General features: G+C 35.9%; 2 protein-coding genes across 2 annotated transcripts; both read left to right on the forward strand.

Annotated features, from left to right (window-relative positions):
• The first annotated feature begins 41,829 nt into the window (after positions 1–41,829).
• Positions 41,830–46,902, forward strand: LOC116126948 (phenolic glucoside malonyltransferase 1-like). The gene is made up of 3 exons (XM_031412620.1): positions 41,830–42,042; positions 45,759–45,956; positions 46,219–46,902. The coding sequence occupies exons 1-3, from the start codon at positions 41,830–41,832 to the stop codon at positions 46,900–46,902; spliced, it is 1,095 nt and encodes a 364-aa protein (XP_031268480.1).
• A 7,115-nt stretch (positions 46,903–54,017) lies between these two features.
• LOC116127018 (malonyl-CoA:anthocyanidin 5-O-glucoside-6''-O-malonyltransferase-like) lies at positions 54,018–55,625 on the forward strand. The gene has a single exon (XM_031412684.1). It carries the CDS (start codon positions 54,071–54,073, stop codon positions 55,475–55,477), a length of 1,407 nt encoding a protein of 468 aa, XP_031268544.1. The 5' UTR covers positions 54,018–54,070; the 3' UTR covers positions 55,478–55,625.
• Positions 55,626–72,089: the final 16,464 nt, after the last annotated feature.

Genomic DNA, 72,089 nt, shown 5'->3' on the forward strand with positions numbered 1-72,089 from the left:
CTGTAAAAGGTAGCAATGCTATGTCGTTTTTTTGTAAAAGGGTAAAGTGATGTCGTTTTGTAATTGGTATCCTTCTGGTTAAAAACAGTTGTATACATCGAGCTCATTAGTCATTGAGCTACTAAAATAATATTCAGTTTTTCTGCTAATTTTCACTCTCTCAAATTCTCTCTCCAATCCCTAACATTCACATGGTATCAGAGCAAAATTGACTTGCGTCAATGTCAAAAGACTTTGAAAGCTCAAAATCGTCCATGAATCTTGATATAATGATTCACGGCGCACTCAATTACTCCATTTCTACAATTTTCACTAGTCTTCAAACCATCAATCCAAATCTTACCAGGGATAATTAATGCTTCTAGCACTCTCAAGTTCTGTCAGGAGTGGGAGCTCATGAGCTCAAAGATCACTTAATAGGTCTGGTTCCCTGTCCAACTCCTTTAATTGGTGACAAGTTAGATAATGCTAGTGATAATGATACTAATTTGATTAAGGAAAAAATTAACCCAGCCTAAACCTTGTGGAAACGAATTGATAAACTTCTAGTTAGCTGGTTATTGTCTTCCATTTCTAAAAGCATGTTTAGACACATTTCCCAATGTCAATACTCTTATGAAATCTGGCTTACTCTGGAAAAAGAATTCATTAATGATTTGAAAGCTAGAGCACGTCATCTAAAGAGCTTACTTCAAACTACTCACAAAGATAATCTTAGTATTAGTATGTTAGGAAAATGAAAAGGATTACTAAAAGTCTAGTTGCTAGTGGGCAAATTGTGTCTAAGGAAGATTTACTCCAACATATATTGGATGGTCTTCGACCTGAGTATGATGCCATAGTTGTTAATCTCACATCCATATTAGAGTCCAAAGTTGATTTAATTACTTTTCAAGAAGCTCAATTTCTCCTACAAAAATACAAAATTAGATAGGAGAAGTTTAACTCAGTTGACTTTCATAATAGTTTTATTAACATTGCATCAACAATCCCTGTTCGATAGCCTTTATCTTCTAAGATCGGTCTTGCCACTGTGAATGAGACCGTTGGGCTATTCAATCTACCCAATAACTTTATTCCATCATTAAGTAACTTTGGTACACCTTAGACTAATCTCACCTATCCAGTATCAATTGGTCAATTAGGACAATATTCACCAAATGTGTATATTGGACAGTTAGGGCAAGTTCCATCTCATGGCCAAATAGGACAAGTATCTTCTACTAGTTCTAGTTTTGGTTAGTATTAATCTTCACCCTATAATCACTTTGTAAGAGGTCGTGGTAGAGGATTTGGAAGAGGCCGACCTATTTGTCAAGTTTGTCATATAGCAGGGCACACTACTATCTAATTCTATCATAGGTATTACTCAGCTTACAATGGGAGTTTACCAAGAATTGGTGCATCAAATCAAGGAGGATATTCTGGTCCTGGTGGTCAAGGGGGTATCTTGGTTCTAGTGGCACTATTGTTTCTAATTCCAGTAGTTACCATTTACCAAGCCATCAACCTCACGGTTTCAGCCATCCTATACCTCAACCTATCTATAACAATCCTCTTACACCATAACTTGTCTTTAACAATCCTATTACACCTCAACCCGTCTTTAACAATCTTCCTACATCACAACAGTTTCAAAGCACTCCAGTGTATCAACATCAATTCCCTACACCTAGTCATGTCCTTAATCAAGCTCATTTTGCTGCTACCCATCTAACCAAATCCCAAAATCCAGTGTCATCCACTAATCAGCATCAATTCCCTGCTTATACCTATCCAATAAACTTAATTAATGGAACATCAGCGCTTCTTGCAACCTCATCCATTGTACAAGACCTGATTTGGTACATGGATTCAGGTGCTACGGATCATGTTACATCCCATCTCAATAAGCTAAGTTCTAGCCAGGATTATGGAGGCTTTGAGCAACTACAAGTTGGCATGGTGAGTTTCTGCCCATTTCTCATACAGGTTTCACTTATCTTTCTAGTAATTTACATTCCAAATGTTTATATTTGAAAAATATGCTTTGTGTACCTAAGATAACCAAGAATTTACTTAGTATCTTTAAATTTACTAAAGATAATAATGTTGTGGTTGAATTCAATGCTGATTATTGTGTTGTAAAGGAAAAAATCACCAGGACAGTCTTACTGCAAGGAGAACTTAAAGAAGACCTATATCAATTGACTGTTCCATCTGCTCTGATCTCTCATTCTTCATCTCTGCCCTCTCATGTTTCATCCTCAAATTTACTTGCTTCTTATGTTAGTATTGTTGATTTAAATATGTCTATCAATAATTTTGAAACTTTTTCTGTTGGTTCCTAGGATAGTAGTCATAATACTTTGTCTATGTTTAATAATGAGGATACATTAGTGCAGATTTCCTCCTATAATGCATATGTAGGTATTGAAACTTGTAAGCCCACTTGTACTGATTATATTTTACCTACTGTCAAAGCTGGTATTGCCAATGTTAATAATGATCAAGATTTGATTTCTACTAATTGTCATACCTCTGCTATTTTTTATTTTTGTAATACCGCATCTATTGAATACCCTTTATACAATGTCAAAGCTGCTACTACTGATGATCTCATTAAGAACTCTGTTTTGCCTATTTCTTCATCTAACTTTACTATTAAATCTGTGTTTGACTCTATGCCAAATAATTGTACTTTGCCATCTAGTTAATTAATCAAAAATAGTTCAACTAATTCCATGCTTTGGCATATGAGATTAGGGCATTCCCACTCTACAGTTATGAATAATTAAGATCCTTACTAATATGTCCAAAAACTCCTTTAGTTCACCTTCTCCAAAGCTTGCATCCTCCATTCCCTTTTGTGATGCATGTCACTTGAGAAAACTACATCAAACCAATTTTGCCTCCTCCTAATCTAGAGCAACATCACCTTTAGAACTTGTTCATCGTGACATTTGCCTATTGCTTCCTTTGAAGGTTTTAAGTATTATATCCATTTTTTTTTTTTTTGGATGATTTTAGTCGTTTCACCTGATTATTCCCTCTTAGAACCAAAGTTGAAGTCAAGTCAACTTTTATAAGATTTCATCACTTGGTGGAAAGGCAATTCAATTGCAAATTGAAATGCCTTTAATCTGACCAAGGAAGAAAGCACAAAGGGTTGCTCTGCTACCTCACTGAAAGTAGAATTCAGTGTAGGGATTCCTATTCTCACATTCATCCACAAAATGGAAAAAGTGAGAGGAAACATCGACATATTATTGAAACATGACTTACATTGTTAGCCCAAGCTTCTATGCCTTTGCATTTTTGGAGGCTTGCCTTTGATACTGCTATTTTTCTCATTAATAGAACGTCTTCTCCTTTTTTGCATCATATTTCACCTTATCAATTGCTATTTCATTATACACCTCATTATGATTCTCTTAAAGTATTTGGTTGTGCTTGTTTTCCATATCTTAGGTTCTTTAATAAACATAAGTTTGCTTTACATTCTTCAAAATATGTTTTTGTAGGCTATAGTTTAGTTCATAAAGGCTATAAGTGTCTTGACTCTATTGGAAAATTATTTGTTACTCTTAATGTTAAGTTCAATGAATTCGAATTTCCATTTTCAACTAGTTTTGTTCATTCCCATGTCTCTCCTTCCTCTTTTGAATTCTCTAATGTTTTGCCTGGTTCTCACTTGCCCTTTCTTTCCATTCCTTCTTGTTGTCCTTCATATTCCATTATTCCTCTTACAATAAGCTGTCCTTAAGATAAGTCTTTTTCACTCAATAATAAGCATGGTTCTCCTACTGCATCTAACTCTAAATCCTGCTCTATTGCATCTCTTGATACAGTTCTTGAGTCTTGTTCTGATCAACCTATTCCTGGACACTCTAACCCTTCTTCATTACACATTCATCCTTTATCAGTGCCTTTAACAAAAAGCTGCATATAGTCCTCTTTTATAATATCTTCACCTGCATCTCTCTCTTCCAAACACCATACCCAGTCACCTGTTATCCTTGAACCAAATTCAATAGCTGAATCACTTGGTATACCTGAATGGAAGCAAGCTATGCAATTTGAATATGATGTACTAATACTTAATAACACTTGGACTCTTGTACCCTAGTGTGCTGTCATAGGCAACCAAGATTAAAACCTAAAAACACATGCAGTAATGTGAGTAAGGATCGTTCCCACGGAGAGTGTCTAGCCGAGTTTTCGATTATGTGAACAAGGCTGGGGGGTTTTGAGTAAAACAGAAAACAATCTCAGGAAAAGCAATTTAAACTAAATTATCGAAACAATCAAAATAACGTAACTTGGTCTAAGTCAACATCCACCATCGGAATCTTATAACTGATCATCGATGCAAAAATAAATCAATTCATACCCTGAATATTCACTGTTGGAACTATTTTCCTATCCCTCCTTAGTTGTAATTAATTAGGATACAAGCGATCTAATTAATCTTACTACTAAACAACTAAAGATTTAATCTAGTGGCACCCTTAAGAACTAGAGAGATCGATGAAGCTAAACAACACAAACTCAAGCGGTTGTATTTAATTTAGTCGAGTGTTCTTCTTAAGAATTACTAATTCCTGACGCAACAAATTATTAACCCTAATTGCTTCACAAGTTAGAGGAATCAAACAATTACGGATTTGATATCTAACTTAGCAGTAGATTGCAACAATTAATTAACTAATAGGCCTCCTAGTAATTAAACGAAACAATCATAAAATTAGGCATAGAAGAACATCCAATACTCAAACATAAATTGAACACTAAAATAAAACGGATTATACCTCACAGTTTATTGATTCCGAGGCCTCCGTTTCCTTCGACCAAGTTATAAAAGTTTTAGCCGCTCATGGCCATAATCAAAACTCAAAAGAGAAAATTACAGAGAAGAGAAGAGAGAGACGTGGTGTGTAATGTCTGTCCCCCCTAATCTGATCTCTCTCTCCTTTTAAAAATATCCAGTTCAAGAATTTGAATTCCACTAAATCTCCTAAAAATATTCTAATATCCTAAAATAACATTAATCCTAATCTGATTCTAACTAATTGAAAATAAAATAAAGTCATAAAATAAAATAGGAAAGTGGCATGCCCAGCTATAACTTGCATGCAACAGGTCTTCAAATCTTCCAATAATAAACTGCCTATCTGACCTGCATGACAAGGCAGAATGTTCCAGAACGTCGGCAGTGCAGGTGTGTCAAATTCAAGCCCAATTACAACCTTGATTCAGTGAGTATCTCTCCAAACTAAAAACATAAAAGTTGTAGATATATTTCTTATGGTTCCACAGCATTTTGATTCATCTAAATTGGAGCTCGGATAATAGAGTTATGTCCAGATTACAAAGCAATGTCAAAATTGTCCAAATTCACCTACTTAGTTCCGTTTTGCAATTAACACCTCCATTTGCATCCTAAATCAAAATAGAGTTATAATGAGTACAATTAGGCAACAAATATGTATAAAAGACTAAACATTAAGGGGGTAAATATGACATTTTGCATTCTCATCATACCCTTCACTTCTAACATGAATGTGGTTGGAAATAAATGGGTTTTCAGGGTAAAATATGATGCTAATGGTAGTCTTCAAAAATACAAAGCTAGACTTGTGGCCTAAGGTTTTCAGCAAACCCCTGGCTTAGACTATTTTGAAACCTTCAGCCTAGTGATCAAACCCTCCACAATTCGTATTATTCTCACACGTGCTATCACTCTTCATTAGGATATCCAGCAAATTGATGTGAATAACACATTTCTAAATGGTGAGCTCAATGAGACAGTCTATATGTAGCAGCGATCTGGTTTCCTTGATCCAATACATCCAGCTTATGTTTGTAAGCTAAATAAGGCATTGTATGGACTTAAACAAGCCCCTAGGGCCTGGTTTGATAAGTTGAAGACAACATTGTTAAGCAAGGGATTTCACAACTCAGTGTTAGATTCGAGCCTTTTTGTTCATCATCACTCTAGTCATGTTACTTATATTTTGATTTATGTTAATGACATACTCCTTACTAGCTCTGACATGGACTTTATTCATCAGCTAGTTAAAGATCTCAATGTGCAATTTACCTTAAAAACTCTTGGCTCACTTCACTATTTCCTTGGAATAGAAGTGATGTAATCAGATTGTGGTATTCATTTAAGGCAGACTAAATATATTACAGGCTTACTTTTAAAGACACAAATGATTGATGCACATCCTTCCTCCACTCTTATGGTAGTTGGTACCAAATTGTTGCCTACGAATAGTGAGATGCTTGATAACCCTACCTTGTATAGAAGTACACTTGGTGCTCTTCAATATCTAGCTCTCACTGGGCCTAATATAAGCTTTCTAGTCAACACATTAAGCTAGTTTTTGCACTCTCCAACAACCTTACAGTGGTAGGCCTACAAGAGAGTTAGATACCTCAAAGGTACTTTAAATCATGGCTTAATGTTCAGACTATTAGCTGCCCTACACATAGAATGCTATATTGATGCAGACTGGGGTAGCAACATTGGTGATCACAAATCAACTAGTGGGTACTAAGTCTACTTGGGACCCAACCTAATCCAGTAGAGTTCTAAGAAACAAAAGGTGGTTGCATTATCTTCTACTAAGGCAGAGTAGGGGGCATTAGCTCATACTGCCACTAAAGTTGCTTGGTTACAAAATATTTTCACTGAACTTCAGCTTTCCCCTGTAAAACCTCCTGTAGTTTGGTGTGATAATGTCAGTGTTGGGGCATTGGCTAAAAATCTTGTTTTTCATGCACGAACCAAACTCATCGAAATTGATGTGCACTATATTAGAGAGCAAGTGTTGGCTGGAAAAATCTGTGCGTAGTATATACCTACTTAGCTGCAAATTGCAGACATCCTTACAAAGGCATTGTCCACGGCTTAGTTTCACACACTTAAAACTAAACTAAATGTTGTCTCTATTGATGATTTGACCACTAGTTTGACTAAAGTGGTGTCTGTATAAGTCATTCTTGGAAAGTTTGAGAACATAAAAAGGTATTGGAGGTGTTAGTGTGTGATAAAAGTGTAATTTATACATTTGTATTCCTTCCATATTATGTTTTTTGTTATGTTTTTATCCTAGTTGAGTTGATTAGAGTCTATTTTGTAAGTTTGGCATATTTGGATAGACTTTAGGAAATAAGTGATAAAAGATTAGGAAATTCCAAAATTTTCGTTATTCTGACTAGTGCTGCGTTTTTCAGGTTTTTCATGAGCTAGATTTCTCGATTGTAAAAGTGTTCTTCAGAAAAAGTAAAGTAGATGAATCAAGCTTTTCATGAAGGTATTATGGGTGAGAATCCAAGTTCGTTTGGGTTCTCAGTAGTTGTTGCAAAATCAGACCTGGAATCCTAGTCGCGGAAGGATTTCCTGGCTGAGTAGTGAATCTCCGAACAAGCCTAACTAGAGCATCAGATATCAAAAGCGGGTGATTCAAAAGCCCAGATTCATCTACACAGCCGGGATTACAATTGTTATGGAGTGACCATGCCTAGAAAAGATCTTTTACATTATGAGAATCCTGGTGCAAGCTGGAGACGAATTCTATTTTCCATATCTGATAAGATTTTGACAGTTTTGGAAGTCTATCTTTTAAGAAACGTCTAGGAAAGTAATTTCCATGATTCCTGGGGTATAATTGAGAAAAAAAAACATGTTATTTATGGAGGAGTGTTAGGTTAACTCGGAGGGAGAGATGGAAGTGGAGTTTTGTTTTTTAGTTTTTTTACTTTCTAGGTCAAGATGTGTGGCTGATCTTTCTTCTTCAGTTCAAAGGGATTTTGAAGCCTAGATTCATGTCATTGGTGTAACTTAACTTCAGTAACATTGTTCTTAATCTCGTTTTTATTGGAATTGTTTATGTTATTCTGTTTTAATTGTTTAAGATTCTTGTTTGAGTGATTTAGTAATGGTCTGCTAAATTGTTTAATCGGAATTTTACCTGTTAGAATTAGGAATTGTGATACGTAATTGTCCTTTTTCTATTCAATGAGTAACACATGATAGATGATTATGGACAAGTTTTCAGTCTGTCATCTTGAATAACATAACCTAAGTTAAATAATCTGATCTTGCGTGATTGTTGCTTAGATTGATCTATTTTCCTAATTCTTAAGGCTGCCATTGAATTAAACTTAGAGAGCTTATTCTAGGTTGTTCAAGGGTTAGGATCTACTTGAAGAGCTTATTTCAATAGTGACAATTAAGGGAAAATTCGGGTAACAGAGCTTGTTGTTTCCTAGGGTTAGTAGTTCCATAATAACGAGATAGAATAATGTTACGGTTAGTTCGTGTCCAATGCATGTTTAGGTGGATCTTGAACCGAAAACTAGTTGTTTTTAACCTGATATTTTCTACCATTAGAGATTTCTTTGTTTTACTTTAGTTTGCCTTGATTACAACCTCCTTTCATTACTATTGTCATGTTTACTGTTTAGGATTTTTTTTTTTTTTCATTGTTTTAGAATATAGAAATTAATCGAATCATTTCCTATGGGAGCGATCCTTGCTTACCCTATATACAATTCAGTAGTTAGGTTAGGAAGGTTATTAATTTGGAGCATTCGGCACGCTACCAGTGTGAGTCTCTTATATTACAAGTGCTGCTAAAATTTGTCTTGCTGTTTGTCAACAGAGACTCTATAGCTTTTTAGATTTTCAATTTGTGTTGAACTCTCAAGCATAGTAGAAATTTTAACATATTGTAGCATTTCAAGACATTATTCTAATGTGTGGTGAGCTATTAAAACAAAAACTACAGTGAAGTAACCATTTTGCAGTAGCAGTGAAGTCATCAATTTTGCCTCAGGGGAGCAGTAATTGTTTAGTATATTGCTAAGGTGATTTAGTAGCAGTGAAGTTATCAATCTTGCCTTAGGGGAGTTGTAATTGTTCTATGTAATTGTTCAGTATATTGCTAAGGATGTATTTTTTGTTAGAAGGTCTTCTTCATTCAAAGTCAAGTTGCAGCTATTATCACAGTTTAGCTTGAGGGGAGTTGTTGAGAAGACCTTCAATAGTAGTTTAGTTGCAGGAGAGTTGTTGAGAAGATTTTATTTTACATAAACTCAAAACGTTGCCATTTATGTTAAAGGTGGCAATGTTGGTTTTTTTTTTTTTTTTTTTTTTTTTTTTTTTTTTTTTTTTTTTGTTTTATTTTTTTTTTTTTTTTTTTTTTTTTTTTTTTTTTAAAGGGTAAAGTGATGTCGTTTTGTAATTGGTTCTTCTGGTTAAAAACAGTTGTTTACATTGAGCTCATTAGTCATTGAGCTACTGAAATAATATTCAGTTTTTCTACCAATTTTCACTCTCTCAAATTCTCTCTCCAAACCCTAACATTCACATAGTGGAGGGGTATCTCAACAAAAATATAATAAAAAAATTAAATTATTATAAAGTTTCATGACGCTGATAATATCTTTATAATATATAGAAATTACATATTTACTAAAATTAAAAAAAAAAAATTCCAATGTATCATATTTTTCATTTACTAAGATATCAATTATATGCTTTCATTACCGTGCCCTTTTCTATAAAGTATTATACAGTTTTCTATATTTAAATTCATTTTTATTTGTTTTCATCCTTTAGTTTAAATTTTCGTTTAAACTCTGCATTTTGAAAGGTAATTAGATTTCTCATGTCCAAAACTTAGGTCTATATTTTTCTCTTTAATTTTCCAGTGGGACTTTCTCATATGGTCGGAGGTTCTTTAATTTGTTAAAAGAAATTAATGAGTGGTATGTGAAGTTATCATCCCACCTAAAAGCTTAAACTAGTAGGAGAGGGCTAAACATATATTAGACTAATAGGCCCCATCACATCAAATTTTGATTTCTTTCATTTTGTTTATCTAGTTTGTATGCGGGGATTCGAACTTGAGACCTTTGACTTTGATACCATGCTAAGTTGTTTTTCCACCTAAAAGCTTAAGCTGGTAGGTGAGGGTTCAATATATATTAGACCAATAGGGCCCTCATATCAAACTTGAATTTTTTTCATTTTCTTTATCCAATTTGTATGTAGGAATTCAAACTTGAAACCTTTGGTTCTGTACCATGTTAAGTTGTCATCTCACCTAAAAGCTTCAACTGGTAGGTGGTGACTCAATATATATTAGACCAATGGTCAAAGTTTAATTGATGAGTTCTTTATAGTATCTTGGGACTCAAAGATGATGTAATGATATCACTTTAAACACATATTAAATTGAAGTAATTAATTCAGTCCTATCTGTCTGGTTCTATCATATAATTCATTAAAGAATTTAAGGACACTATTTAGGTCACTAAAATCTGGTTACATCTGATTAAATGTATAATCTGTTGACTAATATTTGATTTTGACATGATTAAAAATATAATCTTTATATAAAACTTATCATTGTTTTATTGTTTTACTTCCATTTTCATTGGCATGAGTGATCAGATTTTATGAAAAGAGATGCCGGTTTTTTAAGCCAATTGTCAAAAATTGTTATGACTAAAACAAAAACCATACAAAAGTTTAGGGCAACCATTGGGAAGTCATAAAGTAACACATACTCAGTCTTGAACGTGATTTTTGGTTGAATAATTTTTGGTTCTCCAAGCTCTTGATACAATTATTTTCTTAAAAAAAAAAAAATACTGTTCGAAAATATCTTCTATTTATAATATGTAGCATTTATAGATTTACTTAAATTCATGCAAAAAAAAATTCAATGTATCATAATTTTCGTTCACTAAAATATTAATATGCATGCTTAACCTTGCTCTTTCGATGTAGTAGAGGACAAGACAATTCCAATATATTTAAATAACTAAATTGATTTATATTATATGTTTATCGTTTTAGTTTTTAATTATGTACGAACTTTGTATTTTGAGAGATAATTAATATTTTATCATGTCCACCAAGGGGTGATGACTGAAAGTTTCAAAGGATGAAGAAAGAAAGAGTAAAAATAACTTTGTAAAATCTGCAAGTCTGGTATATTCAACTAACTAACCGTACAAGGGATTAGCTTCTCCTTTATATTGAGGAAAAGAGAGCTGAGCTAAGCTTTAGTAAAGATAAACAGTGACAGCAAATCAAAACGACGTCGCTTTGAAACAAAGCTGAAATTACACAAATGACCTTTGACTAACATTCCCCTTTAAACCATACTATCTCTTCTTAGAACAATAATTCTGATCATCTTGTGGTTAACATTCCCCCTCAATCCATACTATCTCTTCTTGGATTAATCTCAGCTCTTGCAATGCTACAAAACAATTCTGGATAGCAACCAGTCGCAAAGAATTCTGGATAACAGTAAACCACCAACTCTTCTTGGATTAAACTGACTCAGCTCTTCTAAGCAAATTCTGCAATTCTTCAAACAATTCTACATTTCAATAGAAACCAATTATGCATTTCAACAACAAATAGTTTTGCAATTTGTGCAGACAATTCTGACAACAAACAATTCTGCAATTTGTGTAGACAATTTTGCATTTCAAAAGTAGCAATCCTGCAATTTTGCAAACAAACAATTCTGTAATTCTGCACAGCAAACAAAACAATTCTGCATAGCAAACAATTTCTACAATTCTGTAGTGCAACAGCAAACAATTCTGCATTCAATTATCAATCAACCCTTCAATAGCAAGCAAACAATTCTGCAAGGAAACAATTTTGCATTCACCAATCAATCAACCCTTCAACAGTAAACAATTTTGCATTCAATAATCAATCAACTCTAAACAAAACACTTCTGAACTGCCAACTCTGAAACCTATCATACTGCAGTTAATTCTGTCTTTCTTCTACTAATCTGACCATATTTATCTCTGCCACACAGATAGTGGCTTGGTTAAAATGTTAGTAATTTGAAGTTTTGAAGGCATATATTGCATCGAAAGTTTCTTAGCTAGCACTTGATCCTTTGTGTAGTGAGCATCAATCTCAACATGCTTTATGCGTGCATGAAATACAGGATTGGCTGCCAATGCTCTAGCACTAATGTTGTCACACCAGATTACTAGTGAAGAGCTCAAGACAACTCCTAACTCAGAAAACAAGTTGTCTAGCCAAGCCAGTTTAGTAGCTGTGTGTGCAAGTGCTATGTACTCAACTTCTGTTGAGGATAAAGCCGCCACTTTTTGCTTCTAAGAACTCCATTGAATCAGGTTGGAACCAAAGAAAACACAGTACCCACTTTTAGATCTATGGTCATCTAAGTTACTTCCCCAATCAGCAATGGCATAGCACTCTATACTTATAGAAGTAGCTGGTCTGAATTGTAACCCATGAAACTGAGTGCCTTTGATGTAGCACCCTTTTACATGCCTGCCATTAAAGTTCAGTGTAATAATTCTTTCTAGCTAGTAGGCTTTGGAAAATATAATATGAAGTCACTAAATATATCATAGAAATTATATATGTATTTAGATATAAAATAGTGGGCCCAAAAATTTCTTTAATTTTATATACTAAATTCTTTTCAACAACAGAAGTATCATATACATAATCTTAAAATACAGTGGACAGTAGTGCCATCCTCCTCCGCTCTCGACGTCCCATCCGACCATTTCTCACCTATTTCCTGCAAAAACAGAGAAATCAATGGAGTGAGCACTAATTGCTCAGTAAGTAAATCCTCTATGATACCCTTCTATCTCCATTGCTCAAATCCTGAATTTCTTTCCTTACATCACACTTTTAAAATTCTTCTCAATTCTTTCTTTGTTCTTTCTCTAGTAGTCATGGTACCATGCATAGATATGATGCAAATGCACAAATGCATAGGATGTGCATCCTTTCTTTCTGTTTTTCTACTTCTTATTCTATTTTTCTTTCTTTTTTGTGTTTCTTTCTTTCTTTCATTCTGTTCTTTTTTTTTTCTTTATATTCTTTCTTTTCTCTTCTTTCTTATTCTCTTCTTTTCTTATTCTTTTCTTTCTTATTCTTTGCTGATCGGACTTGGTTGAGGCATGGATTCAGAACCCTAGCCGTGTGAGTGAGTACTATCCTCATCTACATGCACTCTTGCGGACTGTATGAATTCTTCTTATTCTTCTTCTTCTTCTTGGGCCGCTCACTAAAAGCAGCATGCATGTAGGTATATTCTTCTGGGTACAGTCCTCATCCAAACTTCCATCAATTTCTATAGCACAATCATCATTCCTCATGGTGGAATTCTAACCATGAATCATCATCAATTCCATCAACAATTCTCAACAATAAAGCATATAAATACATATAAAACTTTCTCTACACAATTCTTGCTCAAATCAAGAGCTAGGGTTGGATTTACTTACCTTGAACTTGAGTAGTTTCACACTAGAATGTCTCTCTTCGGTAGACTTCCTCTTCCTCTTAAACCCTAAGCATATAAGCTATAAGAATTCAACACTTAAAAATTAATCTCACATCTTATCGCTAGAATTCTTACCTTTGGATGCTTAGGATTGAATATCTACCAAAAATCCTCTAAATTACCTTGGAAATTTGATGAAGAAATTGAGAGAATTTGGGGATGAAGGTGGTGCTTAAGGGGTACAGAATGGTAGGGTTTTCAATTCTTGAACCCTTAATATCTCATATTATTACTTATACTTTCCCATTTTGCCCTTGTACTTTCTAGGAAATTCCATCTTTACCCCTTTAGTCAATTACAATCATAACATCTTCTTCATTGAATTCTCCATGAAATTCTATTACTTTTCACTCCCCACACTTTCAACTAATTCCAAGTAGAATGACTTTTGCCCTTAAGCAAGTTTTCTATAATTTTCTGAAAAATTCCAACAAGTTCTTTGCCCCGGCGAAACATTCTAGAGAGTACGTCGCTGCAGCAAACTTTCTTCCTTGTCGTGGCTAAGATTGTAATTCTAAGAACTCAATTTGGGTAGTGCATACAATGTCACGGCGACAAAAATCCTTTGATGTGGCAAAGTCTACAATTTCCAATTTTCAATCTTCCACTTTAAAACAAGTAAAACTAAGGGCATTAATGTAGCTGCTTCGACTTTGTGATTTCTCCATAGGACTTTCACAAACGGGATACTCTCATTTCAGAGCTCTTTAGCCTTTCTGTCCAATATCTGTAATGGATGCTCCTCATAAACGAGATTCTCTTCTAAGTCCACTTCTTCTACTTTTAGTATATGAGAGGAATCACTGACATACTTTCGAAGCATCAAGACATGGAACACATTATGAACTTTGTCCATACTAGGTGGTAGTGCCAACTTATAAGCTACCTTTCCAACTCATTGTAAGGCTTCAAATGGGTCAATGTATCTCGATGCTAACTTTCCTTTGCCGCCAAAACGCATTACCCGTTTATGGGGGAACTTTTAGAAACACTTTATCACCCACTTCAAACATCTCTAGCATCTAAGGTAAACCTAGCCTTTTTCTTCCGACAATCTATCAATACTCCATATTTTCTCTGGAAGTCCATTCCCAAAATCATATCAAAATTAGGCATATCGAAAACAATCAAATCAACTTTCAACTCATGCCCATCAATCACTATAGTTTTCCCTATTAACAACTTATCAGCAAAATAATTCTCCCCATTAGGCATCTCAATTTTAATAGCATGTTCCACTTTACTAGGCTCTAAACCTAATCTTTTTATAATACCATATAAGATAAAAGAATGGGTAGCCCCAGAATCAATCAGTACATATAAAGAGGTAGAGTGGAATTGTAACTAACCAGTAACTACAGATGGATTGTCTTCGGCTTCTTTCTGAGCCACTGAGTAAACTCTGGTAGTCGAACCTCCAATAGTCTGAAGGGAAGTGGCCTAAGTAATTTTACAATCCTTTGCCATGTGTTCCAATTGTTTACATTTGAAACACACATTGGTCCCTATTAGACAATTCCCTTTATGCTGCCTCCCACATTGTTTACAATGGGGAAGATTATTCCTTCTCTATTGTTGCTGTAGAGTCCTCTTATTCTTGCCACCCTTCTTTTGAAATCCTTGCTGAAACGTTCTTTTACCTTTCTCCTTCCAGACTTGAGTGGAATTCCCCACTTTAACTTTCTGAACTGCTGTCTAGCCTGAACTAGAACTACCAATCACCAACTTGGGGTTCTCCATCCGCCTCTCCTTATTCACATAAATCTCTACTCTTAATACCCATTCCAGGGCCTCACTATAAGTCTGGGAAGGCTCACCACCCGTTATAACAATCTGGGCAATTTTTTGGTGCAATCCATTAATAAATCTCTCTAACAGACACTGTTGAGTACTCACCATATTAGGACCAAAACGGGCTAAGGAGTTGAACATTGTAGCATACTCTCTAACAGTCATAGTACCTTGCTTCAATTTCATGAACTCTTGAGTCTTTATGGATAACATGTCCGCCGATCGGTATTCTGCTTCAAATAGCCTTTTAAATTCATTCCAAGAAAGAGCACTCGTCACACAGGTATGCTCCATTAGCTTCCACCATACCCAGGCATCTCCTTTCAACAAATAGGAAGCATAGTGGACTTTTTCCTGATCACTCATGGGAAACAAGGCCATTGCCCGTTCGACAGTCTCTAACCACTCCTCTGTCACTGCCGGATTATTTGAACCACTGAACTCCAGAGGTCGGTGCTTTTGAGAAAGATTATAGATTGGTTCCATTGTCCAGAAGGTGTAGCAACTGATGCATGCAAATGCAACACCTAATTTTACCTCACTAAATTCTAATGCAAAGTCGTGTAGTAGCAAAGAGCAAGTAAGGGTCTTTCCCATAGAGGATTTGTGAACTCAATTATTTATCTACTTCAAACAGGGTTTGTCATGAATTATAAAAACTCAACAAAACTATAAAGCTAAAATTAAATAAAGTAAAACAAGGAAACAATCACAAAAGAGATAAATAAGAGAAACTAGATTGAAGGTTTTTTCGCCACCACTAGACATGAATTACATATAATAAAAGAACTCTTTAACTTTCTACCCTCTTAATCACATCAGCTCAGAAAATAGCAAATGTTGATAAGTTCTATCTCTCCTTACTAAGTCGTTGGATTAAACACGGTCATAACCCAATTCCCTATTTATTAGATAACCTAGGATACGATCTCTAGATTCAAAGTAATAAAAGCATTAAGTTGCGAGAGACCTACTGAATCAAGGCTAAACTCATATGGTCGTTTTAGTTATCTTGAGTGATTATCCCTTATTTATTTTTGCATACACTTTACCACTAGTTATTTAGGTTAATAAAGCAATTCCGTACTAAACAACCTAAATTAGCATTAATAAATTAATCATAACTATTTAATTTCACCCTTAAACAATTAAGACAATCTATCTAAACCCTATTCACAGAGGAATAATCACATAACCAAGAGGGATCAAAAGATAAATAGATGCAGATTTTATTAATCACAAGACATGTCTAGGGCTTTGAAATCACCCTCAATCACAAAAGAATTAGTTACTCATGGAGAGAATAAAAACATAATCATATTAATGAATAACAAAATAATAACAAGAGATAAGAAAAACTTAGGAAATCTTGGGTAGAACAATGGAGTTGATGATGATCTTCCCCAATTCTTCAGTCCAAGCCTCTTTCAATCTCTCTTAATCTCTACATTAGTGAGTATTTTTGTTCTCTACCAAGATCCAAAAGAATTCCCAAAATAATACTAAAAGAGTTCTATTTATATCCCACAAGGGTTAGGGTTTTGTTTTCCTTAATTCTAGTTAGTTTAGGACTCTTAAACCCTATTTTCCTAGTAAAAAACTAAAGAAAAGTTTCCAGTTGCCGTGATTGTGCCTCGGCACTGTGCTACGGCATAGTAGCTACTAGAAAAAGTGTGCCACAGCACAGTAGCTACTAGTTGTAACGCCCCGCTTGAGGTACGTTGTTATTGTTTCCTCTTTCGCCCTCATTTGAGTTGTTTTTGGTAATATTGTTTGATTGTCATTAGTATGAGTGTTGTGTGGATTAATTGCCTTGAAATGGGTTAAAAATGGAAGANTGTGTAAATGAATACAAACCCCGTTTATAAATAGCGAATATAAGTTGGCAACACAACAGAATGCAGATGACCCTTCCTTGTCATCGTGACATTTTATGGTTCTAATTTAATACCTTTTAACTTTGTAATTTATGTCATGTGTCAAATTGACTTTCTTAGATTTTAATTTTCATAAAACTACACTCAGATATATTAAATTGACCTTTTAAATATTATAAAAAATTTCACAACTACGTACTCATATATCCTTATATAATTTCAATACCAATATTTGATCAAATCCAATGAGTTTTTTGTATAAATTTTATTAACAATAAAATGAGTAAAAAATTATCTCTTTTTATTTGTTTTCTAAACAAGGTCTTCTTTAATATCTCAGAAGGTTAATTACGTAATATCTCAAAAGGTTAGGATTAAGAAAAAAAATTAACCAAAAAAAAATTGATGATGTGCTATTAAGATTCTACCGCGACGGAGATCTGAATCTATGAGTGACCTTTACAGGGGTACAAAAATTAGGAGATGGTCAAGAACAAAAATCTTACAGAAATTGAAAGAGTGAGATTAAGCAATGAATTTTATTCAGAAATTAATCAATGAATATTATTCAGAATCGGGTTTTGGGCTCCCACAATGGGCCATGAATTTATTGTTTTCGTCAAGATTTTTTATTTCCATGGTTAGTCTTTTTTTCAATTGTATGCTGAAGATTAGGGATTAAATCAAAATGACAACACATTTTGATAAAAATAATTTAAAGGATACAAATATAAAACACGTAATCATATAAAACCATTTAAGTTAACTAAAAAAATAAAAATATTTAAAAGCGAATATACCTTTATTAATCATCTTTTATGATGTTGATAATTATGATATGATTTTTAATGATTTCAAAATATATAAAATGTTATAAAACTAAAGTAATAAAAGCAGAGAAATAAAGTTTGAAGAATAAGATACTAAATAATATATAGAGTACCAAATTTATTTCTTTTCTTTTATGTATATCTATATGTACATTTCACGTTGAAGGAGCCTCAATAAATAATATATGGAGTTTTTGTTTTTTTTTACTGACTTTTGTGTAAAAACTCACTCCGCGTTCAAGCCTAGAGTGGAGTGTTTAATTTAAATAGACTAATGAAGTAATAAAAGATTGACTCATAATCCAGTCTTACAAACTTTCTCTTAGAATCTTGATATGACAACTCACAATTAGGTAGACAATACCCATTGTTCGGTAGGCAAGACTCATTACAAGCTGACCAATTGTAAATTGTCACGTCGGAATTATGAGAGAAAGTTTGTGAGATTAGATTGTAGGTATAGTATTGCCCTAAATGGAGATGTTTGGCGAATACAACGTGTTAGACATTAATTGTCTTTTTAATTTATTTTTTTTTTTTCATCCTTTACTTATGTGCTATGGCTTTTAGCTATTTTTGAGTCCTTTTTAAAGTTAAATTAAACACTTCTATACCATTACGGGGTCGTTTGGATCAGGGGTATAAAAGATAGCGAGGGTAATCTTTGTTTACTTTGCAAGATTCTTGTGTTTGGTTTTCAAGTAATAAAATATTACGGTAATCTTTTATTGCAAATAGTGTTTACTATTGGTAATGTAGGGGGGTAATCTTATTATCTTACTAGGGTGTGTTATTAAAACATTACCGAGGTAATCTAATTTTTCTACCCATTTTGCCCTTAATTAAAAACCATTTCGAACACAGTTGCCCTCAAATGTCTACAAATAACAATTACCCAGCCCCCCACCATTTGAGAAATTAGCTCAAACACCCCAGCCACAAAAAAGTTTAAAAGTTAACAAAATACCCCCAATCACCCAAGACCACTGCTAGCCATGACTCACCATCGCTAGCCGTGACTCACCACCGCCAGTCGCCGGTGCCAGTCGCCGTAATAGTGCATAATCGATGAGATCTGGCTGGTTGTACGCCGATAAAACCTTTTTCAGCCATGGATCATACTACCAGATTTGACGTTTCTATGGCCATAGAAATGGTCGTTTTCTGGCCATGGATTTGTGATCCATGGCCATTTCTGGCTTGCCGACGCACAGTTGGCCATATACGGCCAGTCGTGTGCCATTCCATCAACTACCAGCAAAGGTTGGCGGTGGTGGTTGGCCGCTGGCAATGGCTTGGGGTGGATAGGGGTGATTTTGCTACAAATTAAAGTTTTATATGACTGGGGTATTTTAGCGAAATTTCAAATGTAGGGGATTCAAAGAAATGATTCAAAAAAAATAAAATAAAAAATACAATTATATTTATATTTAAAAAGGAGGGCAATTTAATAATCTATATAACATACCCACCCATTTATCCTCCCAACCAAACATATTATTCACCAATTTATTTGAACCAACCAAGCATATTTTCTAAACATTCCCAGTAATTTTCAAGGTGATATTTCTTTCCGTTAATATAATATACTCCTAAAATAAAACATTGTATGATCCAAACGCCCCTTAAGTGCTCTATTTTTTACTTTTAAGAAACATATATACATCTCTTTTAAATTGTGTTAATAAACATGTGTCCTTATTTACCCTTAAAACAATTACAGGAATTGTACATATATAGCTTCAGGTACAAAATGTTTATAACATATTATTACGAAGGCCTGCTCCACGGGAAACAAACTTTGTGAACAACTGCAAAATTATTCCCGCAAAACTCAAAACATAATGATACATTTGTAGAGAAATCATGAAGCGACTAAGGACCCCCAGTTGCACTCGCACCCAGTCTTCGATTTTCCTGTAGTCATCTTAGCACGGTAAGTCTTTAAAATACACACACAACATATATGTTATACGAGGAGGCATTTTATTAAAAGACCAAATCAAGTTGAAATTTAATTGAAATGCAATGTAGTTTTAAAATGTAAAGTAAATAGCCTTATTATTGATTAAGGTTAATTAAACATGATTAGTGGTTAATTAGGGATTAATGATGTATTATGTAATCTTTTAAAAATTATAATATGTCCCCAAAAAGCCAAAATTCTTGCAAACAAACCCAAACACCTTCTTCTTCTTCCTCCCGCCATTAACGCACCTCCCCTGGTTGTTGTTTCTTCTAACCTTCATCTACATCTTCTTCTTCCTCCTTCCTTTACATCTTCTTCTTCCTCCGCCATTAACACTTTCTTCTTCCTCTGCCATTAACATCTTCTCTGCCAAAGATCTGCCTCCTCCTCCTCCTGACATTTTGTCCAGGTACGTGTATCTCTTCTTTGCATTTTAAATTTTGATTTACAAATATTTAATGACAGATTGGGTTTGGGTTATGATTTTGATTTAGTTGTTTAGATTGTTGGGTTGTGTTTGATGTAATGCAAGTTCAAATGAGTGAAATTTGTTGAATATTTTCTTGCATTGTGGGTACCTGGGGGTGGTAGCACCGATTGTAGGTGGAGATAACTGAAAATGTGTTTTTGATCTGATGGATCGCTTAAGCGATCTAGTATATTTGGTTTAATGCAGCAGATGGCAGATCGCTTAAGCGATCAGGTATATGGCAGAAGTTCGCGTAAGCAATCTGCTATAAGTTTGGTATATGGTAGCAGATCGCTTAAGCAATCAGGTAAATGCCATAAGATCGCTTAAGCGATCTAGTAGGCGATTTACCAGTTTGCTTAAGCGATACACCACATCGCTTAAGCGACTCTAGAGATGCTTTTTAAAATCTATCAACCCTTAATATATCGGTTAATAATTTTTATTTTCTTGCATTATAGGTACTTGGCTATTATTAGACGTAGGGCAAGTGGTTTTGGGTGTTGAATACTTTGGTGAGTTGGTGGAGGAAGAAAGTTGCTGGAAGTGGATTGGGAAGAGCAAACATGCTAAAGCAATTGCTATGAGTATAAAAGTTAGTTTTGATGTGTTGATTGATGAAATCATTAGAAGAGTGTTAGTGTATGCCCTAGGAACCAATCGTGTTGTCGGTTTCAGGACATTATATCTTGTAAATATATTATGAATAAAGAAAGTGTTCTTATTTCACATGTTGATTTTCTGCTTCATTTATATTATATTATATTTAATATTGCATGTGAAATGTCCGGATGACACGGATCTAGAAGATCAAATCATCAAAGAATTCCCTACGCAAGTAATGTTAATTGGGCAATAACATTGCATAATTAATATTGCATAGTAGGCATGTTGAATGTCTCCATTGAATATCATGTGATGGTATTAGTATGGGTGATTATAAGAGGTATGTCACTAAGGCATTAGCATGGATAAATGGTTAGTGAATTGTTTATCGAATATGACCGATTACTATGAATCACTTGGATGTGGTCAATGATGCATCGTAGGATCGTGCTAGTGTACCATTGATTCTTAGACCTGAGACATCACGGTTGGATTCAACATAGGATGCATATGGTTCATATGGTGTATAAGCACGAGACTAGTCATGTCTTGTGTAATAGGCTGGTTTGGTCATATGTTATTCATGTACGGGGACAAGTGATGGTCAAGATGGGATCCGTTAACTCAAAATAGTCCAATCTCGAGTTCCCAGACGAATGTCAATAAACATTGGAAAAGGGAAATCTCTAGCCAGAGTATAATGAATGTCAAATGAAAAGTAGTTTCATATCGACGAATTCCATTGTATTGATTGACAATTTGATTAAAGATTAAGTTAAAGGTTTTGACATACATGAACCATTCTTAATCGGGATTAGATAACGAAGGGATTTGACTACACGGTACGTACGATCAGAATAGGTTCATTGGAGTTTACACTTCATTATGGTTTAGGGGTTATGAAACATTGCTAGACGTCTACCATAATCAGTGGGAGTTTCGATTATAAAGAGTTATAATGAAACATATCAAAATCCAATATTGGGCCCACAACTAGATCACAGTGAACCAAAATGGTCACACATAAAACCAAGCTCAAGGAGAGGGAGTAATACATATCATTAATTAGATTAATGATATTCAGACATAAACAGTAGCATCTGAATTAATGTATTGGTGATAAATGATTATCCATGGATAGCTAGCACTAACCAAGGGTAATAAGGATTTATTAAATATTATTATTGAATCGAATTCAATAATGGGGACAAAAGTGAATCGGTTTTATTCTAAAGTTAGAATATTTAATGGGATTAAAATTTGGGCTAATTATGAATTAACCATAAAACCAAGGACTTGACATAAATGCTCTTTTCCAAGATTAATTTTAAATTGTTTGAGGACTTCCCAAGACAATTTAAAATTACACTTTGTGCCCATGGTATATAAACCAAGTGTTATACCATTTTCATAGAATTTAAACAAAAATCACTCTCTCATTTTCTCTCTCACTCTCTCGGCTCTCTTTTCCTTGACTTGTGTGGATCACATTTTGAGGTTATTCAAGTCCACTTGAAGAACTAAGACTCCAAGAAAGAAGATTCAAGTGTTGAATAGCAAAGGAGTTGGTAATTTTCTATCCTTTTCTTACATTAATATGTTAATGGTTTAATGGTTTGTTTTTTACATTATGTTCATCATCTCGATCATCATTTTCTCTTCATTTCCATGTCCAAAATGCATGAAACACAACAAAGAGGTGGGTTGAGTTGCTCACGTAGTGATATAGTTGTAAAATATGTTTAAAGTAGAGCTCCTACAAATTTTAATGTACCCTCTGTTGTATGAATGTCTAATGAAGATTTGAAGTTATTTATGCTTGATATGGGCGATAATGGTTCGAGACCAATTTTAACAGTTTCGATTGTGGATAAAGCTTTGGAAGTTGGTTCAAGAGTAAGCGATAATTTGGGTGGAGAGAATGCTGCTTTTAATTTCAACTACAAGGGCATTGATTTCTTTGTTGAAAAATCAGAAATAGGTGGTGATTTAAGTGGTGAGGAGGGCACTGTAGAAAAGGTTGCTCATGTGGGGCAGAATAAAAATGTGGACGAGAAGGACCCCGTACATGTTCCCGCAGATGTAGAGATTTCTATAAATATAGATTATGTAGAATGTATAGTTTGTGAGGAAGAGAACACTATGGTCGTTTATACAGGTTCAGAGGCGGCAATTGCGGGTAGTGGTGAATCACCCCGCGTTTTTACTAATGGATCAGACTTGCGCGTAGGTTATTTATGTGACAGCAAGGAGGAAGTGGTTAGGAAGCTAAAAGTTGTTGCCGTGAGAGATAATTTTGAGTTCATCACCAAATAGTCTAATTCATCGGTAGTGACGATTGCATGTCGTGACCGAAAGTGCAAGTAGCGGGTTTATTGTAGAAGGTTGGCGGAGTTCAAAAAAATTATTGTTAGCATATATACCCATGAGCATACATATGGATTGGGACATATTTCAGGCGAGCATCGACAAGCCTCTACTTATGTTAGTGGACAATTTGTCAAAAGTCAATTTGTTGAAGGGAAAATTTCATCTCCTAAGGACATTTAGAGACTTGTGCGCACAGAGTTGGGATGCGATGTTAGTTATTAGAAATTGTAAAACCCCTCCCTAGCCGGGTATTTCCTAAGTATCCCTTGGCCATTGAGAACCTAGAAAACGCACGCCTAGGAATAAAAAAAATCAAATTAATTAAAAAAAAGAATTAATTAACTTAAATACAATTCATGATCTAACTAAAATCAGGAATGGGGTTTTACAGGGAAGGCCGAAGAAAGTAGTGATAGTGTCTGTTGATAGAACAGGAGCGATTGCTTTGGCGGAGAGTGGGGATGGAAACGGCATTGAAATTGGTGTCGTTTTGAGCGAGAATGAAATGGAGACTTTTAAGTCTGTGTTTGTTTCTGGTTTACAGAATTAATCTCTGAAGTTAGAAACATTGATCCATGGAAAACGGTATCGTTTTTTATTGTCTTTAATATTTATAGTCGATGTTCTTATAAAATATTTTCTATCATCGACACCCTATTGCTTTTTATTTGTATTGTCAATGTTGTTATACAATATTTGCTGTATTCATTATAATCTTTCTCTTGGGCAATGGAATTCATGGAGCTGTTCAAATTCACCCTTTGATTCCCCAAATACCGATATCTGTGCTTACATGTGCAAATTTATTCGTCTGCATTGTGAAAGCCCAAGGAAAAGAAGGTAATAGAAAAGGTATATTAGGATTTAGGATTCACTGAATTATTTTGGTAACCGTGTGAGAGGACACGGGGTAGTTGCCGAAGCGAGAGATTTCACTGAGAAAAATGAGGTTGGTTTTTGTTGCAGAGAAACTAAGTGACAGGATCAAAGGGTTGAGAAGAAGATTGGTGGAGAATGATACAAAGTCAACGACAAGGAAAGGAGAGGGAACACTGTTTGGCGCTGCTGGGTCAACCCGGTTTGAGGTTTATGGGTCAGATTTCGGGTGGAGGAGGCCGAAGAAGGTGGAGAATGTGCCGATAGATAAAAATGGGTCAATTTTATGGCAAGAGAATAGCAACAAGGAAGGGAGAAACGAGAGAGAAAACAGAGATAATTAAAGAAAGGTTGTTCTTTTCATTAACTTTCTCGAATTACTTTGAGTCATCTATAATATTTGTGATTTAATTTGAAAATTAGGTTTGTAAGATATTAAATAGATCTCGAAAATTAACCAAGGTGACACAAACTGACTTAGAAAAAGAACAAGACGAGTGAGAGAGAGAAAGGAGAGAGAAGATGAGATGTGTTTTATTTTATTTAATTATTTTTGGGTTTGTATCTGTTGACGTGAATTTTGCTTTTCTTGTTTTCTCCATACAAAATTGGGGTAATCATAAACTAACCTTATCTCTCAGTTTTTATACTAAAACTTGTGTGTTTAATATTTTTGTAGTAAATATTTACTAGTTTTAAAAATATAATCTTAATTTTTGTGTGTTTGAAGCATTATTAATTAGTTTCAAAAATGTGATTCTAAGACTCATTTTTTACGCATTGCTAGGTTATTATGTTTTACTTTGAATGAAAGAACGTTTTTACCAAAATATGTTAATAATATTGAGAAGTTAATACAACTTTTAATTAAATTCATGAAATTGTTGATAAATTTGAAAGTTAAATAACATTTTTTAAACCAACGTATGCTCACCACAAAAGAGGTCAAATACACAGGCTTAATGAAACAAAACCTTGCTTTGAAGAAAAAAAGAAAAATTAAATTCATATCTGAACATAGCTAAGATTCTCCAAATTGGTCGAAAAGTTTTATTAAACGTACTAAATAGAAAAAGGTAAAAGATGAAATGAAAGATTCCATCCAATTGAATTGTGTTGATACTAAAATACACCAACTAGAGTGATCTGATCGACCTTGACGGGATCGGAATTGATGTGTGCATGATTACGGGTAACCAGCAATGAGTAAATAATAAATGCAGTAAAGCGAATGGCAAAGAGATATTTAAAGTGGTTCGGCGAGATGAACTCTTGAGCCTACTTCAACTGTTCTTATATTTGTTGTGAGAGTTTACAATGACAATCCCATAAATATTTGATAACCCTTTCTCATTGTTGAAGGGGGTTTGTATATAGAGTTTGTACAAAGGAAAGAGCGAAAATAAAGGGATTACAATTAAGTTTAAAATGTAACTCTGATATTCTCACGATTGGGCGTTGTGATTGCACAAAGATTACTGTCGATCTGATCCTTCCCTAGATATCTGGGATCTGAAGTTATCTATGAATTGGTTGAACAACTGTAAGGATTGCTCGCGACCAGCTTCTACTAGGTCAAGCTATAACTCGACGTGCTTATGTTGGGTTGGACAATCGGTAGAGTCGAGCTGCTTCTGGATCAGGATATAACTTCACGATACTCCTAGCCTGGTGGAAAAATCTTACACAACATCTGCCCTCTAGTGTTCGGTGCTCGTTTTGAGAATCGAAGACTATTGCTCGATTTGAATTCAATCTCGGAATTCATCGGTAGGGCATTGGATGCAGATTCGATCAAGCTTTGAGAGTCGGACTCATGCCCAGTCGACGTACTCCACACTTGGGCCTTTTCTCTTTTGTGACATTTTCGACAAACTCGGAATTTGAAAAGAAATGGTAGTTGTGTAAATTCCACACAGTGATGTCACATTAAATGCTGCAGCCTTTGGCAGTTACTTTTTGTTGCGCGTTCAAGGGCTGAGATTTACTGTAGATCGACTACTGTGATCAAACCCCTCCCTTTCGTCTCCCATGCAAAATACTATAAAAGTGGGCAAACTCGTCAAAAAGCTTACACACCTTGCAAAAACTCTTAGACGTTCTTGCTTATTCTGTCACTACTTCATTTTCACGATGCTTTTTCTAGCAAGTTCATCTTATTCTCTTGTTCCGATAAAGTTTATTTTCCCTTCCTTTAGTTGTTTTCTTGATTTTTGTGATAGAAGGTGACCATTATTGTGGCCACATTGAGTCTTTTAGGGACTTATTAAGGTTTTTAAGTGTGTCTATGACAGTCCTAGGTTTAAGGAGGGTTTATCATGGCGGCGACCAGAATCCTTGGCAGGTTGCGTGCGTTTGTTGTCCGACGCAAGCTATCTCGGGTGCCTGAACTGAAAGCAAAGTTTGGATAGGTCGTTGAGTTTTTCGAGCTCTAACACATGTTCGCTTTTGTTTCAGGTACCTAAAGGCAAGCTATAGCCATGTCTTCATCAAGCAGTCACACAATTGATTGCATGTTCGATTCCCCTGCAAGCTTAACAGTCCTTGGGGGTGTTAGAGTAGATGCCCTAGAGCCAATCAATTATTGTAGAATTGACTCTTTGTAATGATGTTTATTAATCAATAAAAGACATTTTATTCTATATCGCGTAAATCATTATTATTGCAATATGTATTGATATATGTCCTTAGAATGGTAGAACCGTGACGAGGGTATCAAGTGTTTCAAATATTGATAGTGAGAACCCTATGAGCACATATGGTGGCCATTCTAGAAACGTCCGTAGCCCTAGTATTATTTTGAAGTAAGGGCACAGATAATACGGTAAGGCTATCATAGTGTTGAACGACCCTGTCGAAAGGCAGTGACTGATCTCACTTGTCAAGGTTGTTTGGTGACAACCTGGTGCAACACATGGGTCCTTGCTACAAGCGATCACACCGCAGCAAGTTCACTGGACTGACCCACCAGAGGATTCCATATGGATGGTAACCCCAGTGTCTATGAAACAAATCCTCTAACGAAAGGTGGTGCATGTGATCCTTGGACTTGAGATCACCGGAGCACCTTGTGCACCGATTGGTGTAGTTTGACACTAGCCTAACACAGTTCTTTTCAAAGCTGTCAATACGGTGCTGATTGGCTGCATCAATGAGTGTATCAAGACTATGGTGGATTGACAGAGGATTCATCACTCCCGGGAAGGGAGAAGTTATCTCATGGCGCAATTCAGTATATGACAATGACACTAAAACTATGGCTACAGTGGGATTGAGTTGTTGCTCTATCCAGTTTATAATATGGGTCATTGGTCCAGAAACTGAATAAATAATATCGAGAGTAACCGAAGGTTGACACTATTTCTATGCCTTCGTCTCGTCGAGATAACGTATGATGAAATGATCGAATTGCACGGTAACCATATCATTGACATGTAGCTACTTTGCTGAATCCGAATCTATCGGGTGGCCATGATGCCTTGCTAGGGGCCAATCTTGGTTTGTGTATTAGTGAGACGATTAATTGGTGTTAATCGCGATACTATACACTGCCGATATGATAAGGAGCCTATGGGTCACACACATAGAAGATAATTTAAGATCCAAGAAGAAAGAAGGGCGTTTTCATCTTTTAAGGCGAAATGGTATTTTGGTAATTTCACAGTGCAATTAAATTTGCTGAGATCGTAGCCTTTATTTAATTTGTTAGAAAAATTAAATAAGTGAAATTACGTTTAAATGTGTGTTTGCACATATTTAAATATATTATCATTATTGTTAAATGTTAATATATATTTAAATATATATTAATTGATTTTAATTGAGATAATGATGGAAAATAAAATAAATCAAATTGGGAGTGTTTGGCAACATGGGGCGTTTGGGTTTGAGCCCAAGCCTATTCCGTATGGGATTAGGGCAACTTGATTATTTTACTATAAAAAGAAAAGTGTGTGTTAATTAATAAAATGAATTGATTTTTCTTTGAAAAATAACACACATAGCAGCCCTCTCTTTTCACTCCACGGCAGAAACACTCATAACCAAAAAATCAATTTCAATTGATTTGATTTCTTCTTAATCTTGAAGCCAAAGAGGATCTAGCAAATCCCTCTTTGGTTCTTTTGAGATTGTCTTCGTGTGGACTACGCAGGTTCGATCCTACACTTGGATCAGTAGCAAAATGTTCAAAGACAATCGTGGTGGAGCCTCCAAACGTGCGTATGGTTTCTAAACACAGATTATTAATTTCTGCAGATTCTTGCTTTAATATGAATTGTAAAATTATACCCTTGATCTTGGCTCATGTAAACGATCCTTGTATTTTATTTTATTTGTTTTCGCTGCGTATACGGGACCGTTTACTAACAGGGGGCATTATCCTCGAGGTTTTAGAGGAAGTCATCGCACGAAGCTTGGATCCTGACGCGGCAAGCTCTTCTAATCATGCTTTTGTGGATGTCGCTTGGTCAAAGAGATCTCCAATTCACAGGCCGTAGAAGGAACCATAATCCTTGATTGATGTCAAGGATCTTAGGCGTATAAAAGAGGATCTATAGAGGATCTTATGCACCTCAACTCAACTTTAGGGTTCTGGGAGGCTTCTCCCAAAAGGATGGGTGGCGATCTTTGAGAACCTTCTGAGATGTGGGATGTCTATTCGCCCTTACCATTTCATCGACAGCGTTTTGAGACGCTTTGACATCATCCCTCTACAACTGTCTACGAACTCATATGTCATAATCATAGATTTTTATATAGCATACATGATTGTCAAGCTAAGCGAGCTATCTGTTGAAGAGCTCGTCCATTTGTATAGATTAAAGAAATGTCAAGACTAGACATATTACCTCTTCAAGGCCAGAAAGGTACGTTTTAGAGGTCTAATTGACGTTCCAAAGAAGATCCCGCATTGGGATTTCTTTTAAGAGGTCAAGGAGACCAACGTTTTTACTTCAGAAGCTAGTAAGACTTTGACCTCCAATGTGTGTGAAGAGCGTTTTCAAGCTTGACGGTCAAACTAACCAAACTTCTTTGCTTTGTAGTTAACATCGAGAAGAATTTTCTTCCTGCTGCGAGCTTACAGAGGCTTCAATGCTTCAACGACCTTTCTGATGGGGAGCACAACATTAACGGGATTATATCGCTTCCTCGCTTGAGGGCATACGACTTTTGCAAGGATAACACCAATTTCATTACAATTCTTGAGAAAGGTAAAACTATTCGCTTGCTTGCTCTTCTTCCTTTTGTGCAGGTAAGTCGCTTATTGTTTGCTTCTCCTTTTGCAGAAATGTGGACCAAGAAACTGAAGGGCCTAAAGAAAAATGCGGTAGCTTCCGAGACTACCAAGAAACTACTGATTGCTATGGCGAAGAAGTAGCCCACTGAGGTTACTGGCACGAAGCAAAGCAGGGGCGAACTTGGAAAAGGCCTAACTACGAAGAAGCCCACGACTACCTCGAAGGCAGTTAGTGGGAAAGGTACCTTTGAGCCCTAAAAGGGGCTAGCAAAGAAAGCATCCGAGCCAACTAAAGGCTCGAGAAAACAGAAAGCTCCTAAGCAATTTGATGGCTTAGGCAAGAAAAAATCAACCGAGCCTCAAGGGGCTCGAGAAAGCAGAAGGTGGTCGAGCAGCAATTTGGCTCGGGCAAGAAGGTCGCCAAGCAGGCTAGCACTTCAAGGAAATCTGTAGCCAAGGACTTGGCTAAGAAGAAGTCCACTCCCATGGCCGAAGCTGCTGCTATCGTGGGAAGTAAATCAAGCTCCTCTTGGTAGGGAGGCAAAAAGATAGACAAGACGGCTCAAATCACCATCGATGCATTAATCGATCAACTCTCTGATCATATCAGCATCGGAGCTGTGACAGCCAGGGATACTGTCACCTCGCGAACTTTCAAGGGTGTTAGGGATTCATTTCCTACACAGATGCTTGGGTGTGCAACTATACAGCAAATGTACCAACAGTTCACCCCCTGCTCTCTTTTATACATGCTTTCCTTATTCCTCATTGACTTTCACTTTTCCTTTTCTAAGCTTGCGTGGTGAGTGGACTTCTCTATGATGAGTGTTATCCTACATTGGAGGGCACTCGTTGTCAGTGTATGCCCTAAGAACCAATCGTGTTGTCAGTTTCAGGACATTATATCTAGTAAATGTATTATAAATAAAAGAAAGTGTTCTTATTTCACATGTTGATTTTCTGCTTCATTTATATTATATTATATTTAATATTGCATATGAAATGTTCGGATGACACGGATCTTCAGAAGATCAAATCATCAAAGAATTCCCTACGCAAGTAATGTTAATTGGGCAATAACATTGCATAGTAGGCATGTTGAATGTCTCCATTGAATATCATGTGATGGTATTAGTGTGGGTGATTATAAGAGATATTTCATTAAGGCATTAGCACAGATAAACGGTTAGTGAACTATTTATCGAATATAACCAATTACGATGAATCACATGGATGTGGTCAATGATGCATCTTAGGATCATGCCAGTGTACCACTGATCCTTAGACTTGAGACATCACGGTTGGCTTCAACATAAGATGTATATGGTTCATATGGTGTATAAGCACGAGATTAGTCATCTCTTGTGTAATAAGCCGATTTGGTCATATGTTATTCATGTGCGAGGACAAGTGATGGTTAAGATGGGATCCATTAACTCAAAATAGTCCAATCTCGAGTTCCCAGACGAATGTCAATAAACATTGGAAAAGGGAAATCTCTAGCCAAAATATAATGAATGTCAGATGAAAAGTAGTTTCATGTTGATGAATTCCATTGTATCAATTGACAATTCAATTAAAGATTAAGTTAAAGATTTTGACATACCATGAACCATTCTTAATCGGGATTAGATAATGGAGGGATTTGACTACACGGTACGTACGATCAGAATAGGTTCATTGGAGTTTACACTTCATTGTGGTTTAGGGGTTATAGAACATTGTTAGACGTCTGCCATAATTAGTGGGAGTTTTAATTATAAATAGTTATAACGAAACATATCAAAATTCGATATTGGGCCGACGGCTAGATCACAGTGAACCAAAATGGTAACACATAAAACCAAGCTCAAGGAGAGAGAGTAACATAAATGGTTGCATCCGAATTAATGTATTGGTGAGAAATGATTATCAATGGATAGCTAGCAGTAACCAAGGGTAATAAGGATTTATTAAATATTATTATTGAATTGAATTCAATGATGGGGGCAAAAGTGCATTGGTTTTATTCTATAGGGTTAGAATATTTAATGAAATTAAAATTTGGTCTAATTATGAATTAACCATAAAACCAAGGACTTGACATAAATGTTTATTCTCAAGTTAATTTTAAATTGTTTGAGACCTTCCCAAAACAATTTAAAATTACACTTTGTGCCCATGGTATATAAATTAAGTATTATACCATTTTAATGCAATTGCAACAATTGAAAACAAAAGGCACTCTCTCACTTTCTCTCTCACTCTCTCGGCTCTCTCTCATCTTTGGCTTAGGTGGATTTTATTTTGAGTTTCTTCATTCTCTTTTGAAGAATCTAGACTCCAACTTTCAACATCAATCTTTTAATAGCAAAAGGAGTTGGTAATTTTCTATCATTTTCTTACATTAATAAGTTAATGTTTTAATTGTTTGTTTTCTACCTTATGTCCATCATCTTGATAATCATTTTCTCTCCATTTCCATGTCCAAAATGCATGATCCCAACACTCGTCAAGGATGGCATCAAGCAGAGACGCTTAAAGAGGATGCCTTAGCTAGGGCCCTAATAGCGGAGAAGGAGAAAGATGCGAAGCAGATTGAGCTTGAGCGGCTTAGAGAAGAGATGGCGACCTTCGGGGCCAAGGAGAGAAGTTCTTTAACAAGATTAAGGTAAGTGAGGCCACTCGGGTGAAGGCTGAAGCCAAGGCAGTTGAGGCTGAGAAGAACTTGGCACAATGGCAAGCTGTCAATAATAAGCTGAACTTCGAGCTCACCTCGACTTAGAAAACTGCCTTGGATTGGGAGGCAAAGTTCAAATAGGCTTCGCTTGACCTTGCCCAGGAAGCGGAAGGTCGATGAAATACCGAGGCTGAGACTAACCAGCTCAGGTTTTAAATCAAGAAGTTGAATGAAGCCATTACCAATCGGGCTTAGGAGACGTCAGTCTTACTTGTGTAAAAATTGTGGGAAGCTCAACCCTCGATTTACTTCTCCTTTCTTCCATGAGATTATCAGAAAGAGGTCAACAAGATGAGGTTTGAACCTTAGGGAATGACCCATGTGTACTTGGATGATTCCGAGCCTGATTGTAAGGGCTAGGAGGAAGTCGAGAAAGGCGAGGAGGAAACTGGCCTTAAGCAGGAGGTCGAGGATCCGACTCCCTTGGCTACACTTCCTCCCATTGCTGTTGACCTTCCTTCGGGTAAGGTTCTAAAAGATGTGCTAGCTCCCAACCTTGAAGAGGCCACTATGACTCCTATTGTTGAGGAATCATCCATCCCAATTGGCGGCGAGCTTCATGTCCGACCAATGATGATGCCCCTGTTCCTCCACCTGCTTAGGAATTTTTTTTTTATTTTTTATTTTTTTTAGTTAAGCTTGTAACCAAACTTTATAATCAATGAAAGATATTTTTGCATGTCTCAGTCCAGCAATTTTTTATTTCTACAGAGCGTTTCGATTGTTGTAATTGAACTTATCATAAAAAATTTGAATTTGCTCCAAGTTATACGTAGCTCGCTTCTTGAGAAACTTTTCAAATATATGCGATAAAATCTTGCACAACAACTCTAACTTCGGACTCATTGTCCGTCTTCAGTTTTGGTCGCAAACTTATGACCAAATTCCTTCAACGTGTTTTACTTGGATTTTTCCAAGTGTAACTTTACCAATCTGGGGAATTTCACTATTAATGAGTTGGATTTTGGTGTGGCTTATCGAGGTAAGCAGCCTTTTACCGAACTTATGACTTTGAATTTTTTGGATGCGATCGTGTAGGTCGCGATTTTGAAGCAACAAATGATAAATAATAAACAATGAGTAAATAAAAAGTGGTGAACAAAGAAAATTTTATGAATAATACCTCTTTTATTGATAGAACGTTTTGGCCATAAATGACCTTACAATCAATGCTTGAAAGAAAATAAAAAATGAGTGGAACCTGAGCTAGTCATTGTTAATACCTTTGCAGATGCTCAATGTTCTAGACTCACAGTAGGGCTTCACTACTGAGGCATTCCAAGTGAAAGGTTCTTGATGCGAGCTTTTCAAAGATCCTAAATGGACCTTCCTATTTAGGTCTAAGTGTCCCCAAGTTTGGGTTTTGAGTATCCTAGACAACCTTTCTGAGGACTAGGTTGTCCACTTCAAAGTCCTTGTTCTTGACTTTGGTGTTAAAGTATCGTCTGATTTGCTACTAATATGAGGCAAGCCTTAACTGAGACTTGGTCTGATGTTCTTCGAGTAGGTCTAGTCTCATGAAGAGAAGATCTTCATTTGTTTCTTCGTTGAAAACTTCCCTTCGGAACAAACTAATCCCACTTCAACTAGGGCCATTGCTTCACACCCGTATGATAAAGAGAACGGGATTTCTCTTATCGAGTTTCTGGCTATCGTTCGATAAGACCATAAGGCCTCGGGCAATTCTTTGGTCCATCTTCCCTTTAGGGCGTTGAGCGTTTTCTTGATGGTATGCTTGATAACTTTGTTCATAGCCTCTACTTGACCATTGGCTTGAGGCCAATAAACAACGGTGAAGCTCTTTTTAATACCAAACCATTCACAGAAAGATTTGAAGTCCTCACTGTCGAATTGTTTTCCATTGTTGGTTATTATAGTGTGAGGGATTTTGAATCTACAAATGATGTTTTTGTAGAGAAAATCCTTTAGCTTGTTCAACATGATGGTGGCTAAAGGCATGGCTTTTGTCCACTTGGTGAAGTAGTCCACAATAACTAATGCGAACTTAACACCTTTTTTTTCTCGAGCTAAAAGGCCTATTAGGTTGATGCCCCAAATTGCAAACGGCCAGGGGCTTGTCAAAGTAGTTAACTCTTGGGGTGGAGCTCATGAAACATCTATGAACCTCTAGCATTTGTTGCATTTACGACCATAGTTTGCTGCATCGTTAAAGACTGTTGGCCAGTAATAGCCTTGACGAAGCACTTTATATACTAGAGATCTGTCTCCTACGTGGTTTCCACAGATGCCTTAATGGATCTCTCTCATAACACAGTCCACATCTTCATGATCAACACACCGCAATAATGGTGAATTGAACCCACACTTACACAATTTGTCATTGATGAGCGTGTATCAAACTGATTTAGTGCGGAGTGTTTTGGCTTCATTTCTTCCTTCAAGGACTATTCCAACTTTTAGGTAGGTAATAATTGCATCCATCCAACTGTATCTCTGACTTGTCACTAAGACTAGTTCTTGTGAAGCGAAAATGCTTGGACTTGTAAGGAACTTAACAGGTATTGAATCAGCCTTCTCTTGGCTCATTATAGAGGCTAGGCAAGCTAGAGTGTCTGCTACTTAATTCTTCTCCCTTGGGATTTAAAGAATAGTGAAGGATTTGAACTACTAGAGTTGTTGTAGATTTTCATGGACTTTTCCCCCATTTCCTTGGCGAGGCAGATCCTCACAAGCAATGCTTCGCAACCTCGTTGTTAGAGGCAGCAAACCCAAATCTGACTGCGGCCTTGATTAGGTTTCCTTCTGGAATTTTGAGCAAGAGCTCAACTCTTACCCCTTTCTTATTTAAGGACCTATCCACATACATAATCCATTTCCACAGTTCGTCAAACTTTGGCTTTTGCTGTTCACTTTCTTTTGAGATGCTTGTCCCTAGTAGACTTACTTCTCCTTCTGGCTAATAGGAAAGTTCTGAAATGAAGTCCACCAAAGCCTGACCTTTTATTACTGTCCTCGGGATGTACTTGATATTGTACTAACTCATTTCCATTGTCCACTGGATCAATCTGCTCGATGACTCGGGTTTTTGCATTATCTTCCCCAATAAAAAGATTATCAGCACATGAATGGAGTGTGCTTGGAAATAGGGTCGTAGCTTTCTGCAGGCAATGACAAGGGCATAGGCGAGCTTCTCCATCTCAAGGTATATTGTCTCTGCGTTGAAAAACCTCTTGCTCACATAATACACCAGCCACTGCACTCCCCCTTCTTCGTATACCAAAGTTGTGCTAATTGCGAACTTAGATACAGATAAATATAACAATAGTGGCTCACCTTGGAAGGGCTTTGATAATAAAGGAGGTTGTCACAGATGTTTCTTCAATTCTTGCAAGGCTTTGTTGCACTCCTTCGTCCACTTGAAACCCTTTTTCCCTTTCAGGGTCTCAAAGAATGGTAAGCACCTGTCCATGGTTCAAGAAACAAGCCTGTTAAGTGTGGCCACATGCCCTGTCAAGCTCTATACCTGTCTAATTTTGGTCAAGGTTTTCATGTCTAGGAGAGCTTGAATCTTCTCTAAGTTGACTTCCACACCTCATTGATTTACCAAGAACCCTAGGAACTTTCTCGAGCTTACTCTGAAAGCACACTTTAGAGGGTTGAGTTTCATTTTGTATTTTCTGAAGAGGTCAAACATTTCCCCCAAGTGCTCAATGTGGCTTTCGACGACCTTTGATTTGACGAGCATGTTGTTGATTTACACCTCCATTGTTTTGTCGATTTGGTTAGCGAACATCTTGTTCACCAAGTGCTGGTAAGTCACCCCAACATTCGTCAGGCCAAATGGCACAACCCTATAACAATAAATACCCCGGTCAGTAATAAAGGAGGCATGTTCTTCATCGGGCTAATACATCGGGATTTGGTTGTATCTTGAGTATGCATCCATGAAGCTGAGTAGTGCGTTCGTGACTGTCGCATCTACTAATTGGTCGATCCAAGGCACTGGAAAGTTGTCTTTGAGACAGACTATATTTAAATATGTGAAGTCCACGCAAGTCCGCTACTTACCATTCAACTTCTTAACCAGGACTAGGTTGGCGAGCTAGTTTGGGTACTTCACTTCTCTGATGAGATTGATGTTCAGAAGTTTGTTAACTTCGTCTTTGAGCATTTTAAAGCGCTCTACATCCATAGATCTTCTCTTTTGTCTTATTGGTCGAGCTATTGGGTCGATGTTCAATCTGTGGCACATTACCTCAATGCTGATGCCCACCATACCTACAAGTACCCATGCGAATACGTCGAGGTTTTTCTTTAGAAACCCCATTAGATTATTGGCCATTTCTTTGCTTAGACTACTGCCAACCTTTATTTCGTGAGTTGGATCTTCCTTATTGATAAGTATTTCTCCCAACTTTTTTATTGGCCTTGTTGTGAGCTCTTCCCTATGGATGCAAAGATCTATTGTATCCTCAAAAGGTCCGGGGTATGGCTCGAACTTTGCAATGACCATGGTTCTTGGGAGGGGCCATTTTAGTGCAACATTGATGGCCAAGTTGTAACATTCCCGAGATTTCTTTCTACAACTTTTAATCATTGGAACCCCCTCGGGAGTCGGGAACCTCATTGCTTGGCAACACACTAAAGTGATTGCGCTCAAATCATCCAGGATCGGTCCTTCGAGGATGACATTATATGTGGTCAGGCATTCCACCATTAAGAATTCTGCCATAATCATTCTCATTTTGGGTTCTACCCCTAGAGTCACAAGCAAGTCGATTGTTCCCTTAGGTACCAGGCTATCCTCGGTGAATCCATAGAGCGGCAATGGACACGCCCTCAAGTTTCTCTCAGTGAGCCTCATTTTCTTGGGAGCTTTTCGAGAAAATGATGTTTGTTTCATTTCTATTATCGACCATCACCCTTAATACCCTGGCATTACCAATCCTAGATGTGATTACGATCGTATCATGATTATGGCGAGGAGATTCTTCACATTCTTCGATTGTGAATCCTACCACCTCACTCTCTTGTTTGGGCCACTTCGACAGCTTTTGTTCACAACTCATTACTTGGGGGATCGAGTCTGTTCTGGCCTCTAGAGCATATTGCTCGCGAGTGTGCCTTGAGCTCCCTACTAGTCGAGCCCCTCGAAGATCATGCCTACCAAGACTTCATTATTGGCGTTGGTCAAGGGTTGTTGGACTTGGTTATTTTGCTCATTAATATTTTCGCAAGCTGGTGCCTCCTTAACAAATTCCTTTAAGTGGTCCTTTTGTCTCAGGTTTTCGATGACATCTTTTAAAGCCCGACATTCATTAGTATTGTGCCTGATGTCTCGGTGGTATCGATAATATTTTTACCCATCTCTTCTGCCTAGAGCCCCTCTCATTCTTTCTAGAGTAGGTAGTCTCTACGTCACTTAGGAGACTTCATATACGTGAGCTATATCTTGCGTGAGAAGGGTGTATTCTGTATATTGCGGGAAAGGCTGCCTGTCCCCATGGTCATCTGTTCTCTATCTCTTTTGGGACCTGTTCCGGTCCCTATCATTATAGTCTTGGCCCCTCCTCTTGTGTGATGGGCGATCTTGTCACATGTCCGCGAGCTTCTGGCTAAGGCTGCTAGTGAGCTTTCTACTCTCTGGTGCTTTGCAGCTATTCGGTAAAACTTTGCTAGGCTCATGTGATCTTCACTTTGGAGCTTTTTCCACATCTCTGTTTATGACCTGATGCCTACAATTAGCAAAGTCTGGATTGACTCTTCGGGTGTATCCATGACCTTTCCTTGATTGTTCTGGAACCTCATTAAATACGAGGTCAATGCTTCATTTCTCTCATGACGAATGTTGCTCAAGTAGCTAAGTGACATTGCGAACTATCTCTTCACTTGGAATTACTGCAAGTACAGTGAGGAGAATTGTTACCAAGAACTGATGGAGTTTGTTTTGAGTCTTTTTTAGCACCTCTTGGCGTCCCGTACCAATATGACTGTGAAGCAACGACACTTTACCAAGTCACAGACCTAGTGCAGCTCCATAAGGTCAATAAAAGTGTTGAGGTGGTCTCTTGGATCTCCTTTCTCGTCGAACTTACTTTTTGGCACCCTGAATCCTTAGGGAAGCGGGGCTTGACGAACTTCCTTTGTGAAGGGAGAGCTTACTTTTCTTCCGCCACATTGTTCTGGCGGGCTCTTAAATTGTCGAGCATTTTCTTCACCCGATCCAACTCTTCATTGTGATTGCCCTGGCTGGCTTTGTTCAACCTTACTTCGAGCAAGTGAGTTTGCAAGTCTATTGCTTATGAGCCCCCTCCATGCTCATTGATGTGAGAGGTTGAGTCATGATGGCTAGGTTAGTAGGTGCTATCATGCTTGTCCGTGAGTTATTTGTGACGTTGGTTATAACCGGAACGTCAGTCATTGCCAGATTGACATACTAACTCATCTTGCAAGCTTGCGAGGACCGAGCTTGTCTTGGGCATGGGTTAAAATCGGCACACTACTGCTGGGGATATTGTCAAGCCGGTCGAGAGTCTCATGGGCGACCATTACCTTCGCTTTCACCCATTCGTTGTTTCCTTGGTCGTCTCCAAGGTTAGTTTGCTTGCGGGTCTCATGCTTGTGAGTGGAGTGTGCTTTGTGGTATTGGTGGTGCCAGTCCCCCTTTGGTGCCGATGAGCCAGACTGGTCACCAACTGAATTCTGACTTATCAGGGTGATATCGGTAAAGCGTGGCTAATCAAGGTTCAGTGTGGTTGGTTGCTGATTTCTCAGCTCGGCCACATTCTGTTGCACCGCCTGTGTAACCATTGTTTTAATCATTTCCACTAGTTGGCCGTTCTCGAGGTTTGACATCTCTACTCCCTGGTTATTCGCGGCTTGTTAATTTGGCGGCATTAGTGGTCGATGCCCAACGATGTCTTGTTGCACCTCTAGGTGGGTGGTCTCCACATTGTCGTGGTTTTCGGTGATGATTTTCGATCTTATAAGCACCATTGTGGGCCTAGAGTGATTAGGTCACTGGGATTGCTTGCCAAAATTTCTGGGATTTTGGCGGAGGCCCTCCTTCTAATACCAAAATGTTGATGCTAAAATACACCAACCAAAGTGATCCGATCAACCTTGATGGGATCATAATTAATGTGTGCGTGATTACGAGTAACCAGCAGTGAGCAAATAATAAATGCAGTAAAGTAAATGGCAAAGAGATTTTTAAAGTGCTTTAGTGAGATGAACTTTTGATCCTATGTTCACTATTCTTGTATTTGCTGTGAGAGCTTACAATGACAATCCTAGAAATATTTGCTAACCACTTTCTCATCGTTGGAGGGGGTTTATATACAGAATTTGTACAAAGGAAAGAGCAAAAATAAAAAGATTACAATTAAGTTTGAAATACAACTCCAATATTCTCGCGATTGGGCGTTTTGATTGCGCAAAGATTACTGTCGATTGGATCCTTTCTGAGATATCAGAGATCTGAAGTTATTTGTGAATTGGTTGAACAATTGTAAGGATTGGTCTTGCTAGCTTATGCTAGGTTGAGCTATAACTTGATGAGCTTATGCTGGGTCGGACAATTGGTAGAGTCAAGCTGCTTCTGGATTAGGCTATAACCTCGCAATACTTCGAGCTTGGTGGAAAAATCATGGACAACAAATTGGATCCATGAATACAAGAAATAATTATTGATCTTTCTCTTTGAAAATCTAGGATTTGGATTGGTCTCCTCTAATTTGGGTAAATGGTAATAATATAAAAAATGAAAGAATGAGACCCCATAAAGGAGTCTGTACAAGAGATCATGAGCTCTTGGACATTCCAAACAAGGGATGGGCAGTTTTGGGTGCCCTATGATTTTTAGGGGAACTAGAATCGGTCGGTTCCCAGGAAAAAGAATCGACCAATTCTGGTTCATTGATTGTTGGAACCGGAACTTGAAACGCAAGTTCCGGTTCCTAACCTTGGTACCCTGTAAAAAAATGTTACCCCCTATTAGTTTAAAAAATGACAAACACATCTTAAAATTTTATAGATACACCCCTAAAAAATTAAGAAAACATGCATTTAGTAGTCCAATGTGACTCACATGTCCTCTAATCTCTAGGCAACACTTGAATTCAATTCATCACAATTATAGAGAAATAAAATATAATTACTAATAATTAAATTATTTCAAAAAAAGTTTCATACACAATTAGTAGGTGGTTCTGATTTTTGTATTTTAATAAATTAACAACTAATCATTTATCTTTGATACTCATTAAATTTCGATTCATACTTAATTACATATGAATAGATAAAAATAATTTAGATAATATTATAATTACTAGAGTAAAAATAAAGTTTTTGAATTTGCCCACAAGTTAAATTAACATTAATTGTGAATTTGTGACAAAAGAATAAAATTAAATACTAATATTAATATGATTTATGAATATTTCATTAAATAATGAGCATGACTCTAACTCTAATTTTGTTTTATGATTTCTTAATATATCATGACTCATGTCTCATGAGGCATGAGTTGTCATACTATATTGTAATGTTATAACTAATCAAATTTCCAATCATTTAATTAAGTAATATACTAATGTTTATCAATTTATCACATATAATTAATTAATTAGTAATTTACTATAGATATACTTATAACTTGTTAATTGAAGTAAATAACTAAATATTATTCCATCAAATATACTATTTTATTCAAAAATAATTCTTTTAAAACATTAAAATAATTTTAATTGGATCATAATTCGAATTGTACACTTAATTAATCAAACTTTAATATTATAATATATATTTAGAAAATACATTTTAAAAAAATATAGATTCTACTTATTATTTTAATATAATCTACACGAAGCAAGTGGGGGCCTCTACAGTCCACATGTGTCTTAATCCCATTTAAAATTTTTTATATGTAAAATTATTAGACCTACCATTCTTTATTGATATTCCATTTTAGTCCAGGTTCCAAAGACAGGTTCCATCCCTGGTCTCCACCCTCGGTTCCAAGCAGGCTCCATCTTGGGCACCCAACATTAGTTCCAAGCAGGTTCCATCTCGGGTACCTACCATCAGTCTTCATCCTAGGTTCTAGTTTCAGTTCCTACACATGTAGGAACCAGAACTAGAACTAGACCAGAATAGTGTCGGTTCCAAAAAATTAGAATCAAAACCTACCCCCCCCCCCCCCCCCCCAAAAAAAAAAAAAAAAAAAAGACCTAGCAAAACAAAGGCGTCAAGTGTCAACATGGCAATCCATAAACATCAACTAGCTAGACTTGCAAAGGCCTAAACAAGCAGACAAGCAGCACCAAAAAACAAAAAAAAAACAAAAAAGAAAGGGGGAGGTCTAGTACAAAATCAAAAACAAGTCTGCACAAATATACACAAAGATCAGCCAAAAAAAAGAGACCCCAAGCACAGCAAAAAGGAGTCTCTACAACTACGAGAGATCATGCGCCTTTGGTCTCCTCTCAATTGATTTCTTCTAAAATTCAATGATTTATTCTATAGAATTTCATTATTAAATATTAATGGACTCCATTCAACTGATTCTAGAGAGTTCCTTGAGTGGAATTGGGTTATTTGTCATTTCGGAGGATCCCTGTTGAATTGTTAAAGCATACGAACAATGCTATTCAAACCCCAATTATGGAAGCCAAAACCGAAAATACACAAAAAGCAGATTACAGGGAAAAGGCCATGCATTTACACATTTCTCGTCTCAATCTTTCTCCCTTAATTTCATGGCATCAAACAACTCAGTGAAAATCCAAGAGGTTACCAAAGTCACTCCATCCTTCCACTTAACCACCGACTTCTCTCTCCCGCTCACCTTCTTTGACATATTTTGGTTCAGGTTTCCTCCCGTTGAACGCCTCTACTTCTACCAAATCAATAATTTAACCCCTCATTTTTTCAACTCAATTATTCTGCCGAAACTCAAGCAGTCTCTTTCTGTAGCTCTCCTCCACTATCTTCCTCTAGCTGAAAACTATTATGCAACGGAAACATAAACTCTAACGCTAGCTATTGAATATAATAATAACAAGTAGTAAAGCATAAATAAATTGCCAAAATTAAATGCAAAAATAAAGAATACCAGGAATTAACGAGGTTCGGTATTGAAATCTACGTCCTCGGGCGCTGCAAAAGAAAACTCCACTATCTCCAAACAATATTACAAACTTTTGGGCAATACAACAAATACCCAAAACAAAGGGGAGATACAACAAAACTTGCAAACTAAAGGGTCCTTAAAGAAAGAACCCTAAACAAAAGAAGTATAATGGAATTACAACTTGGGATACAAATAACATTGATTTAGGTCCTTATATATAGGCCCCAAAAGTTTCCCACTTTTCATTCCTTTTCAATGTGGGACAAACTAACTCATTTTGGCCTATTACATATAAGTCCCTAAACCTTTTTCCATTATCACTTCTACCCCATGTGATTTTGCTAAAAGCCATTTTTCAACAAATCTCCACCTTGGCGAATTAGCAAATCTTCAAAGTTTTGTATTCTTCTGCCAAATTTTGCAACACCTTCAAAAGCACCAAAAGACACAGTCAAGCTCGCAGGATGTTGATCAAGTTCAAACAATAAATGAACTTGACCCTTGTCACTACTGAAGTCAACATGTCTGTAGGATTATCTTCTGTGCCAATCTTCTGGAAAATCATTTTCCCATTTTCAATATAATCCTACACAAAAACTAAACCAATATCTATAGTACATAAAATATACTGTAGAAACCATTTCACAACTTGCAAATGTCCTTTACCAGGATCATGCATATGCCTGCTCACCATACTAACTGCTTGTGAAATATCAGGCCTTGTGTACCCATGGCCCATCATACATTGATCAAATCGCTTGTACCACTGTCTTGGTGACTGCTTCAAACTATATAGCGATTTCTTCAATCTGCAAACCCAATTTTTCTTTCCAGCAACCCTATAATCATCTGGCTGAGTCTTGTAGATTTCCTCTTCCAAACTACCATGTGAAAACGCGATTTTCACATCCAATTGAACTAGTTCAAAATCAAACTGTGCCACCAAGGTTAGCAAAATTAGAATGGAAGAATACTTTACCACAGGAGAAAACACTTCACTGTAATCAAATCCTTCCATTTGAGCGTATCCCTTTACTACCAACCTAACCTTGTGTCGAACATCTTCTCTATTAGGAAATCCCTTCTTCTTTGCATACACCCATTTGCACCCAATCGCCTTCTTATGTAGGGATCGCATTTCATCATTCATGGCCGGTTTCCATGATTCACAATTTGAACTCCTAACTACTTCTTTATAAGTAGTAGGAATATCATCACCTACGATTGGAAGTGCATAAGCCACCATATTAGCGAAACGAGCAGGCTTGCGAATTTCTCGTCTTGGCCTATTGTATGCAATCGATTCCTGTTGCTGAGGAGATTCTTGGGGTAAAATCTCCTTTTCATCAATAATATCCACATTAGTCACCTTAGAATCACTTTCTGTCTTGTGGACACTATCTGGTTCAACTGTTGTTTCAAACTCCACCTGCTGCTGAGTATGCTCCACACACATATGCCACAGCTTGAGCATTTCTGAATCTGTATCCTCCTGTACGACTGCAACTGTCGTTTCAATAACTATACTACCATTATAGTAATACAAGTTGTTTCTCCTCGTGCCTTTCATTACCACAAGAGCGCCTGAAGAAACTTTTAGAATTCCATCTCGCATATTCACTGTGAAGCCTTTAGATTCCAAGGCTCCCAAAGAGATGAGATTCTTTTTCAACTTCGGTACATACCGAACATCTGTCAGAGTTCTAGTTGAGCCATCATGATTCTTCAACCGAATTGAACCTATCCCAGTTGTTTTACAAGCATCATCATTGCCCATATAAACAACTCCACCATCAAGTTCTTCAAAATTAAAGAACCACTCCTTGTGGGGACACATATGATAGGTACAACCTGAATCCATAATCCACTCATTTGATCCAGAGGTGGATGGTAGGCTAACTAGACAGAAATCTGACTCATCCTCTTCACGCTCAACAACGTATGCATCAGAAGCAGCTTTGCCCTCTTTCTTTTGCAACTTCGGACAATCTTTCTTCCAATGCCCTTTCTCACGACAAAAGGCACATTGATCCCTATTGAGTTTTCCCTTTGAACGAGATCTTCCTCTTCTCTCCTTCTTACGACTCTGATTTTGACTCCGCCCTCTTGCTACAAGAGCTTCTGCTGACTCATCTCTATTCTCCTTCTGATCCTTCTTCCGAATTTCATGATTGGACAGAGCAGAACAAACTTCTTCAAAGGACAATTTTTCTTTCCCATGAAGAAGTGTAATACTAAGATAGTCCAACTCATCTGGAAGAGATCCAATTAACAACATAGCCTTATGCTCATCTTTGAATGTTTCATCCAAATTTAACAAATCAGCAATTAATCTGTTAAATGTATCAATATGGCTACTGATATTTGTACCTGGTCTCAACTGAAGACGAAACAGTCTTTTCATCAAATAGAGCCGATTCTCATTACTTTTCTTCATGTATTTGTTTTCCAGCGCCTTCCATAACTTATTGGCAGACGTCTCTTTCATGAATGGATATTTCTGCTCTCTACAAAGACATGAGCGAATCATCCCACACGCTTTTACATTCAACCTCACCCAGTCTTTCTCATAGACATCTTCTGGTTTTTCCTCCTCCAGAACGATATCTAGATCCTGCTGATACAAGCTATCCATTACCTCACTCTGCCACAAGCCAAAATTATTTTGGCCATCAAATTTTTCAACATCAATTTTTGCATTTGAAACCGTTATCATCTTTACTGGTGCGGATGGTGGTGCCGCGGACGGTGATGCCTCGGACGATGAATCCTCGGACAATGATGCCATTTATGCCTTACTCAATTAGCTTGGTAAACAAAGTTCCCAATAACCAAGCTCCACAAATTATTATATTCAATAGCTAACCAACAAATCAACAATAGCCCTAGGTAGTAGTAAGTGCTGAAATGATTAAATACGCACCAGGAAAATTCCCAGGAAACAATGGAGGGGTCACAAATGGTCCCACTTAAAATCCAGTCTCCTTAGACTTTTATCGTCTTTTTGACAGAATTTTCCTAGACATGCATATAACCATACAAATAGCTACTCACTGTCCTAAACCTAGGCTCTGATACCAATTGTTATGCAACGGAAACATAAACTCTAACGCTAGCTTATTGAATATAATAATACAAGTAGTAAAGCATAAATAAATTGCCAAAATTAAATGCAAAAATAAAGAATACCAGGAATTAACGAGGTTCGGTATTAAAACCTACGTCCTCGGGCGCTGCAAAAGAAAACTCCACTATCTCCAAACAATATTACAAACTTTTGGGCAATACAACAAATACCCAAAACAAAGGGGAGATACAATAAAACTTGCAAACTGAAGGGTCCTTAAAGAAAGAACCCTAAACAAAAGAAGTATAATGGAATTACAACTTGAGATGCCTAATAACAATGATTTAGGTCCTTATATATAGGCCCCAAAAGTTTCCCACTTTTCAATCCTTTTCAATGTGGGACAAACTAACCTATTTGACTTATTACAAATAAGTCCCTAAACCTTTCTCTATTATCATTTCTACCCCATGTGACTTTGCTAAAAGCCATTTTTCAACAGAAACCTCTTGCGCCCCCAAGAGACCCCAAAACTAGCCATTCACTACTTCCAAAACGACGGTGTTTCACTCACTGTTGCAGAGTCTAACGCCGACTTCAATTACCTCTCAGGCAATGGAGCTCGTGAAGCAGCTGAATTTCATTCTTTTATACCCCAGTTGTCTGTATCCGATGATAAAGCAGCAGTAATCACTATCCAAATAACGTTGTTTCCCAATGAAGGTTTCTCCATTGGCTTCTCCGCTCATCACGCAATACTTGATGGGAAAAGTTCAACCATGTTTATAAAGTCTTGGGCTCAAATTTGCAAACAAGACCTTCTTTGTCACCAGAACTGACCCCAGTTTTCGACAGGAGTGTCATCCAAGACCCTACCGGGATTGATCAACTGTACTTGAATACCTGGTTGTCATTAAACGCTGCACATTCGAACTCCATCACCCAAAGCTTGATGTTTTTGCCAAGCGCAGAAGTGGATTCCAACTTTGTCCAAGCCACTTTGAGTTGAGCCGCGAAGATATCAAGAAGCTAAGGGTTAAGGTGCAAGAAGTGAAAAAGTCAGAACAACTTCATCTATCAACTTTTGTGCTCACATACGCTTACGCAATCGTTTGCATAACGAAATCCAAAAGAGAAGAAGAAGGTAACACAAATACAAAGCTTATATTCGGATTCACAGCAGATTACAGGACCCGATTAGAGCCTCCAATTCCAGGGAACTATTTCGGTAACTGTGTTGGTCCACATGCAGCGATTGCAGAAGTGAAAGATATAAAGAAAGAAGATGGGGTTTCATTTGTTGCAGAGAAGTTAAGTGAATTGATCAAAGAGTTGGAGAAGGGGTCAGTTCTTGGAGGAACAGGGGAGAAGCTTGCAGAGTTGATTAAAATGATGAAACAGTGGGTAAGAGCAATTGTGGTTGCCGGGCCACCTATGTTTGAAGTTTATGGCTCGGATTTTGGGTGGGATAGGCCCAAGAAAGTGGAGATTGTATCAACAGGTAAAACTGGGTCTATTTCTATGGCGGAGAGTAGAGATGGAAGCGGTGGTGTTGAGGTTGGAGTAGCTTTGGAGAAGCAAGAAATGGAGATTTTTGCTTCCCTGTTTGTTGATGGGCTAAAACATGTCTGATGGAAAACCCATTAGTATTAAAAATATAGTTTTGATATAGTAAAAATTCAATAAATGAAAGGCAATGCATGCTTCCTTATTTATTTATTTATTTAATGATCGTATCGGAATTTATTTATGTACACCTCAATTAATTATTAGGAACTTAAAACTATTAACTGAATAAGAGCTCTAGTGATTATCCCCTATTAACATTCGATGAGAAACTTAAATTCATAATCTTTTAAGTAAGGTATTAAAGAATCTCATCAAACCAGTCAACTTTAGATAGTTATGCTTTTTTATTTCTGAATTTATCTTTTTATTTAAGAAAAGGACTTTAGATATTGACAGATTGTTAGTTTTATGATATATTAGTTTATGTATTTCTTTTTCATATGCAAATTGCGTGATGAATATATATGGTTCAAAAATTGAGAGTTCCGAGGTTGACATAAATAGACCTTTTTTGGGATTCAACCCAAATGTATGACATAAATAGAACGTCGGTTTACTTAGTAATGTTGAGACACGGTAAGAACTGACCAGGCACAGAAAGTATCCCAGACTAAAGCGGTCAAGGACCAGTCCCAAGCAGGCCCGCAAAAAAGTCTCCCTTTTGCTCCAAGTACAGTCCTACCGTTCATCTCGTTCACCTCTTGAATCGAATAGAATTGGGACCAGTCCCACACGGGCCTGGGACCGAGACCAGTTACTAATGGGCCTAGAACCGGTCTCAAGCCCATGAGCAATATGAGGTCCCAGACCGGTCCTATAGGCCCAAGTCCTATAGGCCTAGATAATTTCTTTTCCTCTGTTCTTTTTTCATATTTTACGAGCGAATTGAAATTTTATAGGGGTTTTTTTTTATTTTTTAGGGATAGATTAGTAAGTTTCTAAAAATTTAATTAATTTTAAAAAATAATAAATAAATTAAAATTTAATTTTAATTTTTAACATAAATTCACATTTCATACATTCACGGTTCACAAATAAACAATTAAATAATTTTTTTTATTAAATTATTCATTTTCATCGTCAACAATATTTACATCATTCAAATCTGTATTCCTAAAGAGTTCGAGTAGTTCAGGATCTTCAGGGTGCTGTTGTAGTCTTCTTTCTGCATGAGTCCAATCCCGTAAACATGTTATCACTTCAATCATCTCATCGGTTAAAGAATATCTTCTGTCTTCAACAATCCGACCACTCGTTGAAAATGTTAACTCGGATGCAATTGTAGAAACCGGTACAGATAAAATGTCGCATGTCATTTGAGCTACAATGGGGAATCGACTTTCATGTTGACTCCACCATTGAAGAATATCCATATCATGTTGCTCTTTCATCGTCATAAAGGACAAGTCCACTTGTAGGTAGTGATTCAGCGCATTTGGTCCATGTATGTACGAGTTGGAGCTACTATTCCGTCACGTTCCACATACGTCCACTTGCTCGATCCTTGACGGAGGGCTGCATCGAGGTCCTGATCCTCTCCCCTGAACGTTCCACTTTCACTTCCACTTCCACTTCCATTGTACCTGTTCTCATATAAAGAAAAAAGGCTATCCAATTTTTGTTTAAAGTTAATCAAATAAGACATATAATCATGTCCTAAATGCTGGCCTAACTCAGTAATTATACAGTTAACTACATATAATTTAAACCTAGGATCTAGAACAAGGCCTAATCCATATAAGAATGGAATATCTAACCAATATTTCTCGTATTTTTCTTCCATCTTTAAAACAATTTCCCTTAAAACGTTATTATATCTATATTTAGCAATTTGAAGTAAAATATCTAACACTAAATTAGTAGTTGGATAATAAATACCACTTAATGTATTAGTAGCATCATAAAAAATTTGAAGAAATTGATAAAAAAGTTCACAAACCTCTCAATCATCATAGTTGACAACTTCTTCTGGATAGTGCTTCCGGTTGACGAAATCTGTAATTTGTTTCGCGGTTGGCAAAACTTTTTCCAACATCAAGTAGGTGAAGTTCCAGCGAATAGGCATGTCCGTACATAATTTCAAAGGTCGAACCGGTGGGTCCTCTTGCTTACAATATTTAACATACTCCTGCCATTTTTTATTGCTACCGCCGACGATAAATCCGATAGTCGCACGCACCGTCTCAATCTTCGAATGTATAGCCTCTAAACATGCTTTAACTATCAAATTGATGATGTGGCAAGTACATCTCTGGTGAAAAAATTTGCCTTCACCACGCGGATCCAATTTCTTTTCAAATAAAGAGATTGTCGCGGTGTTAGCAGCTGCATTATCTAGCATTAGTACTACAACTTTATCAGTTAATAAATATTATTGCAGAACTTCAAGAATTGTAAAATAAATAGTTTCAGCGCTACGTTTTTCATATAATGTTTTAAAACCCATCAATTTTTATTGTAAAGCCCAATTATGATATAAGAAATGTACTGTGACAGTTAAAAAATCGGTTTTTGATCTACAAGCCTATATGTCTGATGTAAGTGCAATAGATATATTCCTTAAATTTTGAAATTCGTTTTTAAGTTTATTATTTATTTTGTTATAAAGTTTTAGTATATCTCTTCTACTTATACTTCTACTAACAGGGGTATATGCTGGACAAAATGCAGTTTTAATCATATGAATAAAATAGGATTTTCAGATAAACAAATGGGAGAGTCTGTAGCAACTATGAATCTTGATATTTCCTCTCGTGCAACATGTGCATTTTATTGCCATGTTGTAAGAGTTCAAGATTATGGATTAAAATTAAGTTGAATTTGAATTTGTCTACTTGATTTGCTTGAAGATGTATCCGACAACTGCTTTATTTTAGGGTGTTTCTTCTCCACGTGCCGTCGCATCGTCGAAGTTCCCTTCTCAGCGCCAATAATGGTTCCACATAAATTACACATCTCACACGATTCTTCCCCCTCATCATTTGTCTTTGGCCGTTTTGATTTGGTGAAGTGTCGCCATACATCGGACATAACCCTCTTTGACGGTCGAGGGGGTTGGGCTATGCCCGTGCCCGTTGACTCGCATCTCGCATGTGTTTGGCTACACCTCGTCCTGACCGAATGTGGCTGTGGAATTGTAGCTGCTGTCTCTGGAGGAAATGGTGAAAATGGATTGAACCCTTCCATTTCTTCAGTGGATGGAACATAAAACTCATTTGGGGAATCCATTATAAATTTATGATAAAATAATAAATAATTAAAATGAAAAGAAATTAAATAATAATATGAATAAGAGATGATATTGAAAAATATAAAAAAAATGAATAATATAAATAAATAAATTATATGAATAAATTATAAATATAAATATAAATTGAATGAGAATTTGATTATAGATTTGGAGTAGAGAGATTGAGAGAATGAGAGAATAAGAAATTGATTGGTGTGGAAAGAATGAAATACTTTAAGGTTATTTATAGTGTAGTTGTGGGGGGGAAATGAAAAAGAAAAAAGGTTATAATCAAAATATAACAGTTGGCTGGCTGGCATGTTACCGTTGGCTGCCAGCCAATGGTTAGTAGAAAAAGTAAAAAAAAAAATTTTTTTAATAAATTTTGCAGAAAATTTTTTGACCATTGTAATTTATGTTTATTTCAAAATTTATAGGGGGGTTTATGTAATTGTACAGGAAACTAAACTGAAAAAATACAAAAAAATTGGGCCCAGGCCCGGGCCTTAGAGAAGGGCCCAGTGGAGGGACCGGACCCTCCTCCTTAGGCCTGGTCCCTTTTTGGGACCAAGTCTCCTAGGACCGGTCCTAGGCTCGGGTTTTTGGGCTAGGTTTGGACCCAGTCCCAAATGCCCACCTCTATCCCAAACTTACTTGAAATTATTGGCTTTTTACGTGGGGATCCAACGGTCTCAAACAGTAATACTAGGTTGAAATCTATTAATTGCAATTGACTAATAAAAAATGTAATAAAAATTGTCTCACAATCCAGTCTTATAAACTCTCACTCATAACCTCTACGTGACAATTCCAAGTGTTTTGTTGATAAATTTTGAATTTTGGAAAATTCATCAGCTAAAAACTAGGAGCTGCTACCTAGAAGTTGTGAAAGAGAGTTTGTGAGATTGAATTGTAACTTGTAAGTATAGTATTGCCCTTGAAAATGAATGAACTTGAGCAATATAGACTTCTTATAATTTCTATTAGAGTTTGCCGTTAAAAACCGAGGTTGAAGGGTGGTTCTTGAGGTAAATTAAGAACTGAAGGGAGATACTTGAGGATTTTTCATACATTTGGGTGAAACCTATACTTGGCTAAAACCTCAGGTGAGATACCGATAATAGTTCTAAATGATAACCTTATCAAGAGAGAAGGATTTTGGTCAAATAGTTCTGTTTGGTATAATATTTTATATCATATTTCCAATCTTATTCTCAAAATAATTGTTTGTTTCATTATTTAGGAAATACTTTTATATTTTATTTAATTTTTAGACCCCTTAAGTTTATTAATTTAATTAAACACCCCTAAAAAAAGTTTAAAAATTAACAAAAACACCCCCACCCACAAACATTTGCCAGATTCTGGCGACTACCGCTATAAGGTGGCCGGAATCTGGTATAATGGCGCACTACCGGCTGGATCTTGCCAATAGTGTGCCAATCTATCATTTTCTAGCCAAATCTACGGCTAAAGATCTGGTCATAGTTGGTCATCAACGACGGCCATATCTTTGGCCGTAGATCTGGCCTTTTTCAACCAGATCCATGGTGGATCTGGCTAGAAAAGGCCATCTCGGCACACGATCGGCCAGATCTAATCGATCGTACATCGATATGGCAAATCCGGCCACCCTCTGATGGTGGTTGCTTGCTGCCGATATTTAAGGGGTGGGTGGGGGTGTTTTTACAATTCTAAATGTTTTTATTAAGGGGTGTTTAGTAAATTAACAAATCTATATGGTGTTTTGTTAACTTTTAAATCCTACCACGTTATTTCCACACAACTCTAAAAATATCAAAAATACTAAAACAAACACACCATTTTAAGTATTATCTCCCAATCTTACTAAATGGATGCTTTTGAGTTCAATTTTCTTTTTTCTTTTAGTGGCAAGAAAACAAGCCCAACTGGGTTTAGCCTAATGTTACAGGTAATCCACAAATGTGATAGATTACTTCAAGGTGGTCTGAACTATAGAAGTCAATGAACGATGCAAACCTTCTTAACCACAAAGTTAACCCCTTGGGGTTTAATGGAGGCAACCAAGGTCATTATCTTAATTAATTTCTAACACGTAATACTATTTATCAAGAATGTAAACTGAACGTAGGGATCATTAATGTAAGGGGAACTGAATTAACCTATTCCAAGGTTGCTTAGATAGTTAGGATGGATTGAAAATAGTATGAATAAACGCATAGTCTTAGGTTTGATTCTCCATCTGAACATTCTTATAAATGGGATATTGATCAGTTTTAAAACATTACAAGAAAATTTTTAATTTTATTGAATACCAAAACCTTAGATTTTAAAACAAGGCCGTCCGAATTTTGGAAAATTTTGCAAATATGAGACTATACATGTGGTTATAGATTTAGGTGAGAAAACTGGAGTGGTCCAGTACCAATATATCTTTGTCTCTTTCTATGCTAGCTAACCACGCAACTATATTTTAATAAACCCTACACCAAACTATCTATTTTAGGGCATATCCAACCCAACACCATTTTGGTGTAAAGTGTGAAAAATTTGCTCTAATCCAATACCCAAAACTACGTCAAATTGGTGTAAGTAAATAGTATTCACCCACATCAATTTGGTGTGATACTATTCATCTATTATAAAATATTTTTTATTTTTGTTATTTATTTTTAATTTGTATTTATATTAATTTGATTATTATTTATACTAATATTTATAATAATAAATTCATAATAATTATATAATTCCTAAAATGATAAAAAATTAAAAACAAAACTTTATTCAATGCAAATATTAAACTACAAGAACTCAAAATAAAAATTAACACTAATTTAAAAACACTAAAATTAAAAGAAAATACAACATAAACTAAAAATAATAATCTAATATTCCGGTATATTACTTTTGGATTTTTTAAGATCATCAAAATATTGAAAAGAAGTAAAGCTTACCATATACAAATCAAGGGTACGGAGGCTCATCATGCCCTTTCAAAATGCATTAATTGATTATTTGTGGGAAGAATATACTAATTCGAAAAATTAAATTACTATCAATTTGGAATTTTATATTTGTGTTGTTATTGTCTTTTTTTTTTTTTTTTTTTTATTTATTTTTGGTGGCATTTTATATTAGATGTAATTTTTATATATATTAAAAGTAATGTTTATTTGATTAAATAGATGTTTAATTTGATTAAATTAGTATAATTTTCAAAGTTATTATAATTTAATAAAATTATCATTTTTAATATTTAATTAATATATACAAAAATAATTAATCAAGATTAATTATTAATTATTAATAAAAAAAGAACGAGAATATTTGAAAGAATATGGGTCCGATTGGTTTACTCTTGGGAATACTATTATTAGTATTCCCAATAAAGTAAAATAGTGAAAATGACTTATTCTCAAAATATTATTTTATATTATTTAATTTCTTTTAAACCTCCTAAATTTATTAATTTAACTAAATATCCCCAAATATTTTTTTAAAAATTATAAAATACTCCGGTCACCCTCTAGTTAACTGTTCGATTTAGGATCAATTAAAGATATTTTGTTAATTTTTAATATTTTATTATAAAGATATTTAGTAAATAAATAAATATAAAAAATATTTTTATTAATTTTTAAATCCTATTTAGAAATATCCGTCTAATTTACTTTTTTTTTATTTTTAAAATATTATTCAACGGACCTATACTTTTTTAATATTTAGTAGATATAAAAGCCAAATGATCTTACTGTTTTCTTACACTTTTTCACGTGGTGGTCCATGTCATTACAAACTGGACTGATGAAATAACATTATTTTATATGATTAGTATCACTCCATTTCACAGTCAGAGACTTGTGATGAGCCGTAATCAGTACGACAAGTTTTTTTCAATATTAGACAACAAATAATTCAAGATAAGAACAACTAATTCGAGAAAAGACTGGCAATATTCCCAGAGTCTGTAAACTTCAAAGATACATTAAGAGAGCATTTGTATCATGAATTCCGGCTTCCATGGCGTCATCCAACGCCGTTAAAATACAGGAGGTGACCCAAGTAACTCCTTTCTCCCACTCAACCACCGAATTTTCTCTTCCTCTAACATTATACGACACGTTTTGGTTTAATTTCCCTCCTGTTGAACGCCTTTACTTTTATCAAATCACTGACTTAACCCCTCATTTCTTCAACTCATTTATCCTCCCGGACCTCAAGCACTCTCTTTCTCTCACTCTCCTCCAGTATCTCCCTCTTGCTGGTAATCTAATCTGGCCCACAGATGCCCCGAAGCCATACATCTACTACTCCCCAAACGATGGCGTTCCAGTCACTGTTGCTGAGTCTACCGCCGACTTCAATTCGCTTACTGGTAACGGAGTTCATGAGGCTGTGGAGTTCCATCCTTTGATCCCTCAGTTGGTGACATCTGATGACAAAGCAGCGATGATCGCTATACAAATAACTTTGTTTCCGAATCAAGGGTTCTGCATCGGCATAACAAGTCACCATGCCATACTTGATGGGAGAAGTTCAACCATGTTTATCAAGTCTTGGGCTTATTTATGCAAACAACTAGGTAAAGATCTGGAAGAAGAGCCTTCTTTGTTACCGGAACTAATCCCATCTTTTGACCGAACTGTCATCAAAGATCCGACTGGTATCGACATGGAGTACGTGAACAACTGGTTCGCTTATACCAACACACGAAGCTTGAAGGTTCTGCCAAACGTAGTGTCGAATACCGATTGGGTTCGAGCCACATTTGAGTTGACCCGTGAGGATATTCAAAAAATAAGGAATCAGGTATTGCTTATATTGAATAAGGATAACGGAAAGGAGGCCGAGAAACAACAACATCAACTTCATTTATCAACTTTTGTGCTAACATTAGCATATGTATTCGTCTGCTTAGTTAAAGCCAGAGGAGGAGAGGATAATAGAGGTATTATAGTTGGATTCACAGCAGATTACAGGAGCCGTTTAGATCCTCCAGTTCCATTATTGAATTATGTTGGCAACTGCGTTATGCCACATTTTCGCACTGCAATAGCAAGAGATTTCACAGAAGAAAACGGGGTTGCCTTTCTTGCAGAGAAGTTGAGCGATCTGATAAAAGAAATAGAAAGGGGAGAACTTGAGGGAAGACAAGACACACTTTCAAGGATGTTGACCTTGATGAAAACTATGTCTGAAGGAGTACAATGCCTTGGAGTATCCGGATCGACCCAGTTTGACGTTTACGGGTCCGATTTCAGGTGGGGGAGACCCAGGAAGGTAGAGATTGTGTCCATAGATAGGAGTGGAGCTATTGCTTTGGCCAAGAGTAGAGATAAAAGCGGTGGTGTTGAGGTTGGTGTCGCTTTGAAGAAGCAAGAAATGGAAGTTTTTTCTTCTCTATTTGTTGATGGGCTAAAAGATTGACTGGTAGTCAACATTTTTTTCATTTATTTTATGATAATCAAATCTATAATATGTTTTGGATTTTCATTTTCCCTTTTATTTATGATGGATCTCCCCCATTTGTCATCTCTTTGGTGTACTCATTATATATTATTCTAGCAAATCAGTAATAATGTCATTTTTAGTAATAATTCTTGAATTTAATTATTTTATCTTATAGTAATACGAACTTTCTTCAAAAAAATTCTGAAGTTTTTGTAAAATCTGAATCAAAGTCTCTTATATGGGTGTTGTTTTTCTCGTATTGGTGTTATTATTACCTACATTATATGTTGGGCCGCATCATGTTTATGGCCCAAGCTTAAAAGAAAGAAATTAAAAAAAAAAAAAAAAAAAATTAGAATAAGTGATTTCCCCACCCTAGGTTTGCCTTACTACATTTCTCACCCAAAAAGTTTTAAAATACCACTTTCTCACCCAAAGTTTATATTCTGTCACTACTCAAAGCCGATTTCGGCCACGAAAATTCTTTCCGTCACCACCATTTGAACATTCGATCTCTTTTCTACAAAACCCCATTTATTTCGACACTTGATTTTTTCTTGTCGATTGTTGGCTATTGCAAAACTACAGTTTCCTGTTTTTAGCTAATTTGTGGTTGATTTTGACAACGAATATTCAATCGGTCACTACAATTCAATCCATTGGCCTCCACTCTACAAAACCCCTCTTAACTTGGCTCATGGTAACTCGTAGGATGCAGACTGAGAAATTGAAGTTTGTTTTGAGTATTAACGGAATATAAACTGTAAGTGGGACAGTGGTAACTTTTGGGGTGGAAAATTGTTATTAAGGCAAACCTTTGGTGGGAAAAAGTTGGTTACTAAAAAACAAATGATAAGGATAACATGATGATTAAGTTGGAATAAAAATTAAAACTTATAAGAAGTTGGATACCTACCTTCAAGAAATTAAACAAGAGGGTAGACGCAGTCAAGAATGCATATAGAAATAGTAAAGAAACAAAAGAGAAAACTTGAGAGATTGAGACAGACGCAATATAAATCTAAGTTTGGATCATTACTAAGGCTATACTTGTGAGTTTTTCTTTCTTTTTGTTGTTACTCAAAGCAACATATACATATGGATTATGGATATGCATATGTAGTGTTGAATATTGTGAAGCCAATTTCACATGGACATGGCATCTCTCAAATTTTGACAAAGATTAAAGGACAATGCTATTGTTGGGGGAATTTAATCAGATACTAGCAAATCCTAAATCCTTGAAAGCGAAAATAATGTGAAAAAAGGACACAAAATAATCATACACACAAACACAAGATTTATAGTGGTTTACTCTCCGTATGAGAACTACGTCCACTTTCCCGCTGCGGAATTTCACTATGAAGAAAAATAAGAAGAAAATTACAAGAATCTCTCAAGCCTCACAAATTGGCTCACTTACTAAACCCTATTTGGTGGCTCTCACTCTCTAATTGTGGTTTTGTCTTCTATTCTTTTTGTTGATATCTAAATCTAGGACTTAACCCTTTTTTATAGGCAATACATAAGATGCTATTCCTAATAGGACTCAAATCTCATATCCTAATAGGAATTTTATTTTAATTCCTAATTGTATTCCTAAAGGAAAACAATTCTACATAAACACATATTAGGAAAACTCATGTCCTAATCCAACCCTAATTTGGATCCACAATCTCAACAATCTCCCACTTGGAGACTAATTCAACATGTCTACAATTCTTCACTTCCATCAATAGCGGCATCAATTTCTTCAAGTGAGAAGTCCAATTGAAGTTGTACGCAACTTCAGTTTCTCAATGGTAACCACATTCGTAAACATATCAGCTGGATTTTTACTCCCTTGTATCTTCTCAAGAGTTATAACTCCCTTCAAAACTGAGTGTATGAAATGGTATTGAAATTCTAAGTGTTTTGTCCTAGCATGGTAGACTGTGTTCTTTGCCAAGTGAATTGCACTTTGACTATCACAAAACAAAGCACTCCTCTCATAATTCTGACCTAATTCTTCTAGGAACCGTTGTAACCATATTAGCTCTTTATTAGCTTATGTCATAGCAACATACTCCACCTTTGTAGTAGAAAGAGCAACAATATTCTATAAGTTTGAAACCCAATTGACCGATGTACCACCTAATGTAAAGACATAACCCGTGGTACTCTTGCGGTTCTCAATGTCACCAGCCATATCAACATCCACATAACCTTGTAGCTTTAAGTTTGACTTCCTAAAGCATAATGTTGAATTTATAGTACCTTTCAAATATCTGAGAATCCACTTTACTGCTTCTCAATGTTGCTTTCCTGGATTGCTCATGTACCTACTTACAACTCTCACTGATGTGCTATGTCTGGCCTTGTACAGACCATGACATACATAAGACTATCAACCCTATTGTGGTCGTCTCCTTCACCACGTTACTTGCCACGTTCTTGGTCAATGTCAACCAAATGATTCTTAATACTTGTCTATCAAGGAGTGCCCAATCTTCATCTGACATCTTTTTGGGTTTTTCTCCTAAAAGAGATAGAGGTAATTTTCTGCCATACAGATGATCTTCAATTTGTATCTCATAGAATGTGTAATCTATTCCATCAAACTTGTTGATCCCAGGTGCAGATCCTTGTTCTTCTCCAACTATCGCTTTCTTCCTCAAACCTCGATCTGATACCAGTTGTCGGGGGGATTTAATTAGATACTTGCAAATCCTAATCCTTGAAAGTGAAAATAATGCGAACAAAGGACATAAAATAACTACACACACAAACACAAGATTTATAGTGGTTCACTCTCCAGATGAGAGCTACGTCTACTTTACCACTGCGGAATTTCACTATGAAGAAAAAGAAGAAAATTACAAGAATCTCTCAAGCCTTACAAATTGGCTCACTCACTAAACCCTATTTGGTGGCTCTCACCCTCTAATTGTTGCTTTGCCTTCTATTATTTTTGTTGATATCTAACTTTAAGACTTAACCCATTTTTATAGGTAATACATGGTACACTATTCTTAATAGGACTCAAATCTCATATCCTAATAGGAATTTTATCTTAATTCGTAATACAATTATAATCCTATTCCTAATTGTATTCTTAAAGGAAAACAATTATACATAAACACATATTAGGAAAACACATGTCCTATATCCAACTCTAATTTGAACTAAATTTGGGTCCACAATCTCAACAATTGTAACTATGTAAGTTAGCATGTGGTTAATAAATGAATATCATTGTAATCACAAATTGTAGGACGGCCGGGGCTAGGTATTACTACTAGAAATATGAATATTAAAGTAAGTTAATTAGCATGTTCATTCAAATCTCCTAAAGTTTTAATTGATTTAAAAGCCGCCATAAACACCAATAGCATTTTAGTGAGGTATATTTCCAAAACTATATTGTACCCACCACAACAGCCCCCAGCTTAAGTTGTGGATGTTCAGATAGAGAATCGAATCTAAGATCACGTATAGAGTTGGGCATTTGGGATCGGGTCCAAAAACCCAGCCCAAAGACCTGGTCCTAAAGAGGACTGGTCCTAGTAGGCCTGGTCCCAAAACCGAACCAACCCTAAGGAGGAGGGCCCGGTCCCTCCACTAGGCCCGGGCCCAAACCCTTTTGGTTTTTTTTTAGCCCCTTAGATAATTACATAAATTCCCTTATAAATTTTGAAATAAACATAAATCGTAAGGGTTAAAATGAAATTTAAAAAAATTTGTTCAATAACTGTTAGTTGCTGCCAATAGTTATATAACCGTTGGCTGGCAACCAATGGTCACATGATCGTTGGCAGTAGCCAACGATTTTTTTTTTTTTTTTTTTTTTTTTAAATTTCCCCTCCTCACAACTACACTATAAATATCCCCTAAATTTCTCATTTTTTCCACACCACTCAATCTCGCTACAACTACTCCAAATCTCCAATCAAATTTTCATTCAATTTATATTTATATTTATAATTTATTTATTTATATTATTCACTTTTTTCTATTATTTAATATCATCTCTTATTCATATTATTATTTAATTTTTTTCATTTGAATTATTTATTATTTTACTATAAACTCATAATGGATTCTCGAAATGATGCATTCGGAGGATCATCTCCAAATGAGTTTTACGTTCCATCCACCGAAGAAATAGAAGGGTTCAATCAATTTTCACCATTTCCTCTAGAGGCAGCATCTGCAAGTCAACAACCACATTCGGTCAGGATGAGGTGCAGCCAAACACAAGCGAGTCGTGACTTAATAGGCATGGGTATATCCTAACCCTCCCTCCCCAACCGTCAAAAAGGGTCGTGTTCGATGTAAGGCTACACTTTTTTAAATCAAAATGGCCAAAGACAAATGGGGAGGGAGAAGAATCGTGTGGGGTATGTAATTTATGTGAAACCATTATTGGCGTTGAGAAGGGGAATTCGACGATGGGACGACACTTGGAGAAGAAGCACCCTAAGTAATGTAGCTATCTGTAACATCTTCAACTGGATTAGGTCAACCTAATTTTAATCCACAATCCTCAACTCTCAACATAACAATACAATGCACATGTTGCATGAGAAGAAATAGCAAGATTCATAGTTGCTACGGACTCTCCCATTTGTTTATCTGAAAATTCTTATTTTGTTCACATGATTATAACTACATTTTGTCCAACATATACCCCTGTTACTAGAAGTACAAGTAGAAAAGATATACTAAAACTTTATAACAAAATAAATAATAAACTTAAAAAATAATTTCAAAATTTTAGGAATATATCTATTGCACTTACATCAGACATATGGGCTTGTAGATCAAAAACATATTTTTTAAATATCACAATACATTTCTTAGATCATAATTGGGGGTTACAACAAAATTTGATGGGTTTTAAACTATTATATGAAAAACATAGTGCTAACACTATTTATTTTATAATTCTTGAAGTTTTGCAAGAATATTTATTATTAACTAACAGAGTTGTAGCATTAACGCTTAATAATGCAGCTACTAACACCATGACAATCTCTTTATTTGAAAAGAGATTGGATCTACGTGGTGAAGGCAAATTTTTTTCATCAGAGATATGCTTGCCACATCATCAATTTGATTGTTAAAGCAAGTTTAGATGCTATACATTCGAAGATAGAGAGGGTGTGCATAATTATCAGATTTATCATCGGTAGTAACAATAAAAGATGGCAGGAGTATTTCAAATATTGTAGGCAAGAAAACCCACCGGTTTGACCTTTGAAATTATGTATGGACATGCCTATTCGGAACTCTACCTACTTGATGTTGGAAAAAGCTTTGCCAACCGCAAGACAAATTATAGATTTCGTCAACCAGAAGAACTATCCAGAGGAAGTTGTCAACTATGATGATTGGGCGATTTCTGAACTTTTTTATTAATTTCTTAAATTTTTTTAAGATTCTTCTAATACATTAAGTTGTATCTATTATCCTATTACTAATTTAGCGTTAGATATTTTACTTCAAATTTCTAAAACTTTTGCTAAATATAGATATAATGACGTTTTAATAGAAATTGTTTCAAAGATTGAAGAAAAATATGAGAAATATTGGTTAGATATTTCATTCTTATATGGATTAGGCCTTGTTGTAGATCCTATGTTTAAATTACACATAGTTAACTGTATAATTACTAAGATAGGCCAGTATTTATGACATGATTATACGTCTAATTTGACTGACTTTAAGCAAAAATTGGAAAACCTTTTTTCTTTATATCAGAACAGGTACAATGTAAGTGGAAGTGGAACGTTCAGGAGAGATGACCAGGACCCTGATGCAGACCTCCACCAAGGATCGAACAAGTGGACGTATATGGAACATGGCGGAAGTAGCAACTCTAGCTTGTACATACATGGACCAAATGAGCTGAATCGTTACCTACAAATGGACCTGTCCTACATGACGATGAAGGAGAAACGTGAGATGGATTTGCTTCAATGGTGGAACCAACATGAAAGTCGATTCCCCATTGTAGCCCAAATGGCACATGACATTTTGTCTGTGCCAATTTCTACAATTGCATCCGAGTCAGCATTTTCAACAAGTGGCAAGATTGTTGAAGATAGAAGATGCTCTTTAACCATAAGACGATTGAAGTGATAATGTGTTTACGAGATTAGATTCATGCAGAGAGAAGATTACAACAGCACCCTGAAGATCTTGAACTACTCGAACTCTTCAGGAACACAGATTTTAATGATTTAAATATTGTTGACGATGAAGATGAATAATTTAATAAAAAAATATATTTAATTGTTTATTTTTTAAGTGTGAATGTGTGAATATTACATTTATTTTAAAATTAACTATTAATTAATTAATTAATTATTTTTTAATATTAATTAAACTTTTAAAAACTTACTAATATACCCCTGAAAATTACTAAACCCCTCTACAGAATGTCATTTGCGCCTAAAATATATATATAAAAAAAAAAGATAACGGGAAAAAATAAATTTGCAGGCCCATAAGATCGGTCCTAGGGACCGATTTGGGTCCTAAAATTGCTTCCCAGTCCCAAACGGGCTCAGGCCCGAGCCCGCTTGGGACCTGTCCTTGACTAGCTCTAAATTCATGTACGTATCCATATTGTCTCCAATTCGTCTTAATCATCTAGGTTACCCATGGAAGTAACTGATGAAATGTGATGCTTAATTAATTCCTAATTTTATGCTAGTGAAGTCATGAAGTCAATTTCCTATTTCTATGTTAGTGGAGTCATGGAGTCAATTCCTACTTTTATGTTAGTGGAATCTTGAGTAGTAAATTATAGAGTCATGAAATTTATTTGAATTACTTCCATTACTTTAGGCTTAAGAAATTAAGCGTTAAACATTTTATTTCTATTAAAGATCAAGTTTGGGTCTTTGTTTGATGTCAAGAATATTAATTCAATTCTATTTAAGTATTGTGTCTAGTATTCTTTCTCTTGTTTTATTCTCCATTGTTACTCTGCAAAGTATCTTGTTTGAAAGTGAGTTGCAATATAGAAGGCCAATTTCCTACGGTAACACGAAAGTAAAACGAGAAAGTTTCTTTTAATGAGCTCCTAAATTGCATTGATTTATACTAAAGTAATTCATTATATTATTGGAATTCTCGGTCACCATCATCTTGGAGGATCCCCAGTAAGCATAGATGATAAATAGTAAGGCCACACCTCATAATTGACGAATTGAAGGACAACGCCGATTCTAATTATTATTTTAATACATTAATTAAATTATGATACGAATGGAGGCTATTAAACCCAAATACATATATTATCTTCGTCTCAATATCTCTCTCTGATTTCATGGCATCAACGAACTCAGTGAAATCAAGAGGTGAGTAAAGTCACTCCAAACTCCGACTCAACCACGAGTTCCTCTCCCACACCTTCTTGACATATTTTGGTTCAGTTCCATCCCGTGGAGCGTCTCTTCTTCCATCAAGAGGTGAGTTCTCTCTTTTTATTTTATCTTTTTCTTTAAGAAAGGCCTTTAGTCGATATGTTAGTTTAATGATATTGGTTTTGTATTTCTTTCTATGCAAATTGCGTGATGAACGACAATCAAATAATATAGGTTCAAAATTATAGAGTTCTTGAGGTTGACATAATAAACCTCCGTTGGGATTTCACCCAAATGTATGAAAAATACTCAAATATCTCCCCCGAGTTTTTAAGTTATCTCAAGGACTTACCTCATCACCATTTTCTAACACACGAAATAAATGGACAAATTATTGTGCCATTTCCATTAACTATTTAGCTTTTTACAAACCTCGTAGAACGTCGGTTTACTTAGTAATGTTGAGACTTGAGACACAGTAAGAAAAAATGACCAGGAAGCATCCCAGACTTACTGAAATTATTGGCTTAACGTTGGGATCCAACGGGCTCTAACAGTAACTCTAGGCTGAAATCATTAATTGCAACTGACCTAGTTAAAATGAATGAACTTGGGCAATATGGACTTCTTATATTTCTATCAGAGTTTGCCGTTAGAAAACGTGGTGAAGGGAGGTTCTTGAGGTAATTAAAAAACAAGGGAGATACTTGAGGATTTTATACATTTGACTGAAACCATCACTTGGCTGTAACCTCAAGGAGGATACTGATAAGAGTTCTAAATGATAACCTTATTAAGAGAAAAGGATTTCGGTCAAACTCGGTCAAACAAGTCTAATTGAACCAAAAAACCTAAAAAAAATTAGGGTGCGTTTGGCTTATTGGTTTTATCCATATTCTGTATCCTATTCTTCAAATGTTGTTTGCACGTTATTTCCAAAATATTTGTCTATTTTTTAATTACTTTAGACCCTATAAGTTTATTAATTTCATTAAATACCTCCCAGAAAAAAAGTTTAAAAACTAACAAAAACACCCTCACCCGCCAATACTTGCCAGATCCGGGAAACACCGCTGGTGGTAGCCGAAATCTATCAAAACAGTCACAACACCACGAAAATTGTCGGTAATGGCCAGATCTGGCAGTCACCGATGGCCAAAGAAATGGCCGTCAGATGGTTTTTCTGGCCGTCGAAGGCCAAATCCGGCCTTAGATTGGCCTTTTCCTGCCAGATCCGTGGTGGATAAGGCATATCGATCGAAAACAGTCCAGATCCGACGGCTATGTGTGGCCATTTCCATTTTCCGGTCAGATTCCGGCGGTGGTGGCCGGAATCTGGCACTACGGGTGGTAAGGGTGTTTTCGTCATTTTATAATATTTAATTATTAGGGTATTATTAAATTAACAAACCTTGGGGGCTTTTTCATAAATTTTAAATTTTACCTCGTTATACTCCCCTATCCAATTATACATACTATCCCCAATACCTACCCAAAATAAATAACTAAACGCACCCTAAGTATTATCTAATCCCAATTTACTAAATTCATACTTTTGTGTTCATTTTTTTTTTCTTTTAGTGGCAAGAAAACGAGCCCAACTGGGTTTAGGGGGAAATCTAATTGGTACATCTGTCACTCAAACAAATTAATTTAATTTTCTGAAAAAAAAAACTTAATTTTTATTTGGTTTCTTACATAATGTGTCAAAAATGAGTGCAACAATACATATTGAGTTATAGGATCGGTTGAATAAGTCTTGAGTTTGTTTTTAGTTTTAGTTTATTTAGGAGTTTATGGTCTTTATCTGTGATAAATTTAGGAGCACGTAATGAGTTGCCTGGTCAAAAGTTGATCTTTTAGGAAGTTTGTTATTAGTTTATTATAAATAGGGCATGTAGCTTAAATTAGACTACACCAGCTTTTATGTATATATGCTCATTGAGTAATAAAATAGTTTTCTTGTCTGGTTAATGTTTTGCCGTTAAGATTTGTGTTATGGTATCAGAGCTAGGTTTTCCACCAAGTGTTTTGAATTTATTGCTTAGTGAAGCTGTGCTCTTCTATTATGGTTTGTGAAGTGTTCATATTCTTGTTATCTCAAAATGAAGGTGTTTCTCAAAATTTTGTAGATAAACGTAGGTAACAATTTAATTATTGGAAGCAGTGGCATGGAAGCTTATCTACAAGGGCAGTATTTGCGGGAACTTGTATTTGGTGATGAAACGGAATTCTAGAAGACATTCCCCAAAATGTGAGATGTGGCGGAAGTGGAAGATCAAGTATGGCAAAGCATTGTTGCCTGCGAATCTCAATCAGTAAAGAGTACATGGATCATGTTCGTGATGTAAAGTCGCCAAAACAAGTGTGCGAGACACTTGAAAGGTTGAACACTCAAAGAACACGATGCGTTGCAGGATTTGGATAATGAACTTGCTGGAATGACCCAAGGTAATCTTTCAATTTCAGATTATTTTCTGAAAATAAGAATTTGGTGTCAAATTTCAGAATTGGATCCGCAAGAGCGCATTAGCGATTCACGCCAGCGTCGTTATCTTATTCGTGGCTTGCGAAAAGAGTTTATGCTATTATTTCTTCGTTCAAGGGTGGGCAAATCAGCCTTCGATTATAGGTTAGAGAATTTGCAAGCAAATCAACAAGAATTGGTGAAACAATGTCTGGCAGCAGCAAATCTCTATCTCACGGGAGGACGTTCTTTATACCAAGGATCAAGAAAAAAAGGAATTTCCATCAAAGTATCCTTGAATACAGCAAGAAATTCAAAACAGAAGGGCATTCAAAAACAATTCAAAAGGCTATAGATGCGAAAAGATGGGTCATTTGAAGCGGGATTGCCGTGCGAATGTTGTGGGTCATCGGTGTGGAAACCAGGCCATATAAACCAATTATCGTGTTAAGCTTAAGGGTCAGATGCAAAAATTGCACATGAAAGTAATGGAGTTGAAGAACCCAAGTGGGAGCAATGTTTCTCCATTGAAGTTATAATCAACCAGAAAATGTGACAATATGTTGTGCACCAGACAAACGCACAGACAAATGTCTATGGTTCCATGATTAAAGAAAGGAATTGATTGTTGACTCTGGTTGCTCCCCATGCAACACAGGAGATGCTTCTTTACTTTCTGATGTTGTCCAACAGCAACAAAAGAGTTATTGTGACAGCTGTAAATCATTGCATTCTGTGGTGGAAAGGAGGTTTTTAATGTTAAGGCAGACAACTTGAAGGATGGAGGTGTTTCTCATGAAGATGTTTATCATGTTCTAGGCTTAAGGAGAATCTCGCATCGGTTTCTCAAATAACTGATTCTGGAAGGTATGTCTTTTCGGCCCAAATAATGTTAAATTCTTTCAAATTTGAAACATGTTGAAGCTGATGGTTATTTACTGGGAAAAGAAAAGAATCACTATATGTGTTGTCTACAAGTGATGCATATGTTGAAAAGACAGGCCAGAATCAAGAGCAAGTCTTTGGCTGCCCGGTTGGGACATGTTGTATCAATTGTTGCTAAAAATTCCACAAAGAAACTCCTCGAAGGTGTTCCTATTTTAAGAAGATTAACCACAATGTGATTGTCCTAGCTATAATATGGAAAATCTCCTCGTCTCCCTTTCCAATATCAAAGAATAGGCTTCTATTGCGTTTCAGCTGGTCATCAGACCTTATGGACCAACAAAAACACCTAGCTACACTGGCTTCCGTTATGATGGTTATTGGGGACGACTTCTCCCGATTCACTTGGGGCATTTTCTGGAACACAAAACTGAAGCTCTTACAAATTTATTCAATTCCAGCAGCTTGTGGAGAAAGAATTTGGAGTATCAATAAAGTGCTTACGAACAGATAATGGGAAGATATTGTCCGATGAATTCTTCGAACACTGCAATAAACATGGGATTCAGCATCAAATGACTTTCCTACAAACCCCACAACATAATGGGAAGCACGAATGCAAGTTGGCACATCTCAACCATGAGTTGTCTTGGTACATGATAAGAATCTTCCAAGAGAGTTGTGGGCAGTCGTCTTCAAACTGCTGTCATGTCATAAATCGTTTCCTTCATGGACAGGGACAAAATCATCTCCTTTTGCAGTTCTGTACTGACTTAAACCAATGCAAGATACTTTCGAGTTTTTGGGTCAGTTTGTTATGTCCATAATCGAAAAATAATCAAACTAAACTGACCCAAGGGCAAGACAGTGCATTTTCGTTGGCTATGACTCTCATAGGAAAGGATGGGAATGTATGAATCCAGAAACAAAGAAAGCAACCTGATTATTGGAATGACATGAAGTGCAATTGAATCATGTACTGTTTTGTCATGCTTTCTTATAGGAGATGCTTCTGAAAATACCTAAACTTACAGTGAAGCTAAAGGTATTCTTGAATGGGAAGAAGCAATGCAAGATGAAATATCGCTCTACACAAGAATTCTACGAGGGAGCTTGTTTGCAAACCAGAGGATGTTGTTGTACTACAAGCAAATGGGTTTACAAGTTAAAGAAGAGAGTTGATGGTACTATTGACAGGCATAAAGCATGTCTGGTTGCAGTGGTTTTTCTCAGCAATATGGGCTAGACTACAAGGAAAATTTCAGCCCTGTTGCTAAAATGGTAACAGTTCGAACAATTATCCCCTTGGCTGCATACAAAGGCGGAAATTTTGGCAACTAGATGTGAAGAATGCTTTTCTCTATGGGGAGCTAGATCGTGATTTCTTCACGGACCAGCTGTAGGGATTTATTCCTAAAGAGTTTCCTGAAATGAGTGTTGACTCAAGAAGGGTTGTATGGCCTCAAGCAAGCTCCATGGGCTTGGTATGGTAAGATCGCTCAATACCTTGATTTTTGCGATTTCAAGTCTTTTGTAGAGTTGGTGAACTCTAGTTAACATTTAGGTACCCATTTTTAAAGTGCATCGGAATGTTTACCAAATTGCTTAATGGTTATCAAGTTAAACACAAATCAATCATCAAACAATAAATGTAAAGCACGCCATCATACACATGGTTTGGCTAAAACCATCTTAGCGTACATCCATAAGACCTTGTCGATTGAAGCAAATCCATTAAACAACAAACATTACAAGATATAGTTCAAAGTTGACTTTAGCTACAACAAAGAGAACTCCTTGTTGTAGTTACACTAAACACCACCCTCTAAATCTAACGTCTTGTTCCTCCAAGGATCTCTCAAGCCAAGAACACACTCGAAGAACACTTGAGCTCCACCTAAGCTTCACATGCCAAGGCCACGCTCCAGCAAAATAATGGAACCAAGTTCCAGCTGCCATTCAATCAGTATAAGAGATGATGAAAGTTTGGCACCTAAACATAGGTGAACCTTCGAGGAAAAAAAAAACTCTTTGAAAATTTCAAAGCAAAGCAAAAATAAATATCAAAGGTTGCTTTACAAATGAGCAAGAATGAAGATGATATAGGCCAATTTCGTGCTCCCCAATTCTTGCCAAGTTAGCAAACAAGGGCTAACATATGTTGGTCCAAACTGGAAAAGATTTCATCTATCTTTAGGACCAAAAGGAAAAGATTCCATCTATCTTTTGGAACCAAAACGAAAAAGAGAAAAGCTTATTTCTTAGACTAGGGGTGAGCACGGGTAGCGGGTAGAACTGGAACCTGAGGGTAGAATCAAAACTGGAATCGGAACCTACCGGAACCGACACTGTGTGGGTAGGTCGGTTCCTTTTTTTGGAACCGATACTGTGCGTTCCAGTTTCGGTTCCTACATGTGGAGGACCTAGAACCAGAACTAAAAAAAAAAAGAACTTGCAACGAGTAACCGGCTTGGAATTTGCAGGGGTACCCTGTTTTGGAACTTGGGCTGAAAGAAAATATATGTAAAGAATGGGGGGTCTATTTTAATTTACATATAAAATAATTAAAATTGAAAAAGTTAAATTTTTATAATAACCTAATTAAATAAATATACAGTTATAATTATTACTATAAACTATACCATATAAAAAACTTTAATTATAATATTAAGTTTTGATTAATTAAGTGTACAATTGGATTATGACCAAAAGTGTTAATGTTATTAAAAGAATTATTTTTTTAATAAAATAGTATATTTGATTGAATAATATATATATAGATTTACTTCAATTATCAAGTTCTAAGTATATCATTACATTATAGTTAAATGATTATTTAATTAATTAAAATTTATAACATTACATTAGTAATTTAGTGCATTACTTAATTAAATAATTAGAAATTTTATAATTATAACATTATATTTAAACAAATGATTACTTAATTAATTATAACATTCCATTATAACTTAGTATGATCACATGATTCATATAACATTACAATGTTGATCACATAATTAAATGATTTTAATTAATTATGACATTATATTATAAAAAATTAGTAATTACTACATTAGCACAATACTTAATTAAATGATTAGAAATTTAATTAATTATAACATTATATATAAATTTATAGTATGATTACTTAATTAATTATAACATTACGTATAAGCAATGATTACTTAATTAAATAATTACTTAATTAATTATAAAATTATATTATAAACATTAGTAGGCATGGCAATAGTCCCCAAAATTCCGGGGACCCGTCCCGCCCGCCCCATATGGGGCGGGGAAGGCCCGATTTTTTTGGGGATAGGGGCGGGGGTGGGAGGTGTTGTGAATCCCCGTTCCCGGGGAGGGGCGGGGGTGGGTGATGCCTTTCTCCCACCCCGCCCCGCCCGTATACAAAGAAAAGTAAATAAAAACCAGCAAGATAAAAGCTTCAGCATTTGGCAATGGATTTGTGTAATTGGGGGTGTTAATATAATGGCAATAGCTGTTAATTATATAAATAAAAAAAAAGATGCTCTTAATTTAGCCCCACACTACTTAAACCCTATACATAATATGAAATATGCCCCTAATATAGGTACCAGCTGTCTATGTGATTGAAGTTTACCTTACATGTGCTCAACCATGAACATCACTACTTGAAATGCCCATTTCAAAAAAATTTTTATTTAAAAAAAAATAAAACAATTGTGCATAAAATAATACATGGTACCAAATAGGCGGTTGATTAATTGAAATAACGTTGTTCAAGATTCAACAACTCAATCATCTCGTATATATAAATTTCCAAACCCTAAGAAAGAGTAATATATATAAATATAAACTAAATTTTGCCAATGCGTCAATGGCCATCCACATTTGTAATCAGTCGATTGCATCTTGGATGATACAATGGGTTACATGGAATTAAAATTATGATAATATATATTAATATATATATTATATAATATATATAATATTATTATTTATTTATTTATATTTATTTACTTTCACTAATTACTATACCCCCCCTATATTTCACTAATTATACAATTATTCCACCTATATAAACCCAACCTAAACAATTAAACAAGAACAAACCCTAACCCATATTGTTGCCATTGCGTTCGCCGACGCCGATTTCTTCCACTAGTTTGATCTCTCCGACCGGCCAAACTTCAACTCTCTACAAAGGTATTTTCATTCATCTTTAGTATTAAAAGTGGATTAGTAATATTGATAAAAGTACAAAGACGTGGTTTAAAAAAAACAAACAATTAAGCTTTGTGTTAGTATGATTAGCCGATTAGGGTCATGGAGTGAAGTGCTCTAATCATTATTCCATAAATACATAAAGTGGGTTTTCAAATCACTTTATTATCATTACAATTTGATGTTGATTCTAGCATTATTGCATTAATGGTTTTAGAGCTTTATTGTCTTTGCATGGGGCATGCTAGAACTAGTTTGATGAAATCTCTTGGAGTCTAGGCTGGTGTTTTGTCCGCAGTCTGATGACTGGGGCTTGGCCGCTGGATGTTGCTTTGATTGGGTGGGGATTTGTGATTGTTTGTTGTGTGGTGGCGTTATTTTGAGTTGCTTTAGTGACATATTTTACATTATTGTAAATTAGTTTGTGTCCGTTTTTGTGTAGGCTCCTCCCTATTTTTGTTAAACATATTTTACATTTTTGTCTTTTATTATTCAACATTATTTTACATAGGGTTTTTGCTTCACATGGCATGACTATCAGCATTGATTGAACATTTGAACAATAATGGGCTATTTAATTTTTAATATAGCATGGATTTTGGTAATTATTTATATTAATATTTGTGTCATTCTTTAGGTTTCAACATGTCAACTGAAAATCTTTACTTGTAAAGCGAAAAAGTTTAGACGAGGCCTCAATCAATTTTGAGGCATCCAAAAAATTGACACATTTAGATACTGATGAACCAAACAGTTTAGATAATCCTTCTACAACACCTCTCCAGAGCCTCCCTGACAATGTTGGGATAGTATAAGGTCTAAATCTAGATCAGTGGTATGGCAAAATTTCAAGAAAGTAAAAGTTGATGGCAAGGATAAGGCGAGTGGTAACATTGTCGTAGACAACTAGTTGGCGGTGTAAAAATGGGACAAGGCACTTGCATGATCATTATAAAATTTGTCCAAGACGAAAGTACAAGATGTAGGACAAAAGTTGCTTGCATTTACCCCAAAAGAGGTCAAAGTCAAAGGTGACATTAGGCACTTATCATTTTGATCAAGAGGAGGGGAGGAAGGACCTAGCAACTATGATATTCTACATGAGTTCCTTAACCTGGTTGATCATTATGGATTTAGAAAATTTTGCAAACCATTCAACGTCGTTCAAGGTTGTGTCCAGAAACACTATTAAGGAGACATATTGAAGATTTATGATGTTGAAAAACATAAGACAATGAAATTGTTAAAAAAACACATGGTAGAATTGCTATCACTACGGATTTGTGGACTGCCAACCACCAAAACAAAGGATATATGACCATCACAACACACTTTATCGACAACAATTGGTGTTACGAATCGACTCATAAGGTATTATCTTTATGTTTTAATTTTCTAATTTCTGAATACATTGTTTAGCATATTAATATATTAATAATGTAAATTAATGGTGCAGGTTTGTATATGTGCCTTGCCCACATACTAGGATGTCCTTACTAAGGTGTTGAAAGATTTTTAGAGTGGAACATTGATAGAAAGTTGTCGACGTGACAGTTGATAATTGCTCCACCAATGATGCAGTTGTCGGAGATCTGTTTAAGGACCTTCCACGTGTCTCACTTATGCTACGGGGTTCATTGTTTCATTGCGTTGTTGTGCGCATATCTTGAAT

This window comes from Pistacia vera, unplaced genomic scaffold (assembly GCF_008641045.1).
Source record: "Pistacia vera cultivar Batoury unplaced genomic scaffold, PisVer_v2 Contig188, whole genome shotgun sequence".
NCBI lineage: Eukaryota > Viridiplantae > Streptophyta > Magnoliopsida > Sapindales > Anacardiaceae > Pistacia > Pistacia vera.

Bases quoted from the DNA above. Each gene is read 5' to 3' on its own strand.
- LOC116126948 (XM_031412620.1), top strand. From the start codon at position 41,830: ATGGCATCAAACAACTCAGTGAAAATCCAAGAGGTTACCAAAGTCACT. The intron at 42,043-45,758 runs GTAGCTCTCCTC...CTTTGCTAAAAG, and splicing joins AACTCAAGCAGTCTCTTTCT to CCATTTTTCAACAGAAACCT. The intron at 45,957-46,218 runs GTAATCACTATC...CATCACCCAAAG, and splicing joins TATCCGATGATAAAGCAGCA to CTTGATGTTTTTGCCAAGCG.
- LOC116127018 (XM_031412684.1), top strand. From the start codon at position 54,071: ATGGCGTCATCCAACGCCGTTAAAATACAGGAGGTGACCCAAGTAACT.